The sequence below is a fragment of the Castor canadensis genome, chromosome 13 (genome assembly GCF_047511655.1).
Source record: "Castor canadensis chromosome 13, mCasCan1.hap1v2, whole genome shotgun sequence".
Taxonomy (NCBI): domain Eukaryota; kingdom Metazoa; phylum Chordata; class Mammalia; order Rodentia; family Castoridae; genus Castor; species Castor canadensis.
In genome coordinates, this window is record NC_133398.1 from 111,058,488 (window position 1) to 111,130,576 (window position 72,089).

At 34.0% G+C, this 72,089-nt stretch overlaps 1 pseudogene; it reads right to left on the reverse strand.

Moving 5' to 3' along the window:
- Positions 1–13,830: 13,830 nt before the first annotated feature.
- On the reverse strand, positions 13,831–23,694 carry LOC141415492 (Krueppel-like factor 12; annotated as a pseudogene).
- Positions 23,695–72,089: the final 48,395 nt, after the last annotated feature.

The window sequence follows — 72,089 nt, forward strand, 5'->3', positions numbered from 1 at the left end:
TTTATGCAATTCATACATGAGATTCATGTAATTACTTCATGCAATTCAAACTCATATACACATATTTGAATTTATATGCACAGATGTAATATGCAATACATGGTAAACCTTGACAAAAAAGCAAATTATCTTGCAATACAATGTTAGGCATTAAATTAAATGTTTCCTCATTTGAAGAAATATGGAGTTGGGGTATTTAATATTGAAAAATTCTCTAGACAATTAAGGTATATCATTTACACATAAAGTTTAAGGATGACAATATGGTTTTGAAGTATTTAAAAAATTAGATTTAATTGACAGTGCTACCTATCACTTTCAAGCTATGTCTTTAGAGGAAGGTTTTTGAGCTTCAGTTTTCTTATCTGTGAAAGATAGGCAATAATGCCTATATATGCTCAAAGATAACATATGTAAAGCAAAAGGAATATGTAGACATTAAATGGTTAGGTCTCACCTAAATGATTTTAATAAATATCTTTATAAGATTTATTTCACAGTTTCCTGTCTTCTTCAACTAGACTGGCAAAAGTTTAACCTTACTTTCATTACTAATGGTCATTATTTCAAAAGCAGTTATGATGCTGTAATAAAGTATTTATCTCCAAGTACAAAAGATCTGTGTAAGCCTATTTGCTTCCAGGCAGACATTGCTTTGATTATTCAAGTTCTTACTTTAATGATAATTTTGACATCTTTGCTGGCTGCCACTTCTTTACCCGTAGTGTCCCTAAATGCAAAGGGGTTTTTCCAATCTGGGTAGGGGTTTGCCATCCATAGTTTGTTTATGCAAAAATCATTTCAAAAAAAATATATTTTTCTTTTAATAGGGAAAACTATGGAAAGTGAAGTGTTACCAAATTTCCATAGTTATGGGATACATAAAAATCTATGTTTTTATCTACATAAAACATTTTGGACAATCCAACTTATAAAAAAATTGAGAAATCTTCAGTTATTTTTCTTTGCTATTTTATATCTACTTCCAAATAGAAAATCATATTCGTAAGAATGTAAGAAATAAATCTAAGCTAAGAACTAAAAGCCCCTGGGAGAAGGAAGGTCTCAGATCCCTTCCTACAGGTAATAACAGCACACAGACAATGCGTGTTTCATATCATGTATATCACATAACGTGTGCATAAGAATATCTCACAGCTGATATTTCAGCAAAATGCACTGTTCTTCATTCTTTTTGCACTCTCCATCCTCTGACCTCATTATTTATGTCTGTGTATCTGTGCAGATCTTAAAAAAATATGTATTGTTTGTTATCTAAACCTTAGCATATGTGTGCCAACTTATTTACAATTAGCAAGTTCTGCTGAGAGCTGAACCCACCAAACAAGGAAATCAATATCTCAGAATGTCACAAAAAGGAAGGAAATTAAAATGGACAGTTATGAATTGGGAATAATTCAGGAAGAGAGTTTGGTAAATTGAGAGGACCACTTGGAATATTTGTCAGACCAGTACTTCAACTTTGACCTCAAATGCCACCTATTCTACCTTCATTTTAGCATACTACTTCCTCCACAGTCTGGTAGTTGTTGTTCTTTGAGGATTTGAGAGCTAGGTCTCCAGGATGTTTCCTCTGTTTAAAAGCTCTATGTGTTTATACAGGATTCATTTAAAACATTCACTTCTGACAAGTGTCACACCGGACATGATTAGGAAAGCCCTTCAATTTAGCACAGATCAGACAAAAATGCAATCAAGAAATAGACAATTCCTTTTAAGCACAGAAATATTAGAAGCAATTCTCACAATGATATTTGAGATTTTTTGCTTGGGTTTACTTAACACACCATTAAGCCTGATGATCAGAGGAGGGAAACCAAGCCTTTGCCTTATAGATACAACACATGGGCCTACCATGGTAGACACAGTGCTTATTCTTTTTCACAGAGCTATTTAACTGCATGGTGGAAATAAAGTTATCATTTTCCTTGTTTTAAGGTTTGGTAAATGAAATTTATGTTTTTAACACACACTGCAAACACCAAAAACAGATTGTACTGTTATCAGCTTTTAAATCAAAATAGTTTGCTCTCTAGTAAGGACAGGAGAACTGGTCAATTTATTTCAGAAAACTTTATGTACAAAGAGACAGTGCCTACGTACTTAATAGAGAGGATATACAGTCTGGAAGGGGAATTTTTAATTACAATTTATAGTGGGATTATCTGTAGTCTACAGTTATCTGATTTTATGGAACCACAATGCTGACACAGGTAACTGCAGTAATGTAGGAGGCATAATTTTTTCCATCCTGAGTAGAAAGCGAAATTTGCATTGCTATCATACATGAAACCCAGCTGACTCTATTAACTGCTTGGGTCCAATCAAATTGATTATGCATCCTACTTTCACAGGTAAAACCTGTGAAAAGAATAAACAAGAAGTGACTGTAGTTTTCATACATCACTATCTTCCCATTAAGACTTCCCATTAAGCCATATGAATATTTCTCACTTGCAGGGGTTCAACTCCAAAACTATTAAAACCTAAATCATATCAGCTATCTATAATGTATTACTAAACATTATTCTTTAAAACTGAATACTATGAAATAAAACAAATTTGGGAAACAATATGTACTCAAGAACACCAGGGAACTAGAGAAGGCACCTTGACCTAAAGTATTACCAGCTTTGGGGATGCTGTTCATTTGTTCTGCAAACACTTGTGCTTACTATGTGCCAGGCACTGGGTGAGGAGTAAGGCAATGAGAAGAGGGTTGTGTGTGTGTGTGTCTGGGTGTGTGAGTGTGTGTGTGTGTATGCAAACTACTTTAAAATTTAAGATGTACCTTCCCAGAAAAAGTAGCATTGACCCAGGTATTTTGCAAGAGATACTTTCTCCATTGACAAAGGTAGGTTGTCACCAAGAGTCCTAGCACACAGCTGGGACATGCCACGTATTTGGTGGAATGGCAACAGATTGGATTGGTGGGGTAGTAGGAACCTGCTGTTTTTTATGTTGTTTGGCACTTTCCAATTCATAACACAAAGATTTTTTTTTGTTTAGGGTTTAGGACTAAAAGTCAATATTGGCCACAGCATTCCTGAGTATCTTCTACAAAACACCAAACCTAGTGCAGGCTCTACAAATTCACTCACATGTATATTGATCTCTGTGCTCAATAAATATCTATTGAGTATTTACTGGAATTATACAAAAGTTGGGGAAATAGTAGCTAATAGTGCTTGAAAGGTATGAAGCTTCAGTTTTAATGAAGAATTTTCAGAGAATCCTAATTCTCATATCATAGAAATTAGTATAACAATATAAATGGGTTTAATGTCATTAAGAAACTTTGTAAGTACACATGTAAATGACATAATGAGACACCTCTGTACAACTAATAAATACTTTAAAAGTATATTATATAATCTACAGTTCTAGCCAACAGAGGGGCTTATCCTTGCTGTAGGTCACCTCTCTAGGTCTTTCTATCCTCAGGAAAGTGAGAAATCCATGAACCATAGGATCAATTTTTGAGATCTAATATGATTCTACAGAACTCTTAAACCCCTGGCTAGTTAGAAGGGAGCTTCTCTAACCAATACTCCAATGGCTGCTCTTGATTTACCAAACTCTCTTCCTGAATTATTCCCAAGACATTACTCTCCATTTTAATTTTACTTTCTTTCTGTGACATCTAAGACACAGCTATCCTTGTTTGGTAGGTTCAGTTCTCAGTAGAACTTGCTAATTGCATATAAATTGGCACATATCTTCTATGGTTTAGCTAAGAAAAAATACATATTTTTTTAAAACCTGCACAGGTACACACAAGTTATAATTTTAATTTTACTAAAGAAATATATCCTGTACATTTCATCACAGAAATATATAGGATAGAGCTCTAAAAACAAAGTAAATAATTTAAGCTTCAAATTCTGGTTTGAGATTTTTTTCTTAAAAGGGGCAAATTCACTGCATTCTTTTATAACTCTAAGCCAGCTGGGAAAATCCAGGGATAATTTTATAAAAATAACTACATTTCCTGTTGTGCTGCCACATTCTTCTAAAATTCTGCCACTAGATGGCATTACAGAAACTGTCATTTTCAATATAGTTCTGTTCCATAACAATATAACTTCTGCAATTGATGATTTAGTTTATGCAAAAGAAACAAGAACCAAGACAGTGTGAGGAGATAAGAGAAAGACAACTAAGAAAAGAAGAAGACAGAGAAATGGAGGGAAGCTGGGGAGTGAGGGTAAAGAAAAGATGGAAGCAAGGTGGATACTTTCCAAAGGAAATTAAGAAAGAAGGGAAAAGCAAAGGAGAAGAGCTCCAGGTATGAAAGTCTCATTCAAATGGCAGGGACTACATTAAGACATATACATTTTAGGATGATCCAGTAAACACACACACACACACAAACACACACACACATACACACACACACTCAAAACCACATATGTGCTTCTGTAAAGAGGTGAATAAATGAGTTTCATAAAATTATACTTCTTTGGGTGATGTTCTCAGACATTTTTAATTTACTCCACACTACTTCCCTTTTTTTGTTGGTGTTTTTGCCTTACTAGGGTTTGAAATCCGGGCTTCCTGCTTGCTACACAGATGCTCTATTGCTTGAGACATGCTCCTAAACCTTTTTTCTCTGGTTATTTTGGAGATAGGGTCTCACTTTTTGTCCAGGAAAGCCTGAATTATGACTCTCTCTCTCTCTCTCTCTCTCTCTCTCTCTCTCTCTCTCTCTCTCTCTCTCTCTCTCTCTTATGTGCTGCTGGGATGACAGGCACATACACCATATCAAGCTTTTTTTCTAGGGGTCATGAATTTTCACGCCTGGGAAAGTCTGGAAATGCAGTCTTCCTGAATTCAGCCTCCCATGTAGCTTGGGATGAAAGGCAGGTGCAATTGCAACCACCTATGGGTTTTTCTAACTTTCTGCTTGAGCTTGCCTCAAACAATGATACTCCCAATCTCAGCCTCCCAAGTACTTACTATTATAGGTGTAAGCCACTGGATCCTGGCTCTTCTTCACTTTTTAAAAAACAAAGCAAAACATTTTTATCAGTATATATTATTTGTACAAGTGTTTTCTTGTGACCTTTCCATATATGCTTACAATATGTCTTCTTTAGGTTCATCTCCACTTCCCTCATCCCTTTTCCCCTGACACAAAATGATTGTGACAGCCTTCGGTATTTTTTTTTCATATAAGTATATAAAGTATATTGATCATATTCACCCTTCTTTAACCTCTTCATTATATTGCCCCTTTTCCTAACAAGACTGGTTTTTCATTCTTATCCTTCATTATTTAAGTGTATATTCATTGTTGAAAATAGTTTTGCTATGGTATTTCACCTGTAAATATATTGAATTTTAATCAGTCTAAACACCTCTGATATGTTCCCTGCTATTATTTCCCCCTTAAAACTACTTATTGCAAGCTACTAAACTGATTTCAAGACTTACCAACAGGAAATGACCCAGAATGTGATCAACATTGTTTCAGTGTATTATAAATCAGAGCTGGCCATATAAGTGGCTCATAAAACATTTGTTGAATAAATGAACTAGTCTTTAAATGACAAAAAAAGATAGTGAAGCCACCTGATTGTGAAAAACACAATTGGCCAATGACCAGAGCAGCATGTTAGCCCACATGAAGGTGGCTGGCTCAAAAAGTGAAGATGTGATTATTATCCTGTAAATTGGTAAGTCTTCTTTTATTTAGTAGAGTGAGAAATACCAATTAGGCATTTTCCAACACAATACAAAGCAAAATACCAGTTAATCAAGTCTCTATTAACAGTAGAAACAAAGTGAAATTGCTGAGAAAATAGCATGGTTTGGGACAGAAAAAGAATTATTAAGGGAATAAAAAAGAAAAAACAAAAGAAATGGGACAGAAACCACAGCCACAGCGTTCTTAATTACTAAAAAGCCATTTAAAACAGTGTTGGCAGTGATTCTAAAACCAAGTTTATTTCTTGAATCTTATAGTCTTTCTTCTTTGATTTGTTCCCACTGGACTTGTAAGTCATTGGGTACAGTGTTTATTTGATAGCTAAATGTGTACATGTGGGTGTTTATATATCGGGGAATGAGTACAGATACCCAAATATCATCCAAATAATTCTATAAATAATTGCAATATAATAGGTAAAGTTAAAATCCCCTTGATACATGTCAGTACCTGGACTATGTGAAATTAGAACATTATATTTAAGAGAACATTATTCTGAGAGAAAAATAATTGCCTTTTTTTCAAAATAAAACTATTCACAAGGCAATGAAAGGTGCTATACCTTAAAATCCAGTGTGTAATAGTCTATGTACTAACTATTAGAGAAAACTTTTCAGGCATGCCTAAAAATCAACATGGAAATTTATTTAAATGTGAATTAAGTCCTTTATTACAAAAGAAACTCATTCTAGCAAATAAAAATGATCCATTTTATTCAGTAGCTCTTAATATCACTTAATAACAAAATGAATACAAATTCTGATCTGTCAACCTCTAGGATCAGCTACCTACCTAACCAGTGCATTTGTCTCTATCTTCCCTTCCTTAATAACATCTACATCTTAGAATATACTGCTACAGCTACCCATATTTTACTTTCTGTGTTCTTTTCACTTCTTTATTTGTATTTGCTATTTCACTCGGCAAGTGAGGGAAACACCAAGCTCACTCCTAGTGTGTAGGAACTCACCTACTGCTTTTTCTTTCCTGCTAATTCTCTTAGAATAATACAGAAAGCTTCTCTCTACTCACTAAACCAGTAGTCATTAGTGAGTCTTAGAACCAACCCAGTTTATGCAAGGTGAAGCAGTGGAATCAACAAATTGTAGACATCTCAGATAACCAAGAGTGTAAGAAGCCAACTCTTTGGTGGAATCTATTCAATTTCATGTGCATGCACAGACGTGAAAAAATACAAATAAGTTTCAATTTTATGTTGAAAATCAGACTCAAACAAACAATAGATCTACAATGTACTATAGAAAATAAAGCAATCAGAACTTTTAGTTGAAATTATATTTTCCACCAATACGGACTTCCCTTCTCTTACCATGTAACAAGCATTTAACATTGGCGGCAGTGAAATATCTCAGTCTTATCAAAATCTCTACTTAAGAATAATAAATCAAAGAATGGCAAAACTGTAGTCTCACTTTCCAACAAATAGCATTAACAAAAAGACATAAGTAACTAGAGGGCTTGTTCATAAAAAGCAAATATAATACTAAAGTCATAGTCTATATCTTGTAGTTATTACACATAAAAGTAGACGAGAATAAGTTTACCAAAGGAAGTGGGGTAGTTCAGCCATGACAACTGTACACATAAACATTTTTTACCTGCCCAGGACTATTTTGATCAGATGAACAGATGACACCAGGATTCTACTAAATGGTGAACTACAAGTGGACAGTCATACATTAGGCAGATGGAAGAAGTGAGTTTGCGACAAGAACCATGACCTGAAACAAGACATCAACATTGACAAGTGGGAAAGCTGACAACAGATGAAAATTAGTGAAACGGTGAGAACTGAAATGGGGAGTCTCATGACAGCCAGTCTTTAGGTGCATTTAGTGCATCAGGAGTAAAGGCCAATTTCCCCAAGCTTTGCAGTATTCACTTGATAACCATATTTCCTTTTGCAAGTATAAATGGCATAAGTCTAAAAATATACTTGTGGCTTCTTCCTATAGCCTGCTGCGAAAAGGCTGTAGAAAGAAAATGAGGTACAAGTATTTCAAATTGGCTCTTGGCCATATCCCTTTGAAACTCCTGAATGGATGCTACAAAAATAAGGGGAACTTTTGGAGAGTTCTTCGCTGTATGTCCACATCTAATTCTAAAAGAAAGTAGCTCTCTTTTAAAGGAGTGACCAAAGAAATTACACACCCAAATTGGGTTGGATTCTTAACAGGAGAACCAACATGTTCTAGCTAGATATTTTAGGAACTAGTACTTTATACTCTAGGATGTAATCACACAATTTTTAAAATAAGGAATAACAGATCATAACCTATAGTAAGTTATTTTTTAAATATCACACTATTCTCATAAAAAGGTTTTAATGCAATAAACATGTTTTATATAATTCCAGTAGACTTGGCTGCTGATACTGCCTTTGCATGAAGAAAACGTGGCTGTATAAGGAACAGGAGTTGGGCTCTTTCCTTCTAGATAATCTAATTCACCACAGTCACATGGGCAATTGGTGATTTTCAGGTGGCTAAGGAGAAGATGATAATGGGGAGAAAGAACATGTAATTTACATAGGCTAAAAATGATGCTAGGGAAAGTAGTTATGGAAGAAAACTGGGCAATATGAACTAGTCACACAGCTGTACCTGAATTTTCAAGCCCTAATACTTCCAAAGCCACTGATCAATCAGACTTTGTCATTCCTAGGCATCAAAGTTGCCTGATCCCTCAGCCAGATGGAGAAAGGACCAGCTCAGGTATGGACAAGATGGAGGAGGTAAGTCAATGTTTTTTAGCTTTTTAGCTGAATTTTCTGAAACGAATCATGGTATTTCCCTTTATTTATCCCAAATTCTTAAAACACAATACCTATGTATATTCAAATGTAAAAAATGCCCTTCAAAACTACTAAAAATTATTTGGGGTATATATTGCATGTTAAATCGCTCTGTGTATTGCACTAGTCAATATTTGATGTTTATTATATTAGTTTGTGTACAATTTCAGAATTATCAATAGAATTCAAATTTCACTTAACTTTTATTTGCTTTTTATTTTTATTCCTATATCATTACTTTTTGTCTTTGTATTTACAGTTCTCAATGGAAGCCAATTTTGTTTAACTTTTTATTTTTATGCTTTGCATTGTCAATGCTAAATCATTACCATCTGCTTTTGCATTTCTATTTAATTTTAAACAAGTATCTTTTCTAAACAATTTTATCAATATAATAAATTAAGTTTGGAATTCAAACTGACTGGAAGATATAGGTTACCCTGCAGTATAATATATATAATTAATAAAGACTTTCTCCTACAATTCTTCCTTCTGAAGACTTATCCATAATTATCTATTTTAAACTCTCTAGTAAATTCTTTTTTTCTTTCTTTTTTTTACAGTACTGGGGCTTGAAACAGGTGTAGTGGCCTACAACTTGAGCCACTCTGCCAGTCCATTTTTGTGATGGGTGTTTTCAAGATAGGGTCTCACAAACTATTTGATCTACTAGGTTATTCTCAATAGTGCACAAATATAATATGCTCTCTCCCCTAGTAAAGTCCCTCCATGATAGCCAGTCATCCTAGCGTGTCTCCACAGCTATTTACAAACTACTACAGAACTGTCTAGACTGTGATTTCTTTCTCTCATCTCCCATCTGAAGAACAGCTTACATCAGTCTGTTGTCATCCCACTCCATTAACATGGTGCTCCTCCTTGTCACCAATGAAGTTCTCTCACCTAATCCTAATCCACAATTCTTGGTCCTCATTTTATTCAGCTCCAGAACAGCATTTGGTAACAACTGATAACTCCTTCCTAGAGCCATGATTTCACTTACATTCTCATTAACATTCTTCTACTTCCTTCACTAGCAGATCATTATTACTGGATTACTCAATTGTTTTTAACCTCTCAGTGCTGAACTGCTCAGTCTTTCATGTCTTCCCTTCTCTATTCTTGCTCTTGTCCAAGATGATCCATGACAGTTCATAGCATTAGTACCTCCACTACCCTCATGGATCCCAAATTTATTTTCCTCAAATAGGCCACCTCCTTTTTCTGTGCCCCAGGCTCACTTATCCAACTCCCATTTCATGCTTTGCCTTCAGACGCAGAACAGGTGTAATGGATATGAGAATACCCTTCTTAACCCAACTCTTTCTCATCTTAGTAAAGAGCACCACTGTTTGCTCCATAGGACAGCAGAGAACCTAGAAGGCATCCCTATTTCCACTCATTTTCTTATACACCACTCCTAACGCCAACTTCAGCAGTCTCCTTTCTATTTTCACTCCTGCCCTATATTCCTTATTATATAGTAATGGCTCAATGATTTTTGCAAAAGGCAAAAGAGATCAACTCACACTCTTGCTCAAAGTTCACGTTCTGGTGGCTTCCATTTTATTTAGTACAAAAAACAAAGAACTTGCATGTTAGTCTTTGAGGCTCACCCCTCAGCCCTCATCTCCATCACTTTCCCATTCTTCACTCTCCTCCAGTCCCAAGGAACTTCTTGGTGTTCACTCTTTCTCACACATTTTAAAGGAATATCAGTGTCTTTTACTCTGAAGTTCTCTTTTCTTGGAATGGCCTTTCTCAGCAATTATTACCAAAGCTGGTTTGGCAGAGAGGTCTTCTTTTATTGTACCTAAAATTGCATCCTCCCATTAACTTTTCATCCTTTTATTAAGTTTTATTTTTCTTCCTAGCACTTACACTATCTAACAAATACTGGCTCTCCTAGTGGAACATAAGGTTCAGGGCAGCAGAAACTGGCCCCTCTTGGAATCCCAGTTCCCAGAATTGTGCTTACCTTATAATTAATGCACTTTACATGCTAGAAGAAAGAATTCTGAACATTCCTACTGCTCTCTTAAGGCAGTAATGAACCAAGGTCAATTGTGCCCATAACTTGTTTAGGCTTTCTATGCTTTTCTCTCTCTAAGTATCTATTTCTAAAACAATGAAAATCTCCTGTGAGATGTAGCACTAACTTCCTGAGGCTGGTCTAAAATTCCTGGAGTAATGATTATGAGGCCATATAGTTCTTTGAGCATCTTGTTTATAGATATCTCAGCTTCTGTGGTAACAAAACACCCCCTAAATAAGGAAGTCTTCACTTCTCATCAATTAAGAGGCCAAGTGTTTCTTGCCTTTTTGGTATCAAAGAGAAAATGTCTTCCTTAGGAGACTGCTCTAACATCATCCCTCTCGCTGCTGTAGTCTAAATAATGTTCATTTTACTCTACCTTTCAAAGCACTGTTCCATCTTCCTTCCTATCTCATACTACATTGAAGGCCCTACAGAGATATATGTAGACTCAGAGTTAGCTAAAAATTTTCCCTTTCTTTAGGTCAATAAATATTCTATACCTGGTTCAATGACCAACCAGGTTCTAGGCACCATCAGAAAGGATTTTCATTTGCTTTAGCTACTCAAGCGTCCCTTCTGGATGTTTCAACCCACCACTTCCCCAAACTCTAACCACTCTCTTGTGAGCACCATAGTCAGAACATTGCTTCGTTCCATGTTGTATGTGCAAATATCATTATCAAATAACATTGTATTTTTTCTATTTGTTATTATAACTACACTCCTATTGGGAAAATTACTGACTGGTCTACATTTTAGTAAACTCTATCTATCCACAGTTAAATGCTATTTAATTATTTCTGTAACTTATTTGTTTTATTTGGTACCCATGAGACAGAAGCAGCATTTGTTTTGTTCAAAACTATATCTATAAAGTCAATAATGAATGTCTGATAGTTATACTCAATAAGAACTTAAATGAACAGGTGACTGAACAATACATTAGCTTACATATGGATGTATACATTCACAGTCCTTTGTGTTCTGTAATCTATTGGGTCATCTATTTCTCTATCAAAGACCAGATATGTCATACTAATTTTAAAAGAAACAAGCCATTATAGTCATCTAATAATATGAGTTACACTGTGTCTTTATTATTAGCATTTTGAAAATCAAATTCCAGTATGATAATTTCTTTTGCTCAATCTTACCAGATTTACAAATATTAAATGGGAAGGGAAATAAGGACACCCTTTATCACTCAGCCATTTCATGGCTGGCCTTGTGCCTGGCTGCATATGTGCAAAACAAAGACTTGAGGAGTCAATGAAATACCCTTTCCTTTATTCCTTCTGTGAGGTATGCAAGCCTCCTCCAATAGACATTTTCACTATCATCTAAATAATTAGTTGAACAATAAAAAAATTATAAAATGTTATAAGGAATATTTGTATACTATGGTGATTAAAAACACTTAATATAACGTAATAAAAGTAGAAAAACAGGGAAATTTCTAGATAACTTCTCATACTAATCTCTGATCCCTTATAATTTGTTGTGGTAACAGCTTTGACAAGTATTTCTATACCAACATTATGGGGTTATCTTTTTTTTAAAAATCAATAATTTTCCCCCTACAATTGGTGTTTTTTAAGAAATACAGGGAAATTTTGGACATTGTTGCTTTTGATATTTTCTGGGAAAAATAACAATGAACAATAAGTGGAAATATTTGATACATAATCAAAGGTAAACATTTATATTATATTCTTACCCTTCTAGGTAACTTTAAGAGAGATCCTTATGACCCCATGTTATCATTGAAGAAAATAAGGACCAATGAGATTATACAACTTCCCCACATCACAGCTATAAAAGAGAACCAAGACTGTTACCCATATATCTTTGATCTCAAATCATATGTCCCTACTGGCCATAGCATAGTCTAGTGAGTTTATGACTAAATAAAATTTTATTTGAAACAACTACTGAGTTAAATATACTGCACGGAACTAACAAATATAATCATATAGAGAACAAATTACACCATGAGTCTTAAAGTTCTTCTGCAATGACATATTTTCTAGAAAATTAAATTTTAGCTTTTTAATTATATATTTTATAATTACTAACTAAAAATAGTCTCTCCCATAAAAAACAATGACAAATAAAACACACCTCTTTTGGTTCATTAGTGAGTCAAAATTTTGTAAAGGGTTTTGAGCAACATTAAAATATATGTTATTCAGCTTCATAATGAGAACAATGTTTTTCTTATGTGATATCACAAAATATTCGATTTATTGTGTATACACAAGCACATACATAAAATACTGAACATATATGTGCATATGTTTCACTTACTAGTAACTCCTTATTGTTAAAACACCTAATCACATCTCTGAATGGAGATAGAAAATATCTAATTTGGCCTTCAGTTATGCTATTATCAATCAAATAGATTTGTTTATTTCAATCTGAGGTACTCATAATTTCAGAGGTTTAGGCTGCAGGAAAATCCATGAAAAGCCTCCCTAATCCCTCTTTTGTCTTTACATTTTCACAACACACAGTACTAGTTCCTGGTCCATAATTGTCCAATAGGAAGTGGTTGTATTATCAGAGTGAATGTCTACATGTCAGCTTTTCATACTAAAATTCCTAAATCAGAAGATATTAACTTTGTTAAACTAGTAAGGTAAAATTGACTTCAGTGCTATGTAGAAACTCAATGTATATAAAATAATAACTTGCAAACAGGGAAGGCACAAATCATAGTGTAAAACTTTTTCTAAGGTTGAAGTAAAATATAATCCCTCTCTGCTGAATTGTACTTTGTACGAGAACCAAAACATCATGTTTATTAGCATTTTATGAGAAGAGAGTGGTTTGTGTATTTCTCAATCATATTTTAATTATGGGCTTCAGTAGTAACTCAGGGACAAAGCAATGTCTAACATTATTTCAGGTTCTGAAGAGAAAATTACATATATGTGTACTCAATTAGAAAGGAATGTGCCAGTGACTATGGGATTTCACATTTCTGTAGAGGGATGGATTGGTTTTGGGATTCAAAGGCAGGGAAGAAAGAATACAGCATGATGATATAATTCCTTCTGTAGAAATGTGATACAAAAACGAACTTAGAAGTAGGAAAACAACTTCATAACTGGCTGCATAACTATCAAATTTAGCTAAATACAAGTACTATTACATATAGTCAAGAGGCAAATATCTTCCTGCCTTATAAACCCTAGAAGGAAATATTAACATTTCATTTAAAAATATTTCCATTATGTTAAGTCATCCTGTGATGTAAAATAATAACTTAGTCTTATGGGATAACAGAAACTCAAGTTATGTGGTACTTTTATAGCCATACACATACCTTTAGAACTATTTAAATGGTAAACTTTTTAACAAAGCCCCCAAAAGTGAATTATCAGCTTTAAGGCATTGCAACTTCATGGCACATATTATTGTCATCCAAATAAGCTCTACTCTGAACAAAGAAAAAGAAAAGAAATATCCTTTTTTATCTTAAAAAATTCACAGCAATTAATTTCTGTGAGGGATTTCACTTCATACATAGTTATCCAAACCATAAAACCATATACACCCTTCCTATTTGTGCATTTAGAGGTAGGCCTTATTTTACAAATTCTGACTTGATTAATAAAAATATAGACCAAATATAGCCTAAAAATGCACCCAAATAAACATGATGCTTTCTAAACTGTACTCAGCATCTATTCAGTTTGTCCACATAGTTCTGCACAAATCTTCCATGAATATATTGTTCACAAACAAATTTAGGTTCCATTCATTGAAAAGATGACTAGTTATCTATACTACTGAAATAAATAAAGGTTGTATGTGTTCTTACCTTTTTCATGGCTTCTCCCATCCTCCAAAAATGGCACAACAGTAGTGTTGTTCGCACTTCCAGGTGACAGTACAGCTGTGCAGCCAACAGGCACTGACTGTACTGCAAACATGACTGTGGACTGTAAATTCATGGAACTTGAAGGCAGTACAGGGTGGATAATGTGCAAAAACTGCAGGCCTACCATGCCAGATGCAGTGACAACAAGGGGTCCTGGAGTTTGTACTATGGATGAAGACAATGCTGAAGATACTGAGGTAATAACAGTTGGGGTTAAGACTGGATGACTAGAAGATGATGGAGATGTTGAAGTAGGAGATGGAGAGGATGCAGATGATGTCATGGAGACTGGAGTATATGAAATAGCGGTGTGGGGCATCCTGGTTTTGTTTATTAATAAGTCCACTAACTCAGTTTTTATTTGGAAGTGATCTACAGGTAAGTAGTCCTCTGGTGGCTACCCTTTCACATTATTTAAAATGGGAACAACTTTCATATTAGGGTAGTTGTGTACATTTGGAGCCTGTGGAGAGAAAAATGGAGCACATATTTCTCTTTTTTTTAATCATAGTTTCTATAGATGCATGATTGATTGCCTGAAAGTTTATTAATTTTTCTCTTTTTGATCTGGGACATAAATTCATTTCCCAGATATTTGAAGACTTATTCTAAGACAGTCCTAGACATTAAAATTGAAAGGACAAAAATACAAAACAGAGTAAGACAAGTCCTCTACCTCAAAGCAATTTCATTCCATTGGGAGACACAAAACAATTGTTTAAAATAGACTAAAACCAGTGTTTTATGGGAGAAAAATGAGGACACAGGAATCTGAAAGTTCATAGTAAATTTCACAAAATCTTTTTTAAAACACACTTTTTGAATACAAAGCAGTATCTACCTAGGGCTCTAGAAACATAATTTATTCAATTAAAAATCATTTTGTCAGTTTGATTCATCACTACATTATGAGTCTCTGTTTCCTGTTGTGAACTAATACCAATTTTCGTTGAATACACTCAGCCTTCTTTTCTACATCTGATTTTCTATGATGTAAATGATTCTAACCTTACTCAATGCTATCAAAATCTGGAGAGAGAATATTCCCCAGCAATAATACTGGGAAAACTCACTACAAGGTTTCTCTTTCATGTTTGGTGCAGGAGCTACCAGGACCTATATACTCATTCTAAGCATTAAAAAAGGATAAAAAGCAAAACAAAAATCACCAAATCAAACAAAATTCAGCATTCCTTCTAAAACATAAAGGTTTCATGAGAACACTGTATTTTTGTCAAAGAGATAAATAATTTCATGTTCAAAAACATTATATTATCCCTTGAAAGGATCCACATTAAAACTTAAAATTTTTCAAGTACCTTTTAAGAAATGTTAGTATAAAATACATTCAATTGTCAACCAAGTTTAGTATAATAATATACTTCATAAAAGACAGTAGGTGTGAAAATGTAAATACAACATGATTTATATCATGACATATAAGTCTGAAAGTCAGTTTTACTCAATATAATTTAGTTAATAAAAAATACACATAACATTCTAGTGCACATGTTCTTTGAAGTGTTCTGAGGACCACATTTGAGCTTTTCTAATCATGTAAAGTTTTTTTCTGAATAGATATTTTAAAGTGCAGCTTCACCTTTTGGCATTTTGTTGAATGAATATAAGACACAATCCAAAACTTCCACTTGTTAGTTCCCAGAGTACTAGATGTGTTTCTCACAGACAGCCATTACAAACAGCTGAATTTTGTTACAGTCAGCCAGAGGATAAAAATAATCTTTAATGCTGGAGTATATTTTAATCTCCTGTAAGTCTTAAAAGAAAAATATTTCTTGACACCTCTCCCTCTGAAGAAAGCCCTCCAGACATTCTTAAGAGTAATCAGGGTTGAGGGTCATTTGATTCATATGATGGTTAATGTTACCCAAGAATTATATGTTGACTGTTTCATCTTTAAAGGCTCTAGGAAATTTTGGAGATGTGGTCCTTACATATACATATTATGGTGACAACTATCTATCCATTATTTAAATAAATTATGTTCTATTTCACTTTTGCAACTTTTTGAGAAAAAATTTCATGGCAGTGTTTACAAAAGATTACAAAGTGACTTCCCTAACATTATAAGGTTGTCTGAACCATGAAAAGAATCTTCCTTGTGTAACTTGTTATGTGATACTATAGAGAGAAAATGAGACTTGAACTCCCAAATCTCTAATTTATTACCTAAACCATGCTACTTATTGGCAGTGCCACATTGGTGTCACCACTGCAGTTCTATATCTCAGATTATCAGTCTGTAAATGAGTAACATAAAGTCCAATCTTGTAAAATTGTTGTGGAGATTCACACATTAAGCATTTCTAATTATGAGAGACAAGCAATTCAGCAGAATTCTCCATTTTTAGAACTGAAAATTCCAAACAGAACCCACTCTATTAGTAAAACTATCTTAGGGCTTTGCTGACTCACTGAGCACAGCATAAAATATACACTGATTAGGGATCTCACAAGCATAATCACTGCAGAGGAACAAGGTTTGGCAAACAACTGAATAGTTGTATGTTATAGAAACAGCTGAACAAGTCATCTTCAGAGGTTTCTTCTGGTTTTAAAATTTTCCTTTGAAATACAGAAGACAGTTATTTGACAATGTGTTTCCCTATATTTTCAGTTTAATTAGACTGATTCACAGGAAGATCATTTAACAATTGATGGAATGAGTGTACTATAAATGATTAGTATCATTTCTTTTTTATTTTATTATTTTTCTTTATTCATTTATTCAAATGTACACAGATTGTTTGGGCCATTTCTCCCCACTAACCCCCACTCTGTGCCTTTCCTGTTCAGCCCCATCACTTCCAGGCAGCAACTGTTCTGCTCTCTTCTCTTTTGTTAAAGAGAAGACATAAGCAATAATAAGAAAGCCAGCATTTTTGCTAGTTGAGGTAAGGCTAACTATACAGTGAGAGTCCTAGAATTGCATCCATGTACATGTGTATTATAACCCAAATTGAAACATTTCTACCTGACCTTTTCACTACCTTCTGGTCACCATCCCATGTTGACCTCTCTCATTTTAAGGTTACAGTATTAGCTCTTCTGCAGTGGAGACATCAAACACTTTCAAGTTTTGGGTTTCCTACCCTTCCCTATTCCTCCTGTATGTGTTCTCCTTTTACCATGTAACCTGAGTCTAATAATTTTACTGCATTTGTTTTAGATCAAAATCTGCATATGAGGGAGAACATATGAGTTTTGACTTTCTGAGGCTGACTAAATTTGCTTAAGATGATGTTCTCTAGTTCCTTCCACTTACTTGCAAGTGATAGTATTTCATTCTTCTTCAAGGGTGAGTAAAATTCCATTGTGTATAAGTACACATTTTCTTAATCTGTTCTTCAGCAGTGGGGCTGAAGAACAATGTTGCAATGTTGAGGCACATTCCTTCTATTCCTAGTTGCCTTAGCACTTTTATCATGAAGTGATGTTGGAACTTATCAAAGGCTTTTTCTGAATCTATTGAGATGATCAAGTAGTTATTGTCTTTCCTTCTATTAATGTGCTGTGTATTACATTTATAGATTTGCATATGTTGAACCACTCCTGCATCCCTGAGATAAAGCCAACTTGGTACTGATGAATGATTTTTCTGATGCGTTGTTGGATTCAGTTTACCATTATTTTAATGAGGATTTTTCCATTGATGTAAGTTAAGGAGATTGGCCTATAGTTCTTCTTTTTGGATGTGTCTTTGTCTGGTTTTGAAATGAGTGTGATTCTGGCTTCATAGAATGAGTTAGGCAGTTTTCTTCCCTTTCTATTTCATGGAAGAGTTTAAGGAGAGTTGGTATTAGTTCTTCTTTAAAGGTCTGATAGAATTCTGTAGAGAATACATCAGGTCCTGGACTTTTCTTTTTTTGGGGAGACTCTGTTTTGCTGCTTCAGTTTCATTTCAAGTTATGGATATATTTAGGTTGTTAATATGCTCTTGGTTTAATTTTGGATGGTCATACCTATCTAGAAATTCATCCATTCCTTTAAGATTTTCAAGTTTTTTGGAATATAGGTTCTCAAAGTAGTCTCTGATGATTCCTTGGATATCCATGGTGTTTCTTGTTATTTCCCCATTGCATTTCTGATTTTACTGACTTGGGTTTTTTCTCTCCTCCTTTTAGTCAGATTTGTCAGGGGTCTGTCAATCTTGTTTATTTTTTCAAAGAATCAACTTTTTGTTTTATTGATTCCTTGTACAGATTTTTTGTTTGTTTCTATTTCATTTTTTAAAATTTCTATACTTTTGCTTGTTTTGGGATTTGCTTGTTCTTGTTTTTCTAGGAGTTTTTTTTTTTTTTTTTAGTTTGAGATGTAGCATTAGGTCATAAACTTTCATGTCAGGACTGCCTTTGCTGTGTCCCATAGGTTCTGGTAGGTCATGTTTTCATTTTCATTAACTTTGAGGAAGCTTTTAGTTTCCTCTTTTATTTCATCAAAGACCCACAGATCGTTGAGCCCTGTGTCATTCAGCTTCCAATTGCTTGCATATTTTCTGCTGTTGTTTTTCTTGTTGCATTCTACTTTTAATGCATTGTGATCAGATAGAATGCACGAGATTATTTCTATTTTCTTATATTTGCTGAGGCTTGCTTTATATCCTAAATATGGATCAGAAGTTCCATAGGCTTCTGAGAAAAATGTATGTTGTACAGATGTTGGATGAAATATTCTGTAGACATCAGAGAGCTCCATTTGATCTATGGTGTGATTCAGTTCTAGAATTTCTTTATTGATTTTTTATTTGGATGACTTATCTATTGGTGATGGGGGTATTAAAGTCTCCCACTAACACTTTGTGGGAGTCTATATGTGCTTTTAGGTTCTTCAGAGTTTTTGATGAAATTGGTGCACTGACTTTGGTACATACAGGTTGATATTTGTTATTTCCATTTGCTGTATTTCTGCTTTTATCTCATCTGATCAATTTAATTTTGAAGTCTACTTTGTCTTAGATAGATATTGCTATTCCTGCCTGTTTTGGGGGGCCATTGTCTTCATAAATTTTCCAGCCTTTCACACCAAACCATCGTTTCTTTCTGTCAATGTGATGGGTCTTCTATAAGCAGCAGATTGTTGGATATTCCTTTGTAATCCAGTTTGCAAAATTGTGTCTTTTGATGCAGGGGTTAAGTCCATTGACATTCTATGTTAATATTGGTAGGTTTGTGGTGATTCTTCTCATTTAGTTGTTTTTGCTTTTTAAAGGTTTGATTGCATGCTGCTGAATTAATTTTACCTTTTGATTTCTTCTCTTTTCTTCCACATGTGCTGCTGAATTAGCACCCCACCCTCCAGCCACTAACAACATGCATGCACACACACATGCCCTCAGGGGCTGGAACAAACATCACTTGTGTTTATTTCCACAACCTCACTGCACCGGAAAGACTATTTTTAGCTTATACTTTGTCCATAATTTTGTCCCAATACAGATCACTTTTTCTAGAAGTTGATACTCACTCTTAGTTCCAGTTGCAAAACAAGAAGGCTGTGGTACCCCTCCATACACACACACACACACACACACACTCACACATGCATGCACATGCACCTCTTCTTCACTAGCCCATCTTCTGTCTACCTCCTGTGGTGTTTGGGGCCGTTTTCACCTCCCCCAGAGCATGGAAGACATGGGGTGCAAGCAAGAGTGAAAAGGCCCAAAGACCGAAATGGGAAGCCAAGGGTGTCCAACCCAGAGCATGTCTGACCAGAATATGTGCAAGCACTGGGAGCCTGGTTGAGGCAAGCAGGTGTGAGAGCAGGCCTCAGGCCTCAGATGTGCTGGTGCATGCCAGAGAAAAAAAACAAACTAGGAAGTAGTGTGGAAAGAGGAGTGTTCTCAGGACCTGGAATTCTCATGGCGACAGTAGCAAGGAGGGGGCCGTCTGTCCACCCCTGAAGTCCTCCAGGAGGGATGGCAGTGTCAAGTTGGGAACACTGTCTTCTGGAGTCACCAGAGCACTGTATTGGCAGCTAGCTCTGGGCTCTGTCCTTGGTACAGAAATCCCTTTTGCTTTCCTTCCCCACTCTCAAGCTTACCTTTCTCCTCCCCTGTGTTCTGGAAAATAATAAATAGTAGCCAAAGATGTCCTTATGATCAACGTTCCAGACTGTGAGCCTGGAGAAGCCTGGGTGTGAGACTTGGAGAGGTGAGAGTTGATCTGAATGAACTTGGTTCCTGCCAGATGGTTCAAGTAAGTGCTTAAGTGTTTAGTTTTTACCTCAACAACAGCCAGGGCAATTTTCAGGTAAATAACAAAAATAACATTGTTTAGATCTCATTTTCTCAAGCTTCCTGAAATAAAATAAATCAAAATTAAAAGCTCGAGTATCATTTAATTATATTGTGAATAGTGCTTTGAAGTAAGTAGAACAACATCTCTAAACAAATTATGAATGGACTAGGAAGAAATTATTAGATTGAAATTTCATTTAGACTCAGAAGACACTCTGCTTCACTCTGTAATCTGTTATGCCTCATCTGATTTATGTACTTAATTCAGTTTGATGAATTTATTAGTTCTGTTAATAGTGAAAAACTTAAGCAGGACTATGGGCTAATATATTGTGTGTATTATAATTTGTATGTCATTGTGGAAAGGGTGATATCTATAGAAATCTTTTGTTATTGTCAGTATAGGAGAGATAATTATCATGCAAGCCTTGGAGGGTTTCAGACCAAACTGCACAGCCCATGTATCTCACTAGTCCATTAACATATCATCATGGTAATTAGAACACTTCATCTGTGATATGATTTCAAAATTCAAATTATATTCTAATTTAAAGAGGTTGTCTTAATCTTCAAGGATCTTTAGATGGTCTCATTAGTATAAACTGTTGAGCATCTCATAAGTCTAATAAAATTCCATAAGAACATTTTGGTGTGTTTTCTATCAATAAGAGCTGAAGTGAAAGTGAAATAAATGGAAAAAAATAACAGGAAGACAAATGTTTTCACCTACCCAGTATCCCCAGATTATTATAGCAAGTGAATCACAGAAGAAACTTTTGGATATTGCAAGTTTTAAATTGTGTGTTTATGTACTTAAATAAAAGCACGAGAATATCTAGGAGAAAACCCACAGGGGGAAATATTCTTCTCTTCCATTAGGTGTGAACTGGTAGACAGAAGAACAAAACACTACTCTGAGTTAGATGTAAAGAAGAAAAGCAAGCATGAGGATTTTTCAAAGCATTAATTGTGAAAACAATTTGCTGAACTTGAATTAGAGTATCAAATATTTCAGGTGTTTTGGACATCTCCTTCTCCTCTCCTCCTTCATTGAGCTTAATCACTTGCAATAATTGTATTAATGTGTGTTGTCACCTGGGAGTATTGAGAAATGCATATCATTAATATGAATTAATTTTGATTTTGATGGAAACTGACCACTGATCTCCAAAATGTTAAATACATGTCACCACTTCATATGGTTAATAAGCTAGTATAAAACATTCATGAAATAGAGAGGACACTGTTGAAATAACTGGACAAACTTTGCTTGATTTTGAATTTATTGAGTAAATGTAGCCTTTAAGGGAGAAGACTACCATGAGAATATTTTCCTGAAGATTAATATCCACATGTCCCTTAATTAACTTTAATATAACTCTTTTTTTTCTCTGAGCTATTTTCTCAGTGATATCTCCTACTTCAGATGGAAAAATTCTAATTATCAACTTGAGGTAAATTGATATGTGGTTGAAGACTGTCTCAAAAGTTTATTTACCTGTATTTCCTTCTCCTTAGAAAACACACATTTTTTTAAAAAGTTGAGTCAAAGTTAGACTTCTTCTCTCAAAGTGACAAATGAATGTCAGTGACTGTGCTGCATTAGAGAGAAAATGCAATCCTTCCTTTATCACCCAGACTTGTACTCTTCTTGCAATCTCTCCTCTCAAGAGTTTCCAAAATACCAACATCCTAATGATAATATAAATAAAACCCATTTCAGTTTTCCCCAAGGTATTGCTGCAAATTACTTCAGCAAGTGTGGAATCTGTAAGATTCTCTTGGGGGAAAGAAGGGGGCCAGCCTCCTTCCCTTCCTCCCCCCTCCCCTGCTGGCAGGGGCCATCTAAATAACTGGAAAGTTGGCAGTAAACACAAGGTGGTGCAGGGGGACCAAATGGCCCCAAATCAGGAGCCTGCTTACTATGACCTCAATATGCCCTTCTCTGCCCAAGCCCAGATCCTCACCCTGCCTTTGCAAACCTATAGACCTACTGGAGGAAACAGAAAATGGAGAGCTGGTTTTTAAAAAGTGAACGATAAGAAATTATCATCTGTGTGATTACATGAAGACTGTCTTTCTTCTTCCCAAGCCATTTTGTTTGACAATAGCTTCTGTCCCATCTGCCTGCAGATGCACACAGATGTGAACCTTCTCCCTCCCAGGGACTGAGGAGGAATATACCAAGCTTTTTTGGCAGCATGGTCCCCACAGCAGATGCTGCCAACCCTGAAATCAATCCATGCCCCAAGCCATCCCATGTGTAGAAATCACTGTCTCCTCCTTAGTTCTGGGTCCTAATTGACTATTACAATTATATCCAGTCCATTCATTCATTAAGTATCATTTTATGATACTTAATGTGTTTTATTAAAATTTAATCTATTAAAGGCCGTGTGATTTCTTTGGATTTCAAACAGAATTGAATTGGACTACAAGAAAGATTTCTCAAAAGGCAGATCTGGCCCTATTCCTGCACCAATTCCCTCTTGATTTAGACAGGGATTAGGGGAGAAGAGAGGGAGAGGATGGATTCCCTTATTCCATTTTCTGTGTTGTAGGGAATTAAAGGAGATCAGTTCATCTGTTTCAGATTCTGAGTAGAAGATGAGTGCCTAGAGCTTTCACCTAGGACTCTGTGGCTGGAGGTGGTAGGGCGAGAATTAAACTCCTTCAAGAACTTTGTCCTTGAGATGAAAAAAATGAGAAGAGGAAAGGAATGATCCCTGAAAACAGACTTCAGAGGACACCAGGACCTGGCTGAGAACTGGGGAACTAACACACTATTGACCTGATGGGTTGAGATAGGGTTCTGTGATTTTGCTGAAGTATCTTTCTTCTTCTGAGTAGGTACACCACTACCCACAACTTTTGCTCTCCACTGGCTCTCTGTGAGCTCCAAGTCCCCCTCATTTAGAATTTTAAGGAGCCCCTTCTTCGCCCAAAGATGCCAGACATCCATGCCAGCCTCTCCTCTATGCTTTCCTAGCTAACTCTCACTTCCAACATTCCAATGAAAGGACTCAGAAAAGTGTATACAGAGATCTCCACAACCAGCATTTCCCAGGTCTTTCTTGATGGAAATTCGAGTTCATAGGCTCCCACTTTCTCATGGAGTCCTGGCATGGACAAAATGTAGTGGCTACCAACACTGCAGAGAGAATGTTCTGGAGGATGGGAGAGACTCAGACTGGGCCCTGGTTTGAGGTTGGCCAAACAGGCCTCCTAGTACCCTGTCTAGGTTATCCGGGATAAAGGATGGCTTCTTTGCAAGGGAAGTGAAATGAAGGGAGGCAGGGTAGGAAGGAAAACATGTTCTCTCTGTTCTAGGTGGAGGAGAAGGTCAAGGCTCAGGTTCAAAGAAAGCAGACTGTGAGGCGGGGAACACAGAAGCTGGCAAGCCCGAGCCAGCTGAGGCCCTTAGATGCCATCATAGTTCAGCCTGGTGGTTTGCTGAGGCTAAGTTGAGCCCAGATCTCACAGGCAAAGAAAGTCAATTGGACCCATTAAGGACAAAAACCATTTGGAACAAGAGCGACAGGCACCAAGAAACTAAATTTGCCCAGGGGGAAGGACTCAAGTTCTCTGTTCCCAAATCTAAACTCTCCAAAGAGCAGGGATGAGAATCCACACATTAATGGAGACAGAAGCGCCACCATGAACACATACATACACACTTGCCAACACTCACACACACTCATTCAGATGTGCCCATATGCTTTTCCCCTCCTGTTTTCATTCCCATTTAGGGGAGGGAAACAGACCTCATCCTTCTGCCCACCGGTAGGCTCACTTGTGTTTACTTGGCCAGAGAAAACTGTTCTTTTCTTGTGGCACTGAATTTCCTTGGTCCATATATTTACCTCTTCATAAAGTTAAGCCCAGTCATGAAATCAAATGTAAAAGCACTGGAACAATCAGTGAAGACATGTGCAATCCATGGCACCTTCAGCTTCCTGGACCTTACAAAAATGCAACAAATCAAAACTTAATTACTTGAAAGAAATCCAGAAATCCCTCTGCAGAATTAGTCCAGTCATTTTTAGTAGCTTTTGTGTTTTGGTGCAGTGTTTGTGAAGTCTATACCTTTGGCCATGCTCTGGCTTCCTTAAGACTCAGGAAGCTTCACTGATGCTTGCTGCCCTTCACCTTGGCTTGGGGATTTTGTCCTGGACTAGCCTCTTACCTCCTACCACTTATCATGGCAAGTAACATTTCTCTTCACTGGAGGAGAAGGACTCAAGTGGTGTGTGTAGTTAAACTTTTAGAAATCACATCCACTCTCTCTTCTTTGTCTTGCAGTTCACCAGGGCTCTAATTGATTTTGTGCAAGTTGCTTAATATTCCATTTGAAACGAGGCCTCCCAGTAAACACAAGCACAGATTATTTGAAGGAAGGGAAGACTGCCATTTTGCTGGTGATGGAAAATTTGATTAAGTGATGACTTTTTTCTTCTCTCTAGGGAAGATTTTCTTCTTTCTTTTATTCTTTTTCCCCCTTTTGACTGTCATTGTCTTCCTAATAACTAGGTATTAAGTTCTTGTTCTGACTAAATTTCTGACTTTTCAAGGACAAAATGCTAATAGGTTGACTGCAAAGATTACAAATACTTCTTAGCTACATAAGTAAGAATTGAGTGCATCAAACATGCTGAATTCTTTGTGAGCATTCTCTCTCTCTCTCTCTCTCTGTTTCAGCTGCAGCAAAAGGATATTACAACTACAATGACAACAAACTCACCTTTAAACTTTTGTTGTTTTTCAAATATTACGTATGGTCCAAAATTTGCCTGTAAATCTCATATATGCAAAAGTGTGTGAACCAAATGCAGAAATTATAACATTTGTACCGCAAAATGTGTTAATGTGTCCCTCTGCCTTTCTGTCTGTGATATGTATATACATTTCCTCAAAATATATTTCAATAACATATGCTTTGGTGGATGCTCTAGCTTTGTACTTATACTAGTATTTCATGATAAGAACATGAGATGACAATTCACCCTAGAACATGGGAAGAATTCTGTACTTTGAAAACAGTAAGAACTGTTTGTTCTCAAAGAACAAACAGTGTGTAGTTTGTGATATATGTGCCTACTGCACCCCTTCATTGGCTTTCAAGACCAGAGTTCGAATTATCAATATTATGCTCATCTCATGTATCTCTAGCATCATATTTCATTGGTCCTCCTGGCTACCACTTAATACTTAGGCTAGAATTTACAAGCAATCATTTCATAGTGACTCTGCCAGATGCCTTGATCTTTTTGCCCTTACCGTCCACATCAAGCTACCCATTTTCTTCACTTATGTCCATTGACTGCTGATTTCACCAGAAAGAGTAAAGAACATGAGCTAATTTCTCTTTAAATTGTAACTTACTATATATTTATATCATTCATCTGTAATAAATACAATAGCTTCACTTTCAACACCCTCTGCATTCTCCTGGTTTGGCTTTCCATAGAGCAGTCTGTGAAACTAAGAATTATATCTCCCAGTCTACAGCTCAGATGCTGGCTGTGACCAAAAGACAGAAGTGTTGGTTATTGATGCTGAGCAGGTGTGAATCTGTGGAGTGGCATTTCTCTAGGCCAACAGTTGTGTATGCTGAAACGGTATACTCCTGAAGTCTGTGATTTTCCTGGTGTCTCCCTTTCTCCACTCCTTCCTGATTGTGTATAATTCACAGCTTTCTTGGCAAGCTAATACTGCAGTGTGGTCCTGGGATTCATTCCCAGAATTTCAACTTTACCAAAGATTTAAAGTATCCACCAGTATTCAGTCTCTTTCCTATAATGTCTTCCTCCAATGTCTCTCTTCTTTCAACATCTTATTTTGGAAATGACAGTTGCACATACTGTTTTCTTTTTCTTATCACCCATCAATTCTTAACTTCTGCAAAGGTTATTTCAGTCCTTAAATTTCTGCTAATGGTGCTTCTTCTTTGGAGACCAATGACCTTCTAGTTTACAAATTTTGCAGTACTTTCTTCAAAGGTACAGGCCTTAAACTTGGAATTTTGTATTTACACTACCAGTTCTCAACTCCATTTCTCATGTTGCCTGAACGTTATGAAAATTGCATATTCCTTCCCCAGGCTATTGAATGGATTAAGGAACCTTTTGAACCCAAAGGGTTTAGCATATTTCCTTATGTATAATAAGCCCTTTTTAAACATTAGCTAATAATACAATAATATCAACAATAACCTCTGCAGACTGTGAGAAGTGGAAATTCTCTCATTCTCTCATTCTTCAAATTGATTAGCATAAATCTCAGCATAGGTAGATGGATAAACAGATAGATACATATCTATATCCATCTATGAATCAGATAGATGATACATCTATATCTCTCTATTTAGCAAAAATAGATAGATACATAGATAGATAGATGGTATGATGTATTTAGCACATTAGAGAATTATGTTAGTGTGTGCTACTGTAACAAAATACCTGAGATTGGGTACCATTTAAAGACCAGACATTTATTTCCCACAGTTCTAGGGGCTGGAAGTACATGATCAAGATGCACATGAGGGCCTATTTTATTTCTTTTAGGATGGAGCCTTGTTGCTGATCCCTGTCCTCACATGGCAGAAGAGCAGAAGTGAACCCACTTCCTCCAGCCCCTCTATAAGGATTTAAATCACATCATGAGGGCTCTGTCTTCATTACTTAATCAACTCAATCATCTTAAGCTTTTAAGCTCTTCACCTCTTAATATTGCTACATTAGTTAATAAATTTCAATGCATGGACTTTTGAGGGGAGAAACCATCATTCAAACCATGGCAAGTACTACTGATTAGTAGGAAGGAAACTGGGAATTATATTCATTGACATAATATAGGCTTCAAAAGAGTTCATTGTGTCTTGTGAACACTACTTACAGTATCACTGAGATAAAGGAGAAAGATGTTTATAATAGTTAAAATTGAGACAGTCTAAATGTCTAAAATTATATATGTAGGTGAATAAACTGTAGCACAACTATACTATTACAAAGCCACCATAATTACATTTTCAGAGGAAATTTAATGGTATGGGAAAATTATTTAAGGTGAGGCAAATATGATACAAAGCAATAATTATTTTTGTTCAAAGTAAGTGCAAAGATAGAAAGTAGCAAAAAAATTTTTTCTATTAGTATGTTGCACTGTGGTTTGAATTTTCCAAATTGTTGGCAATGAGCACTTACTCCTCTTAGTACCAGACTTATAAACAGGTTGAGATACAGAGTTTTAGGCTGTACACTTTCCATGTAAGATTCTTTGCACCTCTCATTTACAGTGTTAAACCAAGTGATCCATCAGCTGAACTCACCATCACTAGATATCCTGAATGTATACATTAGAGATTACATTTAATTGACATCAGAAAGTACTTTCCATCTAAGTTTTATAGTACATCTCTGAAGTATGGAAAGCTCATAGGCTTATATAAAGGAGCCAGTCTTGATTGTCACACACCTAGTTAAGTATCCCACAAATGACCCTTTACAGATGGGCTAAGTCATCTTCAACTGCAGTCCATATGGCCCCTCTTTGCCTCGTGCAGGACCAAGATGCTTCCAAAGAACAAGAGACATGAGAAGAAATGGAATATTATCAGTTTTCTTTTTTTCACCCTTTATAATTTTTTATTTTTGTAGTGTTGGGGCTTGAACTCAGGGCCTACACCTTGAGACACTCCACCAGCCCTTTTATTGTGATGGGCTTTTTCAAGATAGGGTCTCACAAACTATTTGCCTTGGCTGGCTTTAAACCAAGATCCTCCAAATTTCTGCCTCCTGAGTAGCTAGGATTACAGGCATGAGCCACCAACACCTGGCTCCCTTTATAATTTTTTATTGCAGAAAAGATGTACATTTGGTTAAAAGTAGACTTAGAAAGTTAAAATAGGATCTCTCTTCTCATAAGCAAGATTCTTCTACCTTGGACTGCCTAGATAATATATACTTGGAGAATGTTTGCACACTAGTTTTTAATTTACAAACCAATAAACAACAAAGATTGGACTTATGCTTAAGATGGTACAGTAATTTCAATCTTTGACCACCCCATTAGCTGCAGACACATGGAAAAGTAAAATAAAATATGAGAAAAAAAGCCCATAGCAGCATAAGAAAGGAAGATTACTGGTTCCACCTTACCCCACATACCAGAGACAAGGAGATAACATAGACAGTATTTTCATTTTTAAGCAAAACACTCAAGATTTTATGCCCATGATTATCTGGGAAAACAGTTTCTGGATGGGTGATTAGAAACAAGGATTCAGTTGCACATATATCACATCACTTCTCAAGACAAAGATTTAGGTATGAATTAATGTCGATATGTAAACTTATACTCTTCTGTCAATCAAAGAACACATGGACAGTGGACCAAACATCTAAGGTTGGTTGGTTTTAATCTAAGGCAAGAGTTATATGAACCATCTATTTCTCTTTAACATCTCATAGTGTCGTTTATTTAATAATTGACTACAAATTACTAATTTAAATTCAAATATTTCTTCAATTGAAACTCATCATGGAGGAACCTAAAAAACTAGAAAGTTCTTCTTACTCTTCTAAAACCAAATGGTCACATAGACTCTTCAGGGAAAAATGCAGTGAAATTAATTTCATTATGAAATTAATTTTCAACTGAATTTGTTGAATCAACACAAATTATTTTCTCAGATTACCAACCTGATTTTCCAAATTACTTTTTCTCTATGATTTCCCTGAAAAATATGCTTTATATTGATTTTTGGGTAAAGAGACTATTCAATGTTAAACCAAATATGCTAAATTAAGGTAAAGTCTAATATTAGATGATCATAGTTGAAGTTTCATTTCACTGCCAATGAAATTGGCACACAAATGAACCGATTTTCTTCATTCATATTGATCATTTAGTTTTAAAAAGTATTTATTGAGGGTCTATTATGCACTAGACTCTATTCTACACTAGCTGATTGATAGTAAGTGTATGACTGTGACATTGTCAAGATAGATTGCTAGGTTTGGGGTGGTGAAGGACAAAAGTTGCTAAGGAATCACCCATTGCTACCTTGGGAATCTATAGTAAGGAGGGGTCCTAATGTCCTACAACTTGCTGCATACCTGCTAAGTCTTAAAATACTCAGGTCTACTCATAGTGAGGGAGTTTTAAGAGATTGGTGAAGTTGGATGGGACACTTAAACATAAAGATTAGTGACTGTTTTCATCCTAGGACTTCAGAAGTTAAGAAGCTTGCTGGGAGATCCCATAGAAGTAGTTTGTGAAATAATGTGACTATTTCTAACAGTGTATAATTGTATAAAATATCCCATTGAGTAGCCCATTGCTTCTGCTAAATCAACTAAAACAAAAAATGCATATTTACAGAATGAAAATTCTGAAGACATTGGGAAACTGTGGAAGCAATGAACTTTGGAAGAACTAAAATTGTAGGTAATAAGTAGCCTTTCCTAGTTGAAGATTAAAAGCTCTTTTGTTCTTCCCTTGGGCAGCATTTGTTCTTTCAGGGACTGAGTTGCAAAGCACACATGGTGCAGGTAAAGGGGCTTCACTGCAAAAGGGAAGTCAGAAGAACTTCCATGGCTGCCTGTATTAGCATGACATACTGAAACAAAAGAATACCAAATCTATGGTGTGTTTTCTACATAACATATTTTCTGGTTTCTGGGACAACCAGAAAGGCAGGGTAGGTGGGCCATGAAAGGAGAATGAAATTCTCTACTATCATCTAAACCTCAGGGATCAAAGGAAGGCCAAAGAGCTGAGTTCAACTTCTCTGAAAGGTAGAGTTGTGAGTGCTAAGGAGAGAGAAACCTGCTAGGATCTCAATCAAAACCCTGCCTATGGGACCATCTTTGAGATATGGGGGTCACTAGCAAATATTGCATGGAGCTTTATCTACATAATCAATCTGATTAAGAAATGTACTTACTATAAAATCCATAGACTTATGTAAGAAACAGTGATTTATTGATGATGACTAAGAATGATGGATAGAGAAGAGGTCCGTATCTTCTTATCTATTATGTGTGTGTGGTAAATATTGTTTCTTCACAGTATGCAGACATCACCTTTTACTGTTCGTGTCCAGGAGCCATCTCTTCATGCTCTTTATTGTTAAATATACAGTTCTGGACTGGTTTACATTTCTCACTGTAAGGAAAATGTAGCTCCTTGAATCTGATCATGCTGAAGCAGTGTAGATGCTCCTACTACTGCAATTTATTTAATGCAATGTTTGTTTAATGTATATTGCATCATTGTTCATAATGCCACATCATCCATCCTGCTGCCATGAATACTGGTTTCCATTGACCTGTCAGTGTTGTTATGCTTTGTTGATGATGACATAAAAAGCAAGTTTTACCCACAATCTGTAGAAAAATGTGAATTCCAATATTTTCTACTAATATTAACTTTACTGCTTAAACTTTTGTAGAACAGGTGTAGAACAAATATTCTGTCTCCATTTTCTCTTGAACTTTATAAGATAAGTGTCTTTTTGGATTGTGATCTTTTTCAACACTGTTCATACCTCTGCCTTCCATACCCCACCACTGGCAGGGAGGATAAGTGATGACCATATTGGCAGAAAAAAAGAATGTTCTCACCTCACTCAAGTATACATATTATTCTTTCACCACAGCATAAAAGCAGTCCAGCAGGACACGACATCACCACATCTGTCTGTCTAGGAACAGAAGCAAGAGAAGAGCTCATTGCCATGGTAAAGCCAGGTCTCAAAAACTCTCAGAGGACAAATGCATGGCCATCTAAGATACCTGGCATGTGCGACAATCTGCAAAGAGGATGGGCTAATCATCAATAGAGTCAGAGCTGGAGGCAAATTGGAAAAGATTAGTCCCCCATCGCTTCCTGCCACAGTTCCCTTGAGTACAGTAGACTTGAGGTAACACTGGTCATAAGGATGATCAGCAAAAGTCAGTGCACATGTGCAGACACTTGGCTTAAGTCCAAAGGTTGGCAGTGGGCCACTCATCATCCATAACAGGAGCCTCATGTTGTGTCTAATGCAGTGAGAATAACCCAAAATCACAGTGATAGCAGAATTCTGGGGACCTTATCTTGTTATATTTGGTGAAAGAAATTCTACAGTGATCAGCAGTAGTGATCCAATTGTCAGGTGGCCCTCATACAACAAGCGTCTGGCCAAGAACCAACAATGACCCCTTAAGCTCAAATCATGGCTCTCTCTATGGTGTCTGGTTGAACCTGTGTATAAGTGTAGAGGTTCTAAAAACAAGCTGAGGCAAAGGAAAAGTATCAGGATCCATCGTAATATATCTGGAAGATTCTGCATAGAAGTACTTGGTGAACCACTGTGCTCCTGGTGTTCATGTGGCCTCTTTACCTTTTTCACCAGCCTATGGTACATATGAAGTGTAATTTCTATATTAATTACTCAAGCACCAACTCACCCTGGGTTGTGTGTGACCTTGTGAAAGAGAGTGTCTGTGTTTGTGGAGAGAAATAATAGACACAGCTGTGTTGAGTGCTCAGAACTCTGGGGCCAGCCACCCTAGGAAGAGGGCACTTCATTCTCTTTCATCCCTTGGTAATCTGAAACCATAATGAACCCTGCATTGCTGTGGTTCTGATAAGAGATCTGGTAGTGCCATCTTGTTCGCATTAGAGGTAGCTAGGATCTGTTGGGGAAAAGTTTATAATTGCTGACCTTTGCCCAGCTTAGGAGGGGTTTTGCCTCCTTGGATGCCAGTTTACATTCCAAAAGGCATGATTCGTGTAGTTCAGAGTGTCCTGTAAAGAACTAGATTTTAGGCATATGATAGGTGACCATAGGGTATGTATTAGTGGCTTACAAACTTTAGCATGGGTATAGAATCTTCTTTGGTGGTTATTAAAATTTCTTTAGGAATAAATAGAGGAAAAGATTAGATAGTAATGTAAATATGATATGCACTATCTAATTGGAAAAAAAAGATTAAGGCTTAGTTATACTTATTGAATTCTGCCTCAATAAAAAATACCTTTACCATCATTCTAAACAGAATTCAAGAAATTAGTTACATCTGGGAAGGAGGTATGGATTAGGACAGATGAGATTACCAGCATGCAATTTAATGTTAAGGGTCTAGTTCTATATAGTCAACATGTGGTCCCTAGACCAGCAGAATTGGCATCACTGGGAAACTTATTAGAAAAGAAAATTCTTCAACTCAAACCCATCATTATTGAATCAAAGATGAGGCCCATCAGTCTGAGTTTTAAAAGCTTTCCAGATGATTCTGATGAATTCTAAAATTTAAAACTATTGATCTAGTTTTTGAATTGACATGTATGTTTACATGCATTGATCTTATAATTAAAAATAAAATCAAATTAAATGAACAAGTGAAAGGATCCTGCATGGTACAATGGGGACTGGGTGTCAAGGTCCAAAGATTATGTTTTTACCCGATTTTATGCAGTTGAAGTTTATTGTAGAGAAAACAAAATCTCAGCAACCCATTGATCTTGATATGTCAACACCCACTTCTAAGCCAACACAAAAGTAGAGATTCATAGCAGATATCTTACCAACATGAAAACAAGAGGCCTGGGATAAAAGAATTGAATGCTAATTAGAAAATTGAGACAAAGGATAGTTCTGAAATTCAGAGAGAAAGCCAGTCTCTCCTTTTCATTTAATTAATTCTGTGCACTATTTCCCCTGCCACCTCTAAGGCTTTCCTTCCATTTTTATTTAGAGGAAAATTTGAGGAGTGTGGGTAGTAAATCTTATTTAAAAGTCTGATAGAATTTAGCAGTGAAACCATCATAGCCTCATTTTTCTTTTTTGGGAAATAATTTATTGCTGCTTCAATTTCATTGTATGCTATAGCTAGATCTGTTAAGGTTATTAATATACTCTTGGTTCAGTTTTGTATGATCATATGAATCTAGAAATTTGTCCATTTCTTCCAGAATTTTCAATTTATTTGAATACAGGTTTTCAAATTGGTTCCTGATAATTCCCTGGATTTCTTTGGTGTTAGTTTTTATCTTCTGCTTTTTCATTTCTAATTTTTTTATAGAAAGAAGAAATTTTTTTTAATTTGTATCTTTTCCTTCTTCTTTTTAGTCAGATTTTCTGGGGCTTTTAAATCTTATTTATCCTTTCAAAGAACCAGATTTTTGTTTCATTGATTCTATGGATTTTTTGTCTTAATTTTGTTGATTTTGGCCCTTGTTTTTGTTATTTATCTCCTTCTGATCATTTTGGGTTAAACTTGTTCATGATATTGTAGAAGTTCAAGATGTAGCATGAGGTAATTTATTTGAGATATTTCTGTGTTTTTAACATATGTTCTCATGGCTCAGGACTACCTTGCTGTGTCTTTTAGGTTCTGATAGGGTGTTCTTTGATCCTCATTAAGTTTTAGGAACTTTTTAATTTCTTCACTTATTTTTCAATGGCACACTCATCATGGACCAATATGTTGTTCAGCCTCTAGTTATTTAAGTATTTTTTGCTGTTTCTTTTGTTGTTGAGTTTTAATATTATTTCATTATGGTTATTCATTATGGATGGGGTTATTTTAATTTTTTAGTATTTGTTAAGAATTGCTTTGTGACCTAAAATATGATCTATTTTTGAGAATATTCCAGCAGCTGCTGAGAAGAATGTATATTAGGCTGTTCCAGAATGGAATACTCTGTAAATATCTGTCAGGTCCATTAGATCTGGGTTGTCATTCAATTCTACAATTTCTTTGTTGGTTTCTTTTCTCTGGATGATCTATGTATAGGTGATAGAGGAGTATTAAAGGTTTCAGCAGCACTATATTGGGGTCTGTGTCTTTATGTCCAGGAGTGTATTTTTAATGAAATTGTTGCACTAGTTTTTAGTACATGTAAGTAAATAATTACTATTTTCTCGATTGTATTGCTTCTTTTATTGCTATGAAGTAACATTCTTTGTCTCTTCTGACTAATTTATGTTTGAAGACTCCTTTATTTGGTATAAATATTGCTGCTCTTGCCTGTTTTCAGGGATTATTAACTTGATAAATCTTCTTCTATGCTATCACCTTAAGACACTGTTTCTGTCATTAAGGTGGGATTCGTGTAAACAACACATTATTGGGTCTTCCTTTTAAGTAAATTTTCCCATCACTGCCTTTTGATGGCAGAATTGCATCCATTAACATTCAGTGTTAATATTGTGAGATATGTGGTGATTCCTGCCATTTGATTGTTTTGTTGTGTAAAGGTTTTTTTGTGTGTAACTAATTCTATGCTACTCTATGACAACTTCCTGGTCTTCTCTTGAGGATTCACAAGGAATACTTTCATGCCTATGATTGTTTTCATCTTCTCTGTTTAGCATTCCTTTTAGGATATTCTGTAGTGGGGGTTTAGTTATCACATATTTTTTAGCTTCTGTTAATTGTGGAAGAATTTTAATCCTCATTCAATTTTGAATGATAGCTTTTTGGGCACAGTATCCTAGGGCTGAAATGGTTTTCTTTCCTTGTCCAAAATACATCACTCCATGGTCTTCTTGCTTTTAAGGTTTCTTAATAGATGCCTTTGTGAGATCATTCCTCAAATTCTGACATGGTCTAGTCACCTTCATGTGCAATCTAATAATTCATATAACACCTTAATAAGTAAATTTCTTCAGTTTTTCCTATGAGGATGCTGACTAGATTTTAATCATATCATTTTGTGTGAAAATTTGGAATATTTTTTTAGATATAGGAATTATACTTTCATTATTAGTCATACAGCTGTAGGTTTTTGGTTTATGACGTCTTACATTTTTGTCTTCTTTTCTAGAATATAGAAAATCTGTAACCTGACTTTTGTAAGTTGATTTTGTATTCTACTACTTTGGTGAAGCTGTTTATGATATCTTAGAGTTTTTTGGTGGATTTTTTCGTGGGGAGGGTTAAGTACAAGATATTTTGAGGGGTTGAATTCCCCTTCCTTCTTCTGCCTATTTTTCTGTGGTGTGCCATGCTCCTATATGATTGATTGGCTACTTGGGGAGGGGATTGCATCATCTGTTATCTTTCCCTTGACTTAATTACTGTGGTTATAAATTACAGTAATTTATAACTCCCTGACCTGGAGTTATAAGTTAGGAATAACAAATTCACTGATTCAATGATGGACCAGTTATTTACATAACATATAGAGAGGCACTTAATGATATTCTCTATAGGCAGTGGGAATTGGGTAAATAAACATTGTTTGGATAGAAATAGATACGTCATTAAAAAGGCAGCATTACATGAGGTAGCATAAAAGGCGGATTGAATGATGGGAAGGTATGTAACATGTAGGAGCAATATGATAATAAGTTCCTAATTTGTATTAAGGTATAGTTCAGTCATAGTGGGGGTGGGTGCAATTGTCAGAGATTGTTGAGGGATTAGAAAGATGGGTTAACATATAAAGTTGATATAACAGAATATTCAGTGGGTGGGGTGGTGAGTGATAAGGAGGTTGAGGTAGTGAGGAGAAATGGGGGAGGAGAGGAAGGTAATGAGAAGAAAGGAAGTATGAGAAAAGAGAAGAGAAAAATTGGGGGTGAAAAAAGAAAGTCAGACAGTAGTGTGCTAAGTGAATTGGTGATTGGGCATAATGAAAGGGGAAGTAGGTAACAATAAAGTGGAAGAAAAAATTAAAAATACTTTTTATATATGTATATATTATACATATGTATGAAAATATGAATTCAATGAGTGTTCTCAACTTTTTCCTCTCATTTCAAATTCAGGTGCTGACATTTTCACAGGAGATTTGAGCTTGACTTTATCTCTTTTCTAGATTGGTATACTGGACTACCAGGCAATGGATGCCTATCACACAGCTTTGTGGGCACCTCGCTCAGGATGTTTGAATCCAGGCTTCCCTTGGTGTGATGTGCCCTCTGGTGCAGGCAGATTCTCAGAATTTGTCCTGTGAGGAGATGTTATATGTACAGTTGCCAGCCCCTTTCATCCACAGGGCAGGTATGTGACATAGAATTGAGTTTTTCCCTTGAAGGATTGAGTTTCAGCTCTCTTCCAGTTTCTCCAAGGCAGTGCAATGTGTTGTTTTAGCTAGAGTGCTGCTCAGTCACCCCACACAAACATGCACTAATTCAGATCAGCATTCTGCCCCTCCCATTTCAGGCAGAAGGGAAAAGTCCCTTCAATTTTTGGCAACCAGTTTTGTTCAGGGTGGGGTGAACTGTCAACTTGCTCTGCTAGAGTCTGTGGTTCCCTCTAAAGGAGATGATGTGTCATGCTCACCTGGTGGGGTTGGAGACTCAGTTGGTTGGAAACAAGACAGTTTCAAGTCAGCTTAGGCACATGGCAGCACCAATTTAATACAAAATAAATATTTAAGAAATGTAAAAAGTTCATTAACATGTAAAGGTGAAGTATTACAGGGGATTAAGCAGTCCATTACATTCTGTTTATAGGAAGGCATCCAGGAAAATATAGAACAAAGTATGTAGCATCAGACTGGAAATAATAATAATGTTGACCACAAGATCACTATGGAAGGAGGGGCCAAAATGCATTCAACAATTAAGGAAAATGTATTGTTAAAGAGAGAAAAAATGAAATTGTTCAAGCTGAATTTTGATATGCTTAATTATATATAAGGTATAAATAGAACAGTGTATTTTCAAATTAAAAGACAAAAAACATTCAGAATACATTCAAACACCACCAAAATATCCATAAAATTTCTCATAGATATACTCTACTACATCTTCTAGGTAAAAGAAAAAAATGAATTAAGTACCATCCAGAAGAAAGAAAACTGTTTTGCCAGTAAAAGGGACACAATCACACTGAAAACAGATTCCAACACTGAAGATACTGATAGATTAATTTGTCTAGGAAAATTAATGTTTTAAGGAACATTTCAACCTCATGAGGAAAAAGCCAAAAAACTAACATCACATGCTCAAAGTGCTCAGATGGACCTAGCCTAAAGTATCAAAGAATCACCAGAGAGTAATAGCAATTTAGGGGCAAAATAAAAAGAAAAATAAGCATTCAGTGATTAAAGTGCAAAGTATATATTCGAGGAGGGCTATAGAGTTTGAATAAAGGGCAAGAAATCAAAATTGATGGACAGTGTGAAGGAGCACTGAAATGGAACACTTACCAATGCATTTTAAGAAGAAGTAAAGAGTTTCTTGTGGAAATGAAAAAACAGTCCCTTCCAAAAGTCTGAGTAAGTGTGACAGAAAACTGGCAATATGGAAATATCCAGTCAAATACTCACAAGGCAAAGATCTACTTAAAATCCAATCACTAAAATATTATCACAGAAATAAATGTGAATTATCAGATGGGCATATCTTTACTCTTAATCATAGTGTTAAAGAAGGTGACAAGGAAATGTAAGAACTTCAGGTACTCTTAGAACTTTTCAATTAATAAAACAAGTTTTTTTCTTCTTTTCTGGATTGGTACTGGTTTTGAATTTATCCATGTCTTCCATAAGCTGCTATAGAGTGTATGTTGTTTATGGCATCTATATTTTCTGCCCTTTTTATATGTATTTTGTATGTAACTAGATTTTTTCCAATGGCCAGATGTATTAGAATTGTAGGAACAGAGATAATTCACAGAGAAATACATTCCCCTAAGAGCTGACAGAAATATACACACTTGTTGATAATTTTTTCAGTTATAAATTACCATGCATTGAAACATAAAATATCAGTGATGAAGCAATAATTTATTGAGAATTGTGCATGAGAATACTTACATAAAATTTGAAAAATAAATTCAGAACCACAGAAATAAAACAGAATACAGGTATCATAAAAATTAACCTATACCTAGGAGAAAAATCAGGAAAGAAGTTTATATGTAAAACCTAAATTTTGCCTTACAATTTATAAGAAGCCAGAATGAATGCTATGCCAAAGAAATCTAGAAAATATACAAACATTTTTACATTACAATGTCAATAATTGGGATGGTTTCAGGTGGCTTCCAAACACTGTGTAGAATATGATTTCCAGAAAAATAAAGAATTACTGTGAACTTTCTGACTTCTCACTGACAAAGAAATTTAACATGACTACAGGATATTTGTTTAATTATAAGATTCTAAGTAAGTCTTCACAAAGTAGAACATATAATTTAAGATGTAATGTATGCACAAAATTCATTCCATGGTTTAGAAAAGTTATATTGAAATTAAACAGAGAACATAGAAAAAACTTTGAAGTAAAGAAAAAACATTAAATTTTTATGTAAGGTGTAAATGAAAATATTGACTACTGCAGTTCTAGTGAAATAATCACTTAATTAATCAAAATGCTACAAACACGTGCATTCTATTTTATCTTTGGCTTTTTGCAATGTGTAGCAAAACTCTCAGGAAATCACAGAAAATAAAAGATCCAGACATCAAAATGAAGAGGGCAAAAAGAAACATTGCATTTAAAGTGATAGAATGTGTAAAGACAATGATAAGAAACACGTTCAAAGTTATTTACTAAAATTTAAAGAAAAAAATTAGAAAGAAAATAATCACTCAGATATATTTACAAAATACATTGATGTAAATTCTATATTCATTCCTTTATGGAAAGTACATCAACTATATTCACCTTCTTAACTTCCTTCACTTAGCCTCCCTCTTCCATTAGTTACCACCCCTTCACTTAACCCAATTTTCATAATATTTCTTGCATTTGAATCATGATTTTTTCTCACATATAAGAGAAATAATCACATTTTTTTCTTTATTAACAAGGACTATTTCACTTAAAATGATGTCCTCCAACTACATCCATTTATGTTCAAACTAAGTGGTTTCATTCTTCCTAATGAATACAACACCCCCCCACACATATTTTCTTAATTCATATATATAACCTTCTTAATTCATTCCTCAGTTTTAGAGCATTTTGGCTGTTTCTATAGCTTGGCTACTGTGAACATTGCTGCAATAAATATCAGTGTGCAAGATTCTATTGTATTCTGACTTACATTCCTTTAGGTATATCCCTAAGAGTGGTATTGGAGCAAAATATGGCAATCCTATTTTTAGTTTCTTGAGGCAACTCCTATTGTTTTCCATAGTGATTGTATTAGCTTACATTCCCACCAACGGTGTATGAGGGTTCCTTTTTCCTCACATCCTTGCAAACATTTGTTGTTGTTTGTGTTCTTGATGATGAGCCAGTTTAACACGAGTGAGGTGGAATCTTTGATTTACATTTCCTTTATGACCGGAATGCTGAGCATTTCTTCATGTGTTATTTGGCCACTTCGACTTGTTCCTTCGAAAGAGAGCTCAGTTCATTTGGTCATTTCTTCATTGGGTAGCTGATTTTTAGGGGAGATTTTGTTTTACGAGCTACCTGTTATTAATCCCTTGTCAGATGTATAGTTGGGAAGAAAGAGTATATAATTTTATACTTATTGGAATCATCATAAGTGGACTGAGGTAGAAAAACAGAATGTGTGAAACAATTCAGATTATAATATACATACATAGGGAAATGTCAGAATGAAACTCCCTGTATAGCTATCTTAAGCACTCATAAATGCATTTTTTCAAAAACAGGAAAGGAAGGTAAAACAAGTATTATCTGGGAGTTGGTATCAGTGGGAGGCAGGACAGTATAAGAAAAGGGTGTAGGAGGTTGAATGTAGGAAAACACTATGTATTCAAATAAGAAGTGGAAAAATTAGTTGTACTGAAACAATTCAAGGAATGGGGATAGGAAGAAATAAAGGAGAATGATGGAGGGGTGATTTCAAGTATTGTATATTGTGAAAAATTTTTCTAAATGTCACAATGTGCCCCTATTACAATAATAATATGGTATTAAAAATAATTATAAAATCAACAACTTGATTTGCAAGCAAATCATTGGTATGATATTGTTAAAAATGAAGTAATTTTGCTAATGAATTAGAGGAAGAAAATATAATCATCAAGCACTGAGGAAAGAGAGCCATTATGAAATGATACTAGAAAAGTGAAATATATTGGTATAGAAATGTTAATAAATTACCACTTTTGAACAAGATAGTGGAAAGAAAGCAACTATTCATCAAAAAAAGAAAAAAAATCTACTACCCATACTTTCTAAAAAAGACAGAAGAATATAGAAAGTGAATACAAAATAGTCACTGCCACATACTTGAAAAATTATTAAAGGAAATGACAATGCCTAAATAAAATATATTCAGATTTGCATAAAGAAAATCCTATGAGCATATTCAAAGCCAAAAACTGAGTGGAAATGTGAATTAACAAGATGTTCTAAATTGAATTGTCTTGACAGTGAATATAAAGGTGAGAAAGACACCTTGGAAACAGGATCTCAGTGAATTTTCAAAGAAATCCCCTGAGTTTTTGAAGAGATGTTCAAAGAATCAGGATGGTTCTAGCATTCGACCACGAATTCTCACCACATTTCTCATAGAAATGTATGGACAAAAATTAAAGAAACAAAACCTTTCAGATATTAAGTGAGAAATCATTATGTGATCAAAGATGTAATGATTGTGCTATTTAACTAAAGTGAAGAGAAACTCTTTGTATGTGATAAAAAAATAAATATCATAGCTCTAACTCATCTTGTTAAGCTACATAATGGCTAATAGGCAAAGCAACACTTTGTGTGATTACTGTCAATTCCATTGTAAAGTATTTGAGCCCTAGAATTTTATACTCATAGACATTCATGTTGTTCTAGAAAATTATTGTGCTACTTCTTCAGTGAATAATAATTTGAATCAAACAGTATTTTATTTCAGTATAACTGGCTTTTATGTTTTTATGTTAATTTATTTTTTCTACATGTATGATTTTATTAAAACTTTTGTAATTTTGCACACATTTTTAAAATATTAAATTTATTCTTCTAAATTTAAGTGATATGTGTTAATATCTTATCTATTTTAGGAAAGAATTATTGTGTTGATTGCAAAATATAAATCATGTTCTGGATATTTTAGAATAGTTTGAATATATTGCATTTTTTATAGTGTTTGCCTAAGGATAAAACTGCAGGCTGTTTCTAACCTACAAAAAATGAGCAGTTTTCATTCATTTCATGAATTCCAGATAGCTAAGAAAGATGGGGAGACACTAAACATAACTATAAACTGTACTTTACCTGTATATTCATTAGCCAACCAAGTAAATTTTATAAAGGTTTGTAATAAATGCTACTAGATAGCACATATATTAACACTATCATTCTTCATTTCACAACAGGGATAAAGGAACAAATTAGTAAAACAAAAATGCCATGCAGTAATGTACATTCATATCAGCAAATTGTCTCTAATATCTTTTGAAGTGACAAAATTTTATAATATTCTGTTTCTATTTTGTTTTAGGTATTTTGTGGATATGTGCCTCATGATTGCTCCTCCTTTAAATTATTTCTAAAAATCAGTAAGTTGGATGGAGTAAGAGTATATTGAGGAATTTGCATAAGAGTATAGTAGAAAAAAAGTACAGTATCAAATATAAAACAGGGAAAATAACAGAAGACTTAGTGATAAAAATTATACTCCATACATCAGAACAACCATGATGAAAGTTTATATCAAATCTAGATGTTTGCTCTTGTAATTTTAAAAAGTAATGCTCAATACAAAATTACCTATAAATGTAGGAAGTTTGAACAGAATGTTTCTTAGAAGAGGTTACATATTGGCATAGTTTCAGGTAGCTGCTATACACTATGCATATGAATATCACTAGGGCATCTTGAAATTTACAGGATCTTCTGACATTACAATGAATAAGAAAATTAGGATGGTCACATCTTATCTGATACACATAGTAGAAGATGTGACTCAAAAATAAGCTCCTCATAATACATTTTTGTAGAGGAAAAGTATATGGAGATTGGAAAATAAATAATTGAAATTTGGGAAGTCACAAAATAACATAAAATATATATGGGAGACAAAATTTTAAAATTTACCATTGCAAATTTAGAGAAGAAAAAAATTCAGTGAAATACATTAATTAACAGTACAAAAAACACAAAATAAATCACAAGATAAAGATGGTGCAACATAGATATTCTCTATGGCAACTTTCATAAAGGAAAACTTAAACCCAGCAACAGTCTAGGAAAAGGAAGAAATAATTTTATTGCGAGTTTAAGGAACTCAAAGAACTCACAAGAAAATCTCCCAAGAAGTTGAGAACATGATCCAAATATAAGAAAATGCCAGGCCTAGTATAGTAAATTTTTACAATGGTGAAAAAAAATGTACCAAGAAATAAAAAAATAATGCTTTCAAACATTAAGTTATAAATTATTCTGTGGTAAATGAAGTTAAAAAAATCAGTAAGTTGATGGAGCAGTACTCTATTGAGAAGTGTGCATGACAGTACTGTTGTATGAACCATTATGAAAACAAGTCCAAAAACTCTCCAGAGACACTTAGACAACATTTTTCTCTTCACATATCAGAATAATTGTGAAGAATGTTTATCCCTAAATCAAAGTGTTTTCCACTAGAAATACCAATTAGTTCATCTAGGATGAACTCAAAATATCATAGTACTTCAGAAAGTGTAACAAAACTGTACTCCATAGAAAAGAAACTATTACAGGGAGTTTAGCTGGGTGCTAAACACTATGTTCATGAAGTTTATCAGGACAACAATGATTTTCATGGATGTTTGAGACATCACAATGGAGAGAAAATCAAGCAGGCCACATGATACCTCTGCCAAGAAATTTCACTCTAAGTAAATTTTATCACAACAGGATATATACATTTAAAAGCAAAGTCCTTCCCTAAACACATTTCTTTATTTACAAAGGAACATATGAAGATTAAACAGAGAAGAAAATAAAATATGTGCAGTGGCAAAAATAAACATTATAACATTTTCATACATGCTTAGAATGTGCCTTAGTTAGTCTTGCTCCACCAAATCTTCCCCTTTTTTCCATTCACCTACTTAAAACAATCACAAGTTCATTGTTTTATTGCACATAAATATATAAATTACATTAGAAATATTGTACCTTGAGAAAAGTAAGATATTACTCATTTCAAAGCAGACATACTAGAAAGAAAATTACATATGAGCAACTGGAGGTTAATGAACCATAGACTGTGCATTCTAAATGAATGCATATTCATATTACATATTCAAATAATTATTTAAATTATATTCCAATACCTAAGGATAGTACAATTAAATTTTCATAGAAGATTTAATTAAAATCCATTCAGCATAACCAATGTGAAAAATGAATTCAGAGGTAAATAATTAGGTATTTATTACCTGGTTTTTATCAACAGTGTGCATGTGAGTGGTTGGGATATTACAGAAATTGAGAAATTCAGTCAATTTACCAAGAAACCTACAAAGAATTTGAGGACATGTTCCAACTGAAAGATTTGTCATGGCCCAAGATATTAACTCTTTACCCAAAGGCTAACACAAATGTACTCATAAATTCAAAGGAAAACTGTTGTCATATATTAATCATTGAATTTTTCTTTGATAAAAGAAGTGAAACTATCACTAATTTGAATGAATTGATAACATATTGAGAAATGTGCATGAGAGCACTGAAATAACAAAAATAATTCCAAAATATAGAAAAAGTTATAATAAAAGTTAAGTATTTTTAAATTACTCTAAATATAACAAATTAATCATGAAGAAATTTTATTTGTGTCACAATGTACCTTCTGAGACTATCAAGATTCTACGATCAATAAAAATTGCAACTGAAATCTTGAAGGTATAAAAAAGTGACTGTGGAAATGGTAAATTATTATAGTGATTTCACTTTACCCTTAAATACTGTATATTAATTGTACCAGGACAATATATAATTTAGAGGAAGTTTCTTACAATGCAATGTCAAAGAATATCGGGATGGTCTTATGTTACCTGCACCACAAATATTCCATCAAAGAAAATATGTCCATAAGAGAGACATAATTTGAAAAATAAATGACTCAAAGTACATTCTACTGTTTAGGCACATGTATTATGATCAAACAAGGAAAAACATGATGTATCTAAAAATAACATCATTCACATGTCAATCTTTTAATTATATGTACTGTGTATTAGGTTAACTATTGCACATAAGAAAAAAGTAATTTGTTGCTATAAATTAATCAATACTATCAAGTAGACCAAAAGTAATGGATAAAATATGCTGCAAACTATATACATTCCATTGTACCTATCTTAAAAAAGGGAAAAAATTAAAAACTAGTAGCAGCACCCAAAGGAAACATGTATCTTAGAGAGGATCAAAATTTAATCTTAAATTGGCTTTCAACTCTGTGTACACAAAGGATACCAGAGAAACTGTAAAAATGGTAGTATCTTCAGACCAAATGATGAAAGACTAAATAACGGAGTCTACCATTCCATAAGCCAGATTGGGTCTAAACCAAGATATTAACCATATTCATACAGATAATTTGAATCTCATAAGAAAACACTAAGAATATGGCAATTCAGATAAGACAGTAGAAAATACATTAATATGAACATGGTGATAAATAAGTAATTTTGAAGAAGTCATAATGAGAAGGAAACTACACACAACCAATTGGGAAAAAGGGCAATCAATAATATATTCTTGAAATGATGGCATCAATAAAACTCACTGTGAGAAATCAACAAGAAAAACAGCAGTAAAAAACATGCAACTAATTTGAAGCTGAACAACACATTGATTAATGATCAGTGGGTCATTGATGAAATAAAAGAGGAAATTAAAATGTTCTTGGAAGCAAATGAAAATGAAAATACAACCTACCAGAACCTAAGGGATACAGCAAAGGCAGTCCTAAGAGGAAAGTATACAGCCATGAGTGCATATATTAAAAGGACAGAAAGATCTCAAAACAATGATCTAATACTCAGCTCAAACTACTAGAAAAATAAGAACAAGCAAATCTCAAAACAAGCAGAAGGAAAGAAATACTTAAATAAGGACTGAAATCAATGAAATAGAAACAAACAAACAAAGAAAAACATACAAATAATCAATGAAACAAAAAGCTGATTCTTTGAAAAGAAATGGAGGGAAATCAGCACTTCCATAAAGTTGTCATACCAATTTGGTTTGAAAACTTGTAATAGAAGTTTGTGCTTACAGAAATTTATAATACAAATAGGAGAAAAGTTAAATAGAATACAAATTAGATATTTCTAAAATATCTTTTTGTTATTCTGTTCAAAACTTATGTCTGCATGAATGTTTAGAAAGCTCTCATATTTGATCTCTGTTTACCATGACATGTTTTTCATAATATTACTTGCATTTCTATTAGGTCTTTATTCCACAGATGAGAGAAAACATATGGCTTTTGGCCTTCTGAATCTAGCTAACTTCATTCAAGATGATGTTCTCCAGTTCTATCCATTTACCTGCCAATGGAAAAATTTCATTTTTCTTTGTGGATTCAGAAAATTCCAGTGTATATAAATACCACAAGAAAAACAGAATCAAAACTCCTTAGAAGATAGAAGATGGCAACTAGACAGAGGACACAGATAGCATGAGCTCTGTAAAGCAAAAGGCTTGTTGAGATGCTGGAGACACACCTGGCCTGAAAAGCCACCAAAAGAAGCACAATTCTGACACCCTGAACCCTCAGCCCACACATAGCTTCTCCATGCCACCTTACATGGAGAATACAGGAGGGCTCCTGCACCACAAGTTCATAACATTCTTGGGAGACACAGACCAACAGGTGAGCAAATAAGTGGAACAGGGGATCCCCACAGCTACCCTTGGGATAAACCAGCATAGCCCCCTGGACAATCTGACCCATGTTCTGGGAGAAAAAAACTGACCCATAAGCAAGGAACTGAAAAGGACATGTAGCAAAGAGGGCAGGGTACCTTGAGCACACTGGAGTAGGGGGGATGGGCAGTCTCCCTAGCAAACATTAAATAAACAAAGCCTGCCAGAGAAGGTGGGTGTGACAGCTCCCCCAAGCAAACTTTAAGAAATAATGCCTTCAACAACAGCCTGCAGGAAGCAGGTGGCAGATGAGCCACAGCCTGAAACAAGGCTGATGGTCATTCATAAAGCTGTCTCTTCACTCAACCACATGGCAAGACAATGACAGTGCTAATGCTTAAATACGAACACCAGGACTGGATGCTGAAGGACAAATACCAGAACTACTAAGACTGATATATCATTGTTTCTGGACCTGAAATTTTAATTTTTTATAGTTTTATATGTCTTTTCCCTTTTTTTAAATTATTTTTTCTTTTTTCATTATTATTATTGTTTTTTTCCCTCTCATGAGACAAAAAGAAAGCTACTACTCAAATACCAACAAGGACTGGCTACTGAATGATTAACACCAGAGTTATTAATACTGGAACTTTTATTGAAAAAGATCTTTCTCCTTTTTCCCTCTTCTTTTTTCTTTTTCTCTTTCTCTCTAAGTACTTCTTTAGTTCACTGTTGGTCAGTACACTATCTCTCCTTGTTAATTTCTTCAGCTCCCTATTTTTTTTCTTTTTCTTTTCTTTATTTTTCTTTTTACTCTTCAATTGTAGATATCATTACCTTTACTATTAAATGATAGATTATCCTAAATTATACACAGTCCAGGGACAGTAACAGCACCAAGTGGATTGAAGGGAAGAAGGAAAAAGGATGGAAACCATTTTGCCCCAATAACAAATTAGTACAGGAACCAGAGGGAATTGAAGAAAACTGATACCCAGATTCAGATTCCAGCCAAACAAAGAAACTATACCAAGGACCTGAACAAACCCCACAAGAACTATCTCAAAGAAGAAATTCTGCAAGTAATCAATGAGAATTTCACAGAGATGATACTGGATATGGTCAACCAAAATGTACAGGAGACACTCAAGAAATTCCAAAACAACAAAAATTAAAAATATGAGAAAGCACAAGAACAAAGAAAAGAAACCATAGAAGCCCTGAATAAACATCAAAGTTAAGAAAAGTATACCATAAATAGAGAGATAAAAGAACTCTGGGTGAAAACTGAAATATTAAAGAGGAAGTGATCCATGATATGGAAAATCTCAGAAAAAAAGAACAAAACAGAAATGCAAAACAAAATGGAAGGCCACACCAGCAGACTAGAACAAGCAGGAGACAGAATCTCAGGACTCAAAAATGAAATGTTAAATAAAGGAAAACTGAAGAGCTGCTACTCAGACAACTAAAGACCTGTGAAAGGAATATGCAAGAATGCACCAACTCAATCAAAAACCAAACCTGAAAATCATGGACATTGAAGAAGGAGAAGAAGTACAAGCAAAAGGATTTTGTAACATATTCAACAAAATAAATACACAAAATAACCCAAATCTAGAGAAAACTATGCCCACTCAGGTACAGGAAGCCTCCAGGACACCAAACAGACTTGAACAAAATAGAACCACCCCATGACATATTACCATTAAAACAACAAGTACAGAGTACAGAGAAAGAATATTGAAGGCTGTAAGAGAGGAAAAAACAAATAACACACAAAGGTAAACCTATGAAAATCACAGCAGATTTCTCAAAGGATACGTTAAAAGCAAGAAGAGAATGGAGTAAGGTATTCCAGGCACTGAATGAAATTAACTTCAATCCTGGGATACTCTACCCAGCAAAACTATCATTCAAAATAGATGGAGCAATAAAAATCTTCCATGATAAGCAGAACCACAACAATATATGACCACAAAGCCACCACTACAAAAGATTCTTCAAGAAATTCTGCACACAAAGTGAAAGCAAGCAAAACCATGAAAGGTCAGGCAGTACCAAACCACAGGAGAAGAAAAGGCAAGAAAGTAGAGAGTAACATCGATTTAGCTGCACACAATCAAACACTTAAACAACTAAGGATATTAAATGATAGGAACCACAACATATCTATTAGTACTAACACTGAATGTTAACAGACTTAATTCCCCCATCAAAAGACACTGTTTGACAAACTGGATTAAAAAGGAAGATCCAACAATTTGTTGCTTACATGAGACCCATTTCATCTATAGAAACAAGCTTAGGCTGAGGGTAAAAGGCTGGAAGATTTACCAAGCCAATGGTTCCCCAAAACAGGTAGAAGTAGAAAAACTTACCTTATACAATGTAGACTTCAAACCTATATTGATCAAACGAGATAAAGAAGGGCATTCCATATTAATAAAAGAGGAAATACACCAAAAGGAAATAACAATAATCAACCTATACACAGCCAATGTCAACACACCCAATTTCATCAAACATAATCTGAAGGTCCTAAAAACATATATAAACTCCATCACAGTGGTACTGGGAGACTTTAATAACCCCCTATCATCAATATATAGGTCATCCAAACAAAAAATTAATAAAGAAATCCTAGATCTAAATCCTACCATAGATCAAATGGACCTAGCTGATGTTTACAGAATACTTCATCCAACTTCTACACAATATACATTCTTCTCAGTGGCACATGGAACCTTCTCCAAAATTGCTCATATCCTAGGGCACAAAGCAAGCTTCAGAAAATATAAGAAAATAGAAATAATGCCATTCATTCTCTCCAATAACAATGCATTAAAACTAGAACTCAACAAAAATAATAGCAAAAAATGTGCAAACAGTTGGAAACTGAACAACACATTGCCCAAAGATCAATGGGTCATTGATGAAGTAAAAGAAGAAATTAAAAGTTTCCTGGAAGTTAATGAAAGTGAAAACACCACTCCTCGAACATGTGGGACACAGCAAAGGCAATCCTGAGAGGAAAGTTTATAGCCATGAGTGCACATATTTGCATATATTGAAAGGACAGAAAGATCTCAAATCAATGATGTAATTCTACATCGCAAACTCCTAGAAAAATAAGAAAAAGCAAACTCCAAAACAAACAGAAGGAGATAAATAATGAAAATAAGAACTGAAATCAATGAAATAAAAACAAAACAAAAACATACAAGGAATTAATGAAATAAAATGTTGTTTCCTTGAGAAAATAAACAAGATTGACAGACCCCTGACAAACCTGACTAAAATGAGGAGAGAAAAAACCTAAATCAGTAAAATCAGAAATGCAAAAGGGGAGGTAACAACAAACACCAGAGAAATCCAGGAAATCATCAGAGACTACTTTGAGAGCCTATATACTAATAAATTTTAAAATCTTGAATAAATGACAGATTTCTAGGTACTTATGATCATCCAAAATTGAACCAAGTGGACATTAATCACCTGAATAGATCTATAACACAAAATGAAATTGAAGCAGCAATAAAAAGTCTCCCAAAAAATAAAAGTCCATAACCTGATGGATTCACTGCTGAATTCTTTCAGACGTTTAAAGAACTAATACCAACTCTCCTTAAACTGTCCCACAAAATAGAAAGGGAAGGAAAACTGCCTAACTTATATTACCAAGCCAGTATTACACTGATTCCAAAACCAGGCAAAGAAACCTCTAAAAAGGAGAACAATATGCCAATCTCTTTAATGAATATCAATGCAAAAATGATCAATAAAATAATGGCAAACCAAATTAAACAATACATCAGAAAGATCATTCACCATGACCAAGTCAGCTTCATCCCAGGAACGCAAGGGGCATTAATGGAAACAAAGACAAAAATTACTTGATCATCTTAATAGATGCAGAGACGCCTTCCTCAATATCCAACACAATTTCATGTTAAAAGCTCCAAGAAAACAACGAATAGAAGTACCTGAACATTATAAAAGCTATATATGACAAACCTACAGTCAACATCATACTCAGTGGTGGAAAACTGAAACCATTTCCCCTAAAAACATGAATGAGACAAGGATTCCCACTATCTCCACTCCTATTCAACATAGTGCTGGAATATCTAGCCAGAGCAATTAGGCAAGAAGAAGGAATAAAAGGAATACTAATAGGTAAAAAACTGTCAAAATATCCCTATTTGCAGATGACATGATCCTATACCTTAAAAACCCAAAAAACTCTACTCAAAAACTCCTAGACACCATGAACAACTACAGCAAGGTGGCGGGATACAAAATCAATATACAAAACGGATTAGCTTTTCTATACACTAATAATGGACAAACTGAGAAAGAATATATGGAAACAATTCTATTTACAATAGCCTCAAAAAAATCAAATACCTGTGAGTAAACTTAACAAAGGATGTGAATGACCTCTACAAGAAGAACTATAAACCTCTGAAGAAAGAGACTGAGGAAGACTACAAGAGGTGGAGAGATCTCCCATGCTCATGGATTATTAGAATCAACATAATAAAAATGGCTATATTTCCAAAAGCAATCTACATGTTTAATGCAATTCGCATCAAAATCCCAATGACTTTCATCACAGAGATTGAAAAATCTAACCTAAAATTCATTTGTAAACAAAAGAGACTGTGAATAGCCAAGGCAATACTCAGCAAATGAACAATGCTGGAGGTATCACAATACTTGACTTCAAACTATATTACAAAGCAACAGCAATAAAAGCAGCATGGTACTGGGAAAATAACAGATATTGAGAACAGTGGAACAGAGTAGAGGACCTGGATATGAATCCACACAACTGTACCCAACTTATTTTTGACAAAGTTGCCAAAAGTATACAATGGAGAAAAGACAGTCTCTTCAACAAATTTGTTGGGAAAAGTGGTCAACTGTCTGCAAAATTTGAAACTAGATCATGTGTATCACCCTGTACTAGTATCAACTTAAAATGGATCAAGGACCTTAATATCAGACCCCAAACTCTAAAGTTGGTACAGGAAAGGGTAGGAAATACTTTGGAAGTAATAGGTCTAGGCAAGGACTTCCTCAATAGAATCCCAGCAGCTTAGCAACAGAGAGAAAGTATAGACAAATGGGACTTCATAAAACTAAAAAGCTTCTGCACAACAAAAGAAATGTTCTCTAAAGTGAAGAGACCACCCACAGAGTGGGAGAAAATATTTGCCAGCTACACATCAGACAAAGGACTGATAACCAGAATATATAGGGAACTTAAGAAACTAAACTTTCCCAAAATTAATAAACCAATAAAGAAATGGGGAAGTGAAATAAACAGAACTTTCTCAGAAGAAGAAATTCAAACAGCCAAAAAACAGAAGAAAAATCGCTCTCCATCTCTAGCTATAAATGAAATGCAAATCAAAACCACACTAAGATTCCACTTCACCCCTGTGAGAATAGCCATCATCGAGAACACCAACAACAAAAAATGTGTTGGCGAGGATGTGGGCAAAACATTCCTACACTGCTGGTAGGAATGCAAACTAGTACAACCACTCTGGAAAAAAAATTAGAGGCTTAAAAATCTAAAGATAGACATGTTATATGATCCAGCAATCCCACTCCTGGGGATATATCCAAAGGAATGTGACACAGGTTACTTCAGAGGCATTTACACACCCGTGTTTATTGCATCACTATTCACAATAGACAATTTATGGAAAAAGCCAAGGTTCCCCACGAATGACAAATGGTTTAAGAAAATGTAGTATTTATAAACAATGGAATTCTACTTAGCCATGAAGAAGAATGAAATCTTATCATTCTCAAGTAAATGAATGGAACTGGAGAATATCACAGCCTGGCTCAGCAGACCAATAATTGTATATTTCCCTTATATGTGCACTTTAGATCTAGGGAAAATGCAGCAAGGTGATTGGATTTTGGTCACATGATAAGGCAAGAGCACGCAAGGTAGGTATGAGGATAGGTAAGAAATGCAAAAAACATGATAGTATTTGATGTCCTCAATGCAAAGGAACTAATGCAGAAACTTTAAAGTGACAGAGGCCAATAGAAATGATTACTTGTATTCAGTGTTTCTTTTCTCTTTTTAGGGCTCTTCTTTTTCAAGATAATTTATATAGTAGCAAATATTAATTGCAAAAAAGTTTTTTCATGATTATATACATATAATATAGCTTGATCAAAATCATCACTTTATCTCCCATCCTTTCCACATTTTAAAGGTTTTCAGAATTCTGTCTTTGTATGTACATGTAAAGTATTTTGATCACATAACCCTATGTTTTTCCTACTGCTACCTTCTTCTGGTTTCCTTCATACATTCCCCCTTTTTCATTCATGTTATTTTTTAAGTTTAGATTTCACATGTAGAGAAAACATGTGACATTTGTCTTTCTGAGTCTGACTTATTTCACTTGATAACATTTTCTTTCCTTTGTTCAGATATATGCCCATAAATGTTACAGCAAGATCATATGACAATTTAATTTTCATGATTCTTGAGGGAAATTCTAAACTGATGTTGTCTTTTTCCTGCTTTGTTTTTATCATTTTTACATTTACTTACATGTGTTTACATTTTTTCTGCCACCTCCCCACTACTCCTGCCCCCCTACACCTATTTCCAGGCACAACCTGATCTGCCCTTTTGTTCTCTGATTTTGTTGATGAGAAAATATAGGAGATAATAAGAAAGACATAACATTTTTGCTAGTCTGAGATAAAGATAGCTATATAGAGAGATTCCTAGCATTGCTTCCATACATTTGTGTATTGCAACAAACATTTAGTGACTGCACTAATTTATATTCCCAGTAATAGAATGTTAATTTTCCTTTTCCACCATATCCTCACAAGCATTTGTTGATGTTCATTTTCTTAGTGACAGCCGTTCTGATTTGGGTGAGTTTTCAAAGTCAGTATTCTTTTAAATTTCATTTTCTAGCTTTCTTTTAATTTTCATTCTGAGTATTAAAAGTATCTGGACATTAAACCTTTCTTCATTAATTTTTTTTGCCATTTATAATTCCTCATTAAAGAGCCATCTATTCACTTTTTTTCATGCATTGATTTGGCTTTTTATTCTTTGGTGTTTAATTTTTTGAGTGTTTTGTATTCTGATTCTAAGGGTCACTATTATATTCTGGCATTTATTTCCTATAATTCACAGAAGTATTTTAATATGATGCAATTCAACTTGTCAGTTCTTGCTTATATTCTGAGCAATTGGTTTGCAATTAAGAAAAATCCTTGGCTATACCTATATCTTATCTACCTTCATTATGTTTTCACCAAGTCCTTTCAAAGTTGTCATAACCTAGTGTCTAAAAAGAGTGTAGGAAAAAAATAACTAAACCGAAATGGTATATTATTAAAACATTTTCAGCTGGATGCTAAGCATTGTGTAAATTATTGTTAACCAGGTAAGATATCAGAGAATTTTAATGAGGTACCTCACATAATAGTAAATAAACAGGTTAACTATGCCAGGAATTGCCTATGTATCTAAGTAATAACTTAAAAATGGAGAGGCAAATAAAAAGAAATTCCTTCGTAAGATACGTACCATTATTTATGGAAAATGCATAAAGAGTAGAGAAAAATGAAGTTGTTGATAGGGCACAAACGTCACATTAAATATATATGTGATGTAAAATTTAAAAATTGATTATAACACTTGTAGGTGAAATAAAACGAACTCAAGTCACATAAATTTAATAAAAATAGCAACATGTACAAAAACCCCACAGAATAAAATCAGTATAAACTCCACACTAACCTTCACAATGAGGGAAATATTGAAATTCATTACAAATCTAGAAATAGAAAAAAAACATATTTTTTCACAATGTATGCAAGAAAATATCAGAAATCTCAAGGAAGTCCATAAAGAACTTGGAGACACTTTCCAACAAGGATGGGAGTGTCCTAGAACATTAACCTGTCACCCTAGTACTTATAAATATGTACAGACAAAATCAAAGAACCAAATGCTTACAAATAATGAATAAGCTTTCATTCATGAGACAGATAAAAATCAGTAATTTGGGTTTGCAATCTCATGTCATGAGAAAGGTAAAATTTAGTAATTTGGGTGTTATTAAGAAGTGTGCATGACAATTCTAAAATGATAAGTATTATAAAAATTGATTACAAAAGCAACAGAAAAAACACTAGATACACATTGAAAATTTTCCATCCACATAGCAGATTATTAATGAAAGAAATTACATCTAAATCCAGATTATGATCATAGAACTTTATGGAGGATATGATCAACTAAAAATGCCATATAAATCTTGAAATTATAACAATAAGTATTCAAAGTACAAAGAGGTATTATCACTCCTGGTTTGTAAACTTACATGAGCAATACCAGGACAACATAGAAGTTTGAAGAAGTTGCTGATATGCAAATGAGAAAGAAAATCAACTTGAATACGTTATCTGTGTAAAAATCCCCAATATATGTAACTAAATATTCTAATATTTATAAACATATATATGTACACACACATATATATGTTTATATATATGTTTATATGTATATATATATATATATATATATACTATTCCATTATATATGTACTATTTAGGAAAAGGATAGTAAGATCGAACAGGGATAAGTGAAAATTTTAGAGGAAAAACCTAATATGTATATATGTATGTATGAAATAAAATTGAACATTTTTTCATCATTTTTTAAAGTAAAAATACAGCAACATATTTAATCAGTATTGCAACATACGCAATAAACAGTTCAAAACAAGTATTCCAAAACCACACAGATAATATTGTAACATTTATCACAAAGCAAAATAATTTTAAAACCAGTCACAACTCAGAACGGAAAAAAAAAATATTCCCTGACATTATGCCAGTTCAGACAAAACTCAGTTGAATTTCAGAGCTGTATAAATAAAGATGGTCAGAAAGTATCCTGGGGATACATTCGGATATCAGGATGATCAGGTTGCCAAAGGAAGGCCATATTTCTATGTGATTGTATAGAATTTAGAACAATGTATAACAAATGTGTATAGACTCCATAGTCAACTATAGAAAAGAAATAGAGACACAACTATTATAGTAGAGAACATGTTGTTATGAGAATGGTAGGAAATTACTAATTTCAAAGAACAAACACTGGAAGAAAAGTTTTTTACCAGTAAAGGGTGGGAGAGAAGTGAATAACACTACATTCTGGAAAAGAAAGAAAAAATTTGGGTATTCGCATACAAAATCTAAATATCACATGCAAAATGGAGACTAACAAAAGTTACCAGGGGCTACATATATTATATTTAAATTTTCAGAAGAGAAGAACTTACTTAAAATCCAAACTGCATCTAAAAGGATAAAAAATGGTGTACAGAAGGTTATTCATGAGGTTGTCATAAAATGTCATAATATGCACATGAATTGAACCAGAAAACAGATTTTCAGGAACTTGAAGAACTGAAAATAATCTCCTACAAAGTGAAGCATATGATCCAAGGAAAAGGAATGGATGGGACATTGTATTTTTGCTCAATTTCTAATAGAAATGCACATAAAAATGGTTTCAAATATGTGGTTATAAATTATCCTATGGTGAAAGAGTACAAAAATAACAAAAGTGGGTAGAGCAATATTGTATTGAAAAGTGTATTTGAACGTGCAGATAGTAATAACCTTTATATAATTACCCTACATATACTAGAATACTCATAATAAGCATTATAGCTAAGTTCAGGTGTATGCTCCTGGAACTTTCAGGCATCCAGTATTAAGGCAAAAAGTCCTAGAAACCTAGAAAATGCAATAAAATATGTTACATAGGAAATAAGTTATTGGAGTAGTTTTTGCTGGCTGATAAATACTGTGTGCATGAAGTTAACCAGGAATACTTAGAAAACTGAGGAAGATTCTGAATTACACTGACAAAAATATCAAGGTTGCCACAGGTTACCAGTACAAAGTAATGAATATGCAAACAAATTCTTCCATGAAAGAGATTTAAAATTAGAATAAACACCTTTTCAAAATCTGTTCCACACTTGAAAGTGAATACATCTGATTTTGTGTGTAATTTTTCTTTGACGTTTCTTCTAGTGCATGGAATACAATATTTAAATGTAGTATGGCATTTTTCATGTTTTGGAACAAAAATTTTAGTGGTTATTATATCAACACTCACGCACACTTCTCAATATGTTATTGCTCCAATCATTTCACTGATTGTACATTGTTACCATATTATGTTTTATAAGGTAATATCTGAAAGCATTCTTTCTTTGATTTATCTGTGCACTTAAATAAACACTTGGGTGAAAATATATTATCATAAAACTGGTTTATTCTGATGCTTAGAATATGTCCTCATATTCTTAGCTTATTTCTTTGTGAGTCATACAAATTACACAATTCTAATATATCCTGATCAACTTCATATGTATTGTGAATAGAAGATAGGCCATGGGAACCTTATAATTCACCATTCTCCACAATGTTTATGCCTTTACAGAAGGTAATTTATTTTTTACCAAATCATTCTGCTGTGGAAATTTAAATATTTTGAGTTTAAACATTTTTCTTTTTCTTGAATAATTATTCACGCACATGGCCATGGATTTTAAATTGATGCCTTCAAAAATGTTTTCTTTCTTCTCTATAATCCTATGATAATCATCCCTTTTCCTATAGGTATTGACAAGTACTTTTCCTTCATTATGACTTCTTTGAAATTAGCCATTTGTATCATATTCATATCAAAATAGCTACTACTGTATTAGTGATTATTTTCTTTCAATGTGAGAAGAGAGTGATAGTAGGAGAAGGACAGTAAGTAGAGAGGGTAAAGGAGGGTGAATGTGGACAATATATGTTTTACAAATGTATGAATATGGAACACTGAAAACTTGAAATCATTGTATGAAGGGGAATGAGGGGGGAATGAGGGAAGAAGGTGATAATGGAGGGGAATGAATGAAACCAGGTACAGTATATGTACTTATGAAAATATTGCAAAGAAACCCCTTGCATAATGCTTATGCAAATCATAATGTTTTATTAAAAAGTAAATGAATTTAAAAGGGGAATTACTGGGGAAAGAGAGAGGCTGATCAATGTACATTTGTAAGCATGAATGAAAAGTTCATAATGAAATTAATTTAAAATAAATCACAAATGCCAAGTTTTCACTCATAAGGGGGTGACAAACAAAATACAAATATAAATATTTTGAATAATTATATGGTCATTATAGGAGATGAAGGGTAAAAGAAGGAAGTTAAGAAGTTGAGTATCATTTATGTACATTCTATGCAAGAATGAATATAGAAAGGAAAGTTCAAGACAGTGGATAGCTGAAGGTCTCTGGGATCATGAACTGCAGGATTATAGAGGAATACTTCAGATTCATGGTAGCAAGGATTAGGTAACATGGCTTTTTTGTTAAGATATCATCAATATATACTGTACAGATAAAATAATATGATTGAAATTAGTTCTTTATATCATATCACAATCCTAGAATCCCAGGTGCCGTGGACCAGCAGATGCTGGCTTACCTGCTGGAAGACCATTTCTCCTTTTTTGGCCTCTTTTATCCTCTTTTGCACAAACACAACACAGTGAACTGTAGCATAAGTTCTGAAAGTTTTCTGGGACAGTCTGGATAAAACATAATGCATGGACAAAGAACCTTGGCTTTCTGCCTGCCTGAGCAATCCAGGAGCTGACTGCATTCTTCCTAGTGTAATTGCCACCCTGATAGGTGAGTGTGATACATCATTTGTTCTTGAGGGAACCACATAATCCAGTGTAGCTCATGGGCAGTATGAATCACACCCAGACAAAACTGATGGGTTAAAAAGGGAGAAAATTTCACCTCTGCCTTCTAGATTTGGGACAGAAAGGTGAGCTGACTCAGCCTATGTAGGGGGAGGGTGGCTAAGCTGCAGTCTGGTGAAAACCAGACAAAACCATATTCATCCACCTTGGAGAAACTGGTAGTGAGTGGAAACTGAAAGACTTTGAAGAGAAAATCAGTTGAACAAAAAGCCCACTTCTAGCCTGCAGACTTGCCCTGCAGGCTGTGGACAAGGGATTGCTCACATACCAGCTCTGCTTCAGATAATCTGCTACATCAGATCATCCATTAACCACAGGAAGCCTGGGCTCAAACACGCTGAGCTCATTTCCCCAAAGTATCTGATAGGGAAGGGGTACATTCATGGACACACAGTCCAGCAAACCAACATTAAGAAGGGGCAGAGATGCAGAGAAATTCCCTGTCAAAGTGTCAGTACATGATTAGAAATCTTAGGAAAGAGCCTAGAACCTTTATTGAACTGAGAGTGAGTATATTCACAGATTCTTTTCCCAAACAAGGAAGAACTTTGGGAAAAAATACATAAAAATAAACATCATATACATATATATATGATATATATATATATCATATATATATATATATATATAATTTGGTACTTTAATCTTTAAATTTTATTTAATCATTTTGAATAAATTTTTAAAAATTTGTTGATACCTATTCAAACTATCAAGGTGCATAGCCCTCTCCTGTTCCACTTTCCTTTCCTCCACCTACTTTTTCTTCTTTTCTGTTTTCACTTTTTTCTTCTTCTTCTTCTTAAGTTTCTTTCCTCATTCTCCCTTTCCTCACACTGTCCCTACTTCCTCCACACTCACCACTCACTGAGTAGTATAAAAACTCTACACATTACTTCCATCATTCCTATGTTCTGCAATCCTTGCCAATAGTACCTCCCCCATAAAGACTAAACTATGCCTTACATACATTGGTGCTTTATTACCATGAAGTCTCCACACCACATACCTCATCACTCTCTCACCCCATACCCCCTCACTGCCATCAATTCTACCACCATCTTTTTACTTATATTACCATCTGTCTTAATTGACAGTAAAATGAGTCAAGAGTAGCATACTTATATCAGATAAAGAAGATTTCAAACATAATTAGTCAGAAGAGAAAATGAAGGTCACTAAATACTAATAAAAGGAACATTACACCAAGAGGAAACAATAATTGTTAACTTATGTGAGCCCAATGTTGGTTCATCCCACTTCACTAGACATATTCTGGGCATAAAACGCAGATAGACCCAACACAGTTGTGGAAGTGGAGTTCAGTTCCCTGTCAACAACAGATAGGTCAACAATACAAAAAATTAACAAAAGAACTCTAAACTTGAATAAATGTATAGATCAAATGGACCTGACAGATGTCTGCAGAGTATTCCATCCTGCAACAATAGTATATACATTATTCTCAGCAGCCCATGGAACTTTCTTCAAACTAGAATATATTTAAAGTCACAACCAGTAATAACAAATATAAGAAAATTGAAAAAATACCCTTTCATACTGACTGACCACAATACAATAAAACTGCAACTCAATAAAAAATAGAAACAGCAAAGAATACTAAAAATCTTAGAGAATGAAAAACATATTGCTCCATGATCAACGTGTCATCGAAGAAATAAGGGTGGAAACAAGAAATTTGCTGGAATTTATCAAGAATGAAAGCACAATCTATTTGAACCTATGGGACACAGCAATGGCTGTCCTATGGGGGAATATTTATAGTTATGGGTACAGATATTAAAAGCACATAAGGATTTCAATCGATCTACTACTGCATCTCAAACTCCTGGAAAAACAAGAGTAAGCTAAAGCCAAAAGTATCAGAGGGAGAAAAATAATAAAAATAAAGTCCAAAATTAATGAAATAGAGACAAAAATTTTTTACAAAGGACAATGAAACAAAAAGCTGGTTCTTTAAGCAGACAAATAAGATTGACCAACCCCTGGCAAATCTGACTACTATGAGGGAAAGACCCAAATTAATAAAATTGGAAATAAAAAAAGGGAGTTAAATTTAATTGTTTTAAATAAAAAGGAAATGTAGAGAATTACTAGGTACTGCACTGAAAACTTAAATTCAAATAAATTGGAAAATCTAGAAGGAATGGACAATTTCTAGACACATATGACCATCCAACATTGCTAAACATATCTATAACAAGCTATGAAGTTGAAGCAGCAATAGTGTCTCTCAGAAGGGACAATAAAGGATATGATAGATTCACTGCTGAATCCTACCAGATCTTATTTCTTCCCTTTTTTAATGTGATAATTATTTTTTTCTTTTTTCCTGTATTAATCTGGATGTGGGTACATTGTGGCATTTTCAAAGATTCAATGTATCAAATATATCACATTGAATTAACCTTTCCAGCACTCTCAGACCAGATTTATTTAGTGAAGTTTATAAAAGAGAGTCACAATTTAGATATATAAATTGAAGTATATACTCAGATATTAGGGAAAATACATTCGGAAAACAGAGACAAATAAGTAATTTAGAAAGAAAAGTAACACACTGGCATGTATATGTGGGGCATTGTTGGGAGAAAAGACCATTCAAATTATAATAAGTAAAAGAATGAAATAATTTCAGAAGGTATATATTAAAGAATTACCTCAAGCAACAACCAAACATAATGAAGAAAAAATGCCAATATGTAGATATACTAGAACTTTTGATATTCAAGGGAAGGTTACCATAACAATTTAGAAAATTCATAAAACTTGTTAACTGGAAAGGATGAGTTATAGAATTGGCATATACTGGAGCTTTCATGAAGGTTACCCTGGCAATAGAATTGTGACAGTTTTTGACATCACAATGTAAAGGCCAATGAAGAAGGATACATATTAGCAGTGATGGGGTGAGTCTATTCTAGGATATAAAGATTAAGTGAAACTATGAAGTAATAAACAGAAGCAAAGCCACAACTGAAGAGACATTCCAATTTAGCAAACAAAACATATTATGAAGAAGAAATTTATAAATAAATAGAGGAGAAAATAAAGAGGGAAAAATGTATGTGTGACATTGCTGAAAAACAGACCAATACAATTACCCTGAAAATGTTCCAGCAGATATAAATTAAATATTATCCCACCAAATATTAGAATAAAACCAAAGTAAAAACAAGACTGCAAAGAAATTCTAATGAAATTGTATAATTCATGAATAAATATAAATTGTATAAAAAGCAACATGTGTAGAGAATATCTTGCTTATGAAGGATAAATTATCAGCAGTTCTAAGTTGGCTGTTAAACACTGTGTAGTTGAAGTTTACAAATAAAATATAAGATTGTGATGCAGTTTCTGAACTTAAAATGAAAAATCAGCCAACCTGGGAGCATATTTGTAGTGCTAAGTAAGGACTAGAGTAGAATGTGAATTATTCACACAATGATATACACAAGTTTAAAAATAAAATCAATTAAAAAGACATTTTTGTAATAGTAAGATATATGTTGTGATTATAAAATAAATATTTTGTAAGAAACAAAAATTAACCAGAGTATATGAAAGACTGCTAAAAATAAATCATTAAAATTATATTGAAAAGTTGAAAATTCCAGAAATTCAAACTATTACTCCATCATATATCAATATGATCAAATTGAATGATGCATGTAGTAAGAAATACTGTACAAGAACTTTTAAAGCAAAGGCTGAATTTTAGATCCCACAAAACTAGAGAATGAGAAATATGTGTAACATTTTTCCATACAAGGGTTTTAATTCAAGGCCTATACCTTGAGCCACTCTACCAGACATTTTTCTCTGGTGGGTTTTTTTCAAGATAAAGTCTCAGGACCTATTTGCCCTCATTGTCTTCAAATCATGATCCTCTTGTTCTCTGCCTCCTGAGTTGCTAAGATTACAGGCAGGAGCCACTTACAATCAGCAAGAAACATATATAATCTTGAAAAGATAAAAAGCCACAGAAGCCTAATCTGGCTATTAAGCAGTGTGAAGATAAATGTTACCAAGAAAATGTATAATTTTCAGGAAGATTCTGAACTGACAGCTTACTAAATTAGGCACATGTTTTTTGTGTGAAAGTAAGTTTACACAATCATCTTAAAAATTTTCACAAGTATCAGATATCATTTTAAATAATGAAACAAGCAAAACATGTACACTGGCATTACAGTACAAAATATAATTAAAACATGAAAAATGAACACTTTGTAAAGAGATATAATACAGTAAAATGTATTTAGGAGATCACTGTTGAAAAATAGATTAGTACAAATGAAGTATAAAATGACTATTAGATTCAGGCATTAGTCAATTTAACTTTTAAAAGGTAAGGATGATTTTAAAATCAGATAAAGCAGAAAAACACTAAAGTATAGCATCTGAAAAGTGTGAATTGTGAGATAACTCTATCCTGGCTCTTAAATACTATGTACACAATTCCAAGATATTTTCAGATATAAAAATGAGAAATCAGCCAATGATGGCCACATTATACAATTGACAGAATGAGCTCCTTTTTGATACTACAGGTGTATAAATGACAAAATATAACTTAAAATACACAATATAGAAAAACGACATTCAGAAATATACTAAATACATACCAATATACTGATGCTTGGAATCCATGCTCTGTTTCTTATGATACTTCTTTGTGAGTTCACAATGTTCCTCAAATTAACATGTATTCTGTTCTTTTGCATACTTCTCCGTGTATTATCACTCAATCTTTGTGAATTTTCTTTTTCTTTAATCATATTATAATTAATAACTTAATATCTGAAATTCCTTTTTTTCTTTAATATGGTCTGTACAATTTTAGCTTCACTTGGAGAAAAATCTAATGCCCTAATCATGTTCCATCCTGATATTTGGAACATGTGTTAAATTTCTTGGGAGATTTTCCTGTGAGTTCCTCAGGTTCCTCAAATTGTAATATTTCTTGGTCATATTCAGTGAAATGTGCTTAGAAAAGAGTTTAGGAAAATCTGATAATTCAACTTCTCCACTATATTTCGCTTTGTATATGTTGATTGTTTATTACCCAAATTTATTCTCATGAAAATTTGTGTGCTATATTTACCTATTGGCATCTTGCTTAATAATCATGTAGGAAGTGCATCTTTTGTTTAGGTTCTCTGAAGTTTTTCCTTTCCTCCTAAAATGTCATTGTTTTGGTACCATTTCCAAAATGTAATATCTAAATGTAGATATAGAAACCCAAACATTCAATACTCCAATATCAACCCCCAAAGCTTCAGAAATCTAGAAAATATACCCATATATATATATTACATGGAAATCATAACTAGAGTTATTTCTGCTAATAATCACTGTATACATGAAGGTAACTGGGAGAAAAAAATATTGTGAGAGTCATTCTGATATTACCATATTAAAGAAAAGCAAGTTAGCTACTGTGTACCTGTGAGAGAAATCATAAATGTAAGTGAAGATTTATAGAAATGAATGTGTAATTTAAAAAACAAATACATCTTAAAATATATTCCACTATTTAAGAAAATTATTGAATAGATGGAGAATAAAATAAGTGCTTTGGGGGTAAAATAAGATACATGTGGCATAATATTAAAAAATGATAATTGAATTTTAGGGAAAATAGAATCACACTACTTAATTGACACAAGATGTGAAATATGTTCTCCAACGTAATCACTGCATAACCTACTCAAGCACTCTTATAATTTTCATAAAGAAGAAAATAATTAAAACCACTTAAAATCCAGAAAAGGAAAAATGTATTTTCCAAGGGAGGGTGAAAAATCAGCTTGTATTGATTTGACTCCCATCTCTGCATATAAATATCAAAACTTCAAATATGCAGAATGTATCATATCATGGAGTTAAAAAAATGGAAAAAGGGCTACAGTTACAAATGAGGCCCAAACTGGGATATAAAATGTTCAAACATGAGATACCATTGAAAAACATCCATGTAAGTACTGTGAGAAATGAATATTTCAAAATAAAAAGTGTAGAAAAGTACTCATCAGAGAAGGGAAGAAAAGAAACTGTTGCCATGACACTCTTGAAAAGAAAGTAAAAAAATTCAGAAGGCTTAAACAAAACAACCAACCAGCAAACAAACTGATGCCTGAATATTTATGAAATAGTAGGACAATATATGTATATACTACTCGAATTTTGCAAAAGAATAATTTTGGAAACGCAATGAGCATCTCTAAAACAAAAGCTGAAAAAAGTGAATTATTTTATCATGTCATATTAACCTGGCTTATAAACATGACCAGAGCATATTAAAATTTGAGGAACTTGGATGTGTCACAGATATCTCCTTAGAATTTAATTTGTGTTCCATGAATCAGAGTAATAATATTTAATTGTTAATGCTTATTCCAGCTTTTATTTTTGATTCTCCAATGTAATTCATATCTTCTTACATACCAAAAAGATATTCTACTGCATTTCTGAATGTTTTTGTATTTTTTTAGGTGACATTTTATAACTATACATCTCTAATATGTAGAATAAGCTCACTTTGTCCATGAGAACATGTGGCCTTCCTGGAATAATTTTTCATTTTTAGGTCTGAACTTCTCTCAAAATTCTAAATTTTTCAACTCATGTTCATGTACATTACAGTATTTAAGATACTGCATAGGCCTGTCTCATAACTCATCCTTTTTCATGTATTGCACTTCATAGAATTGTTTGGACAATTTTCTGCTTTTTTAAATTCATTTTTGACATTAGAAAATTATATTAACTACTATCTATGTATTTGTATCACTTTTATGAATACTGTGATATCCACTACAGTGTTTACTTTATGTGATTCCCTCAATATTGACCTGTTAATGCTCTAATTGCAATGGCCCTTTTCACAAGTTTCTCATTAATACTTTTCAAGATGTTTTTTCTATTTTCAAATTATTCTCTTTTTCCTTGAGTTAAAATATATTTTGTGTTTTAATATATGCATTTCCTGTTTTGCTTTTGCATGCATTCAAAATTGCATCAACTGCTAGTATAATCCTTTAATATAATTGTCTACTCTAGGCCCATGTGAGCATTAATAACATGAGGTTGTCTTAGTTGGATTTTTCATTTTAAGCTAAGTGTCTTCCTGAAAATTATATGTTTTCCAGGTAAATTTCCCTTACATATTATTAAAAGCCAAATTAGGGGGTTTTGTCTACTCCTCTTTGAAGGTAATATATTTTTTCTTGTGGTTTAGTGGGGTTTTAAATTCACCCTTCACTCTTAAAGGCTCCATTGCATATGTCTATATAATTGCATCATTCACTCTTTCCATTCTGCTATGTGTTGGGCTTTATTTGATTCTCAGTAATTTCTTCCTTCTTTTTTAAATTATTCATTTGTCATACTTTCATGTAACTTTGTGTCTTCCTGTAGTCTTTTTAAATCACTATTTGTTTTAAGTTTTTGAAATTAAATGCTTAGTAGTATTATTTTTGGTCCTTTATTATGCTTGGTGGAGGTGCATTGTGGCACTTAGAAGGGGTAATACAGTGTATCAAATATGTCATTCTTAAGTTCACCCCCACTGCTCTCCTTTGTGCCACCTTCCCTAATTCCTGGAGTAGTTTAACAGGTGTTATGTTTCCATTTATGTTCAGGTGTTCACACTTTTGCACCTCATTCAGCCTGCTAACTCTTTCCCCACCACTTCCACCTTCCCACTGGTACCCCCCCCAGGCAAGACCTGTTCCACCCTCCTATTCTCCAATTCTGTAGAAGAAAAAAGAGAAAAGATAAAATGAAAACCATGATATTTTTGTTTTTTGGAGATACAGGTAGCTACACAATGAGTTTCCTTGTGATAATTCCATGTATAGATGTATTGCAACCCCAATTGATTTATCTCCTCTTATTTACTTTATTCAAATTATTCATTTATTAATCACAATATATGACATAGTATATTTTGAATGCCTTTTTGTTTAACTTTTTCTTTAGAGTTATATAAATCTTTCAATTTATCCATAAATTTTAGAAGTCTCATTAGAACATTATCTAGGTATACTTTTTGCAGTCTCTCACATACTTTTCACTTTTATTTGCTCTTCTAAATTATTTATTTCTAAGCTTCCTTGGACCTTCTTTAACATCTATATGTCATTATTTTGTCAGTGGATGTGCTTTTGTTTACAAGTTAATATTATTCTCTCAGTCTTTAAATCCTCTAATAGGCCCACACGGACACTGGAAACGTGCCTAAGTTTATTGAATTTTTCATTGAGAGGTCAGAAAGCCTGAAGATTCTGCTCTCCAAGAAAGTTTCTTGTATGCTCAGTAATATCTAGCATATGGCAATTTTCTAATTCAGCCTTTTGGGCAATGCTATCTTTGTCTAGACTGCTATAGAAAACTAATTTCCTTAACCTTCAAAAGTCTGAGAGGAATGTAAATCAGTGACTGTGTTGGTGAGATGGAACAAGTGAGGTACAGGTTTGAGAAAGGCTACCATTCAGGGGTTGAAAAAAGTACTATAAATGAATGCATGAAATGAAACAATGACTATTAAAATTTTTGATGGGAAGGTGATGAAAGTTAAGAAGGGGCATGAATTTGAACCAAAGCATATTATATAGATGTATGTAAATATCACAATAACTCCATATCCATTTGGTACTTTTAATGTGCTTATAAAAAAGAAACAAAATATATCATAAGCAAGAAAAAAAAGGAAAAATGTAAAAATAGATAGTAATAATCTTTATGACAGAAATTAGGAAATAGTATTCAAACAAATTACAAACTTTTAAAAATCATAACTTTAGTCTGATTAATTGAAAGTGAAGAAGTAAATTATGAATATTATCTTAAGAGAGTGGACATTAAATAAACACTTCCTTCACAGAAAAGATAACAAAAGAGTATTTTCAATTGTCATTTTATAGGCAATTATTACTTAAAGAGTATTCAAGATGCTTTTGGTTGCAACATGAAAATATAGTCATTAATTAATAAACCTAAAAAAGTAAAAATTTAAAAATTAAACAGGTTGTTTGGGCATCCAAAAGCATCCAAAAAAGGATATAATGAATCTTCTGCTTTAATTGATATGAAAATATTTTTGAGATAGTGTTTAATTCAATGGTAGAATAGTAATCTAGCATTCTTGCTACCCTGGACTTGATCCTGAACACCACCAAAAGAAATTGCATTGTACTATATGAAACCATGTGATGTACTGTTTTCATGAATGTTGAAATATAACTTAAGGTTTGACCATGAAAAAAGTATATCTGAGGGAAGTGAAAGAGGGTACTCCAAGTGTTTTATTTTCCTTAACAAACATTAAGCATGCAAATATTTGACATTCTCCCAACATTAAAAGGCTGAGTATAAGTGCATTATTGTTTTTTTTTCATTTTTCTTTTATTATTCATATGTGCATACAAGGCTTGGTTCATTTCTCCCCCCTGCCCCCACCCCTTCCCTTACCACCCACTCCGCTGCCTCCCGCTCCCCCCCCTCAATACCCAGCAGAAACTATTTTGCCCTTGTCTCTAATTTTGTTGTAGAGAGAGTATAAGCCATAATAGGAAGGAACAAGGGGTTTTGCTGGTTGAGATAAGGATAGCTATACAGGGCATTGACTCACATTGATTTCCTGTGCGTGTGTGTTACCTTCTAGGTTAATTCTTTGTGATCTAATTTTTTCTCTAGGTCCTGGTCCCCTTTTCCTATTGGCCTCAGTTGCTTTTAAGGTATCTGCTTTAGTTTCTCTGTGTTAAGGGCAACAAATGCTAGCTAGTTTTTTAGGTGTCTTACCTATCCTCACCCCTCCCTTGTGTGCTCTCGCTTTTATCATGTGCTCAAAGTCCAATCCCATTGTTGTGTTTGCCCTTGATCTGATGTCCACATATGAGGGAGAACATACCATTTTTGGTCTTTTGGGCCAGGCTAACCTCACTCAGAATGATGTTCTCCAATTCCATCCATTTACCAGCGAATGATAACATTTCGTTCTTCTTCATGGCTGCATAAAATTCCATTGTGTATAGATACCACATTTTCTTAATCCATTCGTCAGTGCTGGGGCATCTTGGCTGTTTCCATAACTTGGCTATTGTGAATAGTGCCGCAATAAACATGGATGTGCGGGTGCCTCTGGAGTAACAGTCTTTTGGGTATATCCCCAAGAGTGGTATTGTTGGGTCAAATAGTAGATCGATGTCCAGCTTTTTAAGTAGCCTCCAAAGTTTTTTCCAGAGTGGTTGTACTAGTCTACATTCCCACCAACAGTGTAAGAGGGTTCCTTTTTCCCCGCATCCTTGCCAACACCTGTTGTTGGTGGTGTTGCTGATGATGGCTATTCTAACAGGGGTGAGGTGGAATCTTAGTGTGGTTTTAATTTGCATTTCCTTTATTGCTAGAGATGGTGAGCATTTTTTCATGTGTTTTCTGGCCATTTGAATTTCTTCTTTTAAGAAAGTTCTGTTTAGTTCACATGCCCATTTCTTTATTGGTTCATTAGGTTTGGGAGAATTTAGTTTTTTAAGTACCCTGTATATTCTGGTTATCAGTCCTTTGTCTGATGTATAATTGGCAAATATTTTCTCCCACTCTGTGGGTGTTCTCTTCAGTTTACAGACCATTTCTTTTGATGAACAGAAGCTTTTTAGTTTTATGAGGTCCCATTTATCTATGCTATCTCTTAGTTGCTGTGCTGCTGGGGTTTCATTGAGAAAGTTCTTACCTATACCTACTAACTCCAGAGTATTTCCTACTTTTTCTTGCATCAACTTAAGAGTTTGGGGTCTGATATTAAGATCCTTTATCCATTTTGAGTTAATCTTGGTATAGGGTGATATACATGGATCTAGTTTCAGTTTTTTGCAGACTGCTAAACAGTTTTCCCAGCAGTTTTTGTTGAAGAGGCTGCTATTTCTCCATAGTATATTTTTAGCTCCTTTGTCAAAGATAAGTTGCTCTTAGTTGTGTGGCTTCATATCTGGATCCTCTATTCTGTTCCATTATTGTTATCTAAAATGCTATAGAGTGAAAACAGGTAATCCTATTCAAGTTTGTAAAGGAAAAAAAAGTAAGGGTGAGTCATTCTACTAGATGTAATCAAGATTTTTCTGAACATTCTTTCATGTAGAAATAAGTTTTGAGAGCAATTACAAAAATATGTCTTAGAAATTTGATTTGACTCTCTCTTTTCCATTTCACCTAGATCAGTGATAAATTTCCGAACCCACAAATGTACATGTTTGAAAACAGTTTGATTACAAAATTTTATGGATACATTGTGTCATCTCCATGGGAGTTAAAAATATAAAAAGAAATAGGAAAATCTCTTACTTGAAATTTACAATGATTCTGTATTTAAATTGCATTGCTCTAATCAAAGAAATGCCACTGGAGTGAAAGGAAGAAACATTGGAAAACATGCTATTTATATTGGTTTTTAGTGTATGAAAAGGCCTCTCTTCCAAATAAATGTCAAAACACACCATAAATTTTGACAGTAAAACATCTAGATGCAATGCTATTGCCCTACAAATTTGTAAAAATTGTCTTCAATCTCCTCAAAATAATGGGTCAACTGTAACTTTCTGAATTCATACATACATACATACTCTAATAAAATCAAGTTGCAGTAAGGTATAAATTTCAAAGCAGAAACTAATGTGCACAATTAGTGGAAATTTTAGGTAGAATGAATTAAATTGTTTAATAAAGATTATTATTTGCTTTCAAATTTTTCAGTATTTGAAATTATCTATTTTACTTTGTCCAAGGTATGTCCAGAGATATAGGAGAATTTTGGTTTTCATGTGCAAATATCGGATTCGTTTCAGATAATTAAAAACCTTTTAATCTGACAATTTAGGAAACTTGTATGTATTCAATATTTAAACATATATGAGGATTTTTACTACTATAAAAAGTAATTTTATGTCACTGAGAATAAAATTTCATATCAATTTATATGGCTTTTTATGTACACAAATACTCTTGTGTTTACAAGTTTCGATACATCTTTTACAACAAAATGATGAATTTGGTATCTCTGAGGTACTGTGCAGTATTTCAAAACCTACTAAAGTAAATCTGATATATTTTCTTTACTTTCTAGTATAGAAATATGTTTACATATTTGAATATCATTATCATTATTTTGGATGAGCATCTTTTGTATATGGCAATCTTTTATCTTTCTATTCAATTAATTTTAGTATGATTAAATTCACCATACCATACCAGTGTTTTTAATATTTTCAATTACATTTTCAAATTTCCTGTATTAGTTGAGTAGAATGAATCTAATTTTCTAATATATTGGTTGTATTTAAAATTTTATTCCAAATAGTTGTTCAAAATTTTGCAAAAATTGACCTCAGAGCTTTATAATATGGGGAGCCATGGAGTTTGGGACAGAATTTTATTTGGCTTTTCAATATTATGTAGAAACACAAGCAATTGTGGGCCCTCATTCATTGTGGTGAGATAAATCCTTAGTACTCTGTTAAAATTGTAATCTATTGAAATGATTGATGAAAATTGAATAATTGTGTGAATGCATACCTTATTTATGTACAGAGAGAAGGTCATGACATTAATTTAAAAGATTTAATATTACTATGATGCATAATTATACATGATATATTATGGGAGTAACAGAGATTAGAAATGTGAACAAGTTGGAGGAAAATATTTTATTTACCAGAAGAAAAATAATGACTATAAGAAAAATTCATCTGCCACATATTCAAAAGCCATTGTGAAGTGAGACACATGTGGTGTACTATGGGTGAGTTGTGAGACTGGCCTGAGATGACTGTTATTTTGCCACAAAAGAAATATACTTGGGAAATAGAATTTGGAGTGACTGTGTCCTCACCTTAAAATTGCAATGATACACATTCGGTGTACTAGGACTATGCTACACTAGGATGTTAAATTCATGTACAATATATGTGTATGTATACAAAGACAAAAAATAAAACAAAAGATACATAGATGGTAAGAGATAAAAATATGTTGATACTAAAGAGACAGAAATAAGAATAATTTTAAAGAGGGACAATAGAATGAAAATGGAATGCAAAAATATTGCTGAAAACATGGCCATCGCAGTTTTTTTCTTACAATGAAGATCACCCAGAATCTCTGGGTATTTAAAGTTTTCCAGAAAACACAGAAGTTTTAGGGTTTTGAAATAATGGTGAGAATGGCAACTACACACACCAGATGCTCACAGTAATAGGCTTGGCCTAGACAAAGGCAGTCAGATATATACAAAATATTAACATAAATTCTTAATAATAACCGACTTCAAAGTGTATTACAAAGCAATAGCAATAAAAACAGCATGGTACTGGCACAAAAATAAACATGAAGTCTACTGGAATGGAATAGAGGACCCAGATATGAATCCACACTACTACAACCACCTCATTTTTGACAAAGGTACCAAACGTATGTGATGGAGAAAAGAAAGCTTCTTCAACAAATTTTGCTGGGAAAAGTTGTTATCCATCTGCAAGAAACAGAAACTAGATCCATGTCTATCACTCTGTACTAGTATCAACTCAAAATGGATAAAGGACCTTAATATCAGACCTGAAATTCTGAAGTTACTACAGGCAAGAGCAGTAACACTCTGAATCTAATAGGTAGGCAAAGACTTCCTGAATAGAAACTCAGTGGCTCAGCAACTAGGAGAAAGGAAGGATAAATGGGACTTCATAAAATTAAAAAGCTTCTAC